This window comes from Mustela nigripes, chromosome 10 (genome assembly GCF_022355385.1).
Source record: "Mustela nigripes isolate SB6536 chromosome 10, MUSNIG.SB6536, whole genome shotgun sequence".
Classification (NCBI taxonomy): Eukaryota; Metazoa; Chordata; class Mammalia; order Carnivora; family Mustelidae; genus Mustela; species Mustela nigripes.
In genome coordinates this window covers 63,516,392-63,588,143 of record NC_081566.1, presented here as the reverse complement: position 1 = coordinate 63,588,143, position 71,752 = coordinate 63,516,392, and the positions used below count along the sequence as shown (strand labels likewise).

The 71,752-nt window shown below is 48.7% G+C and overlaps 1 protein-coding gene, 1 long non-coding RNA gene and 1 other non-coding gene across 4 annotated transcripts in view; 1 reads left to right on the top strand and 2 right to left on the bottom strand.

The window, feature by feature from the left end:
- LOC132025809 (gamma-interferon-inducible protein 16-like) overlaps positions 1–2,585 on the top strand; it is a 20,860-nt gene extending 18,275 nt beyond the window's left edge. For both annotated transcript variants that reach the window (XM_059413556.1, XM_059413557.1), the window contains 2 exons: positions 1,086–1,271; positions 2,261–2,585. In XM_059413556.1, the coding sequence (XP_059269539.1) occupies positions 1,086–1,271; positions 2,261–2,329 (255 nt within the window). In that variant the 3' untranslated portion in view covers positions 2,330–2,585. The remainder of the gene's footprint in view (positions 1–1,085; positions 1,272–2,260) is intronic.
- A 37,866-nt stretch (positions 2,586–40,451) lies between these two features.
- On the bottom strand, positions 40,452–68,917 carry LOC132025808 (uncharacterized). The gene is made up of 5 exons (XR_009406697.1): positions 68,828–68,917; positions 68,322–68,459; positions 41,752–41,929; positions 40,923–41,000; positions 40,452–40,691 (listed from the first exon to the last, which is right to left on the bottom strand). It is a non-coding gene; the product is annotated as an uncharacterized LOC132025808 (long non-coding RNA).
- TRNAR-UCU (transfer RNA arginine (anticodon UCU)) lies at positions 68,708–68,781 on the bottom strand. The gene has a single exon. It is a non-coding gene; the product is annotated as a tRNA-Arg (tRNA).
- Positions 68,918–71,752: the final 2,835 nt, after the last annotated feature.

Here is a 71,752-nt window from a genome sequence, read left to right as displayed (position 1 = left end):
TCCAATAGTTAGCTCAGATTCTGATCATCTGAATCTTAAAGTGCTCTTCTCTTCACAATCGCTCAGCAAAATTGTTGGGCAACTGATTCTGGCATTATCTAATAGGAATTATGGATATTGAAAACACTAGAGAAGTCATGTTGTTTAATACTCAATTTATGGGGTACCTGGGTAGTTAAGCATCTAACTTGATTTCAGCTCAGGTCATGATCTCAGGATTATGAGATTGGGCCCCACATTGGGCTCCATGCTGGGTGTGGAGTATGTTTAAGATTCTCTCTCCCTCTCTGATGGTCCCTCTCCCCCAAATTTTTTTAACTACTCAGTTTATTAATATGATCAATAAAATGCATAATTTGGGTTTATTCTTAGAATTAGTGAAGGTATTTCTGTCCCAACACATCATGGAAATACTAAGTGGGGCCAACCTTACTTTTTTTTTTTTTTTTTAAGATTTTATTTATTTATTTGACAGAAAGAGATCACAAGCAGGCAGAGAGGCAGGCAGAGAGAGGGGAGGAAGCAGGCTCCCCGCTGAGCAGAGAGCCCGATGCGGGCCTCGATCCCAGGACCCTGAGATCATGACCTGAACCGAAGGCAGCGGCTTAACCCACTGAGCCACCCAGGCGTCCCCAACCTTACTTTTCTATGGGAAGTTTTATTCCATATTCCATTAAAGGTGTCTTCTAGGGTGGCTCTTTCCTTCTACCCCTGTTCTTTCCTGTGCCTTCTGTGTAAGTGGCTGTGCACACAGGTGCATATGCAGAATTAGTGAGTAGTGAGTGAGAAGAAACCTAGAACAATGGGACTAGATGATCTAGATTCAAGATTCGGGCAGAATTGGAGGAGTGAATAAATAGAGAATGGAGAAGAATTACAGAAATGATATAATCTACTTAATGATGACTAGTGGAAATCCTCAGACTCATAAGGAGAATTCTCTGGACAAAATAATTTAAGCTATTTTTTACCCCTCCTTCTGGACCCCTGTCAGAGACAAAAGTGTACACCCACACCCTGAGTTTCTCATAGATGTGGAAATCTGATCCAGTTCTCAGGAGAAGGGCATTGCTTTTCTTTTGTAGAAAAACGTGTTGAGTGAGAACATCATTTTGTATGAAATACAAGATAATACGGGGAAGATAGAGGTCTTGGTGTATGGACGACTGACCAACGTCAACTGTGAGGAAGGCGATAAACTCAGACTCATCTGCTTTGAACTCAGCATGGATCCAAGACAGCTGAGATCTGTAATTCACAGTTTCATCAAGGTGGGAACTTCTGGAGAACATCATTTTTCCAATATAGAAGACTTTACGAAAACCAGATTGATGTCCTTTCCATCATTCTTTCTTTAAGAGAGAGAGAGAGAGAAAGAGAGAGAGAGAGATTTTTAATCACTTTGAAGAGAGAAGCCCCAGAGAGGCCTTCAAAGTATAGAAAATTAGCTAAGTATTATAGAGGTGGTTGAATGTATCAAAGCAGGGAGATTATTTAGTAAATTTGGGCTTCATTAAGGCAGATTTGTTTCAAATCCTGGCTCTGTGATTTCCTAACTGGCTAGTGAACTTAAATACCAGGAACCTTATGTTCATCATCTATGATATGGGGAGAATATCCTCTATCCCAGAGGATGTTAAACAGAGCTCATACCAGACCTAAATGATCAAGAGTGCCCCTGAATATCTCAAAACACAAAGTGACCAGCCTTTAGTGAGATATACAGACCGGTGTACACAGACAGAGGGCATTGGTACTACTAAGTCCACGCTCTTCATCACACACATGCATGAGGGATTGTGGGAAGATCACCAAAGGATAATACTGGAATGAAACAGGTCAATACAAAAGTTGATGCCCCCAGACACACAGCAGGTCCACACTCTTAGGTCTCTCCAGCTCTGAGGCCCTCAAACCCCCAGCCTTTCCCTCATAGCCTCACTTTCCTCCTACTCATTTTCCCAGTGAGAACCTTCCCCTCAGCTCTTGGCCTTGAGTACACCTGCTCCCTCCTCTCTTCGGCCCCGCCCACATGCACTCATGCTGCCTGTGAGTGACTACCTCATTTCATGGTCTCAACCAAGGTGGGTGGGGTGACTCAAAGGACAGAATTCACTGAAGGAGAGAAGTGAGAGCAAGAGCCTTACAGGAAAAGGAGAGAAGGAATGTAGCCAGTGGCTGGGAGAAAGAGTCAGTGCAGGGAGAAAGATAGAATCAGTTGCATCTCAACTGTTTTATCACCATCTCTTTCCTCTTTAAGGTCATCAAGCCCAGGAAAAACAAGAAACAACTACTCGGTCCTGATTCACATACGGAAATCTCACTGTAATATCCTTCTAAAAACCTGGATGCCATTAACAATGATGCTATGGAGGTAAAATCTAAGTATAGAAAAAAAAAAATACATACATATATCTGAGAGAAGTTCAAGATATACCAGCATTAATTCTGGGGAATAGAGTGGTAATGGGTACTTTTTATTTTATTTTTTTTACTTTTATACTTTCTGGTGTCTGTGACCATATTTTGCATGTATAATTTTTATAACTTGGAAAAAATAATAAACTTTTTTTATTGTAAAGGAATTCTATAACAGGAGTCTAACTCTTCGGTGTGTTGCTTCAAAGCAAATCATCTGTGGCTTGCAGATCAGGCTGAGCCCCCCAAATCCCAAGCAGTATTTGCATTTATACTCTGGGTGTGATCTTAACAAGTTGAGGCTGGGGTCAAGAATAGGCATGTTGGACGGGTTGTGCCCTGCTCAGAGAAGGCCAGCTGAGAGCCCACATCAGCCCAGAAACCCTCTGTGCTTTGTTTGCCAAGAGCTGTGTCTTAGGGAAGGATTGCTTTAGCTCAGAACATATTTCCTGGTTCTCATGCTCCTCAAAGGTGGACTCCATCAGGAAGTTGCCACAGGCAAAGATCTACATCAAGCAAGCACTGAAGAATCCTTAATTTACTATAGAGCCCAATGGCAGAACATAGGTATCCCCAAGCTGACATTTACAGTATATTTATTGATCCCATATTTACTACCTGATCTTTTGCAATTACCGTGTGTCAGTCTCCAGCCTTGCTGGAGATGGTTGATAGTTTTCTCCTCTTTACTCTCCTACTCTGAGAAAAGCAAGGAACAGAAGGTGAAATCACTTTCCTAATGATACTCAAATGGTCAATCCCAGTCCTCGGTTGAGAATCAGGCTGTGGTCCTGCTTTGGGGTAGGTGTGTGAGGGGGATGGAAGGTGGATGAGGAGGAAGCTGTGAAGGACAGAATGGGATGTCTCCCTCTGGGAAGGTCCAAGGCTGTTCATGTGCAACTAATCTAAGGAAAAGCAGCATTACAGATCTGCTTTCGTGGTTCAGGGCCAGGGTGCGTGGAAAAAGAATGAGTTGTTCTCACTTGTACTGCTTTCTTTCTGAGGTGTATCTTTTATTCCGGAGGCTTAGATGCCAAGAGTAAAATAGAGACTTATGTTTCTTCCTTGCCTGATACCATTCCAATAACATATATAAGTAATAATATGCATGAATATATTAATAATATATATTATTAGGATAGATCTATAATATATATTAAATATAGAATATACATAGTATTTAAGTACATATACATTCAAGGTAATTTTGGTCATTGTGGGAAACCGGACAGTGAGGGAACATACAAATACTGAGTCCAGTTTTTTCATCTGCAATGAAAAAAGGGAAGTTTAGAGAAATTGAGAAAAGTCGTCAAGATCATAACATCACTCAGCTAGTTAGGGAAGAGATTCCATGCTAAGAAGATGTCACTGACTGCTAAAACTTCCTCCAAATCAGACTTGATTTATGGACCCTCAGGATATACGTGGTGTCCCACAGAAATGATGTGTATTCTGAGCTATCTACTCATAGTCTTTATGTTCTTGCTCTTATTACTCGTATTCTTATTACTTTATACAAACTTTCTGTGATTGACTATTCTATGGTATGTAGACAATGGTGATTAAGAATGAGTTCTTCCAGGGACCTGCCCAGTCCATGACTTGACTTCCCTTACTGTAGTCTTGATTCCCTCAATGAGCTTGGTATTTCCAAGCATACTGTGTCTCCAAAGGAGGTCAACTTGAGGGACACAAAAGAATTTGGGTCTTTGATTTTGTATTGACATAAATAGCTTCATCCTCTAACACCATAGACCTTGTCTCTTTTTGCACTTTGTACCTTTTGGAGTTTCTCCTCTACCCCAGCATGAAGTAGGTGAGAAGCTAGAACTTCCCCTAGATCTGAAGTGTGGGATCCAAGAGAAATTCACAATTCAGAGACACATCTCTCATCACAAACCCCTCATTGCTATAGTTGTGCCAAGTGGTCTTAAGTGGTCTTAAGGTATGCAAGAGGCAGAGAAATATCTCCAGGGATCTCAAAGTGTCGCCGTATGGCTCTGATTAGAAGATATACATCCAAACTGAATGCCTCATTTTTTTCATTTATAAAAACAGAGCTAATGATGGTGGAAATATAACAGTTATATCTGTGGTGGCCATTAAACAAGGCATCTATATAAAGCACTTAATAATTAACTAGCCTATAATACTTAGTAAAGAAAGCTATTACACTGCTGTTTGTAACTTACATTTCTTATCTAATGGTATGTGTTATAAATTTTTATGTGTCAGAACATAGTCATAAATCTAATCATATTCAATAATAAATTTATCATGACTAATTTAATTCATTGTTTACTTCAATTATTTTGAATTTTTTTATTTAAAGCAATATTTATGTAATGCCATAAGTCAAGATTTTCTAGGTTAAATACCTATAAGTGGATCAAGGAATATGAATATATGTGTTAATAATATTGCCAAATTGATGTCCCAATTAAATACTTCTAAGAACACTATTCCTAGTAATTATATCATTATCACATTTATAAACTAAATATTATTAATCAAATGGATAAGAAACACTAATTGTTTTAAAATCCTTGATCCAGGGTAACCTAGCTACCTCAGTCATGTGACTTCTTGATCTTGGAGCTATGAGTTCAAACCCCACACTGGGCATAGAGATCATTTAAATAATAATAATGAAAGTCATAATAAAATCCTTGATCCAGTTTTTGTGAATCTTTTAAAAAATAGTTTTATCTGATTAATTACAGAAGCAATGGATCTACAGAGATCAAAAAGCACAATCAAGAGTATTAAAAACAGGGACACCTGCGTGGCTCAGTTGGCTAAGCAGCTGCCTTCAGCTCAGGTCATGATCCCAGGGTCCAGGGATCAAGTCCCGCATTAGGCTCCTTGCTCAGCAGGGAGTGTGCTTCTCTCTCTGCCTTTGACTGCCACTCTGCCTACTTGTGTTCTCCCTCTCTCTCTCTCTGATAAATAAATTAATTAAATTTAATTAAATTTTAAAAAGAGTATTAAAAACAACTACAATTTTTCTTCCTATATGGTATACATATTTTCCATTTTTTAAATTAAGGTTTAATACACATACAGTAGAATTTACTGTTATTACTGCAAAGTTCTTTGAGGCTTTTTTTTTTTTTTTAAGATTTAATTTATTTATAGAGTATGCATGAGCAGGGGAAGGGGTAAAGTGATGGGGGGAAGAGAAAGAATCTGAAGCAGACTCCATACTGACTGAGGAGCCTGACATGGGGTTCAGTCTCATGACCCTGACATCATGACCTGAGCCCAAATCAAGAGTCAGATGTTTTAACCAACTGAGCCACCAGACACCCAAAGTTCTTTGAGTTTTTACACATGCATGCCTCAGTCAAGATCTAGATCTAGATTTTGAACAGTTCTAGATCTTGAGCAAGATCTAGAACAGTTCCACTGTAGCCAAAATTTCCTTCATGCAGCCTTATTACTAACCCTTTCCCCATTCCAGGCTCCTGACAACCACTGATACAATTTCTGTTTTTTAAGTTAAATTTAAGTTTATTATTAAAGTCTTATCGATGTATGGTGTTATATTAGTTTTAGGCGTACAATACACTGACTCAGCGATTCTGTCCATCATTCAGTACCCACCAGAAGTGCAGCCCGCCTCTGTCACCATCCGTGGTTACAATATCATCAACCATGTTCCCTATACTGCACTTTCCATCTCCATGACTTATTAATTCATAATTTTGCCTGTTCCAGAATTTCACAAAGTGGAACTAAAAATGTATATGTGGGGCACCTGTGTGGCTCAGTTGGCTAAGCGGCCTATGCTTGACTTTGGCTCAGGACATGATCTCATTGTCATGAGCCCGAGTCCTGCGATGGGCTCCCCATGGGTCATGAAGCCTGCTTGAGATTCCCTTTCTCTCTCTCTCTGCCCCACCCCTGGCTTGTGAGCTCTCTCTCTCTCTCTCTCTCTCTCTCTCAAAAATAAGATAAAATAAAAATATGTGTAGAATTCTAAGCCTGCTTCTTTCACTTAGTCGGATGCATTTAGGATTAATCTGCTGTTGTGGGTATCTGTAGTTTTTTCTTGTCCTGTTGTATGGAATTCGATTGTGGGATCTGCCAAGCTTGTGTATCCATTCCCCAGGTAAGGAACACTGAGTTGTGTACATTTTGGCCTAATACACATCAAACATCTATAAATATTCACATTCAGATGCTTGTGTCGACACAGGTTAGCATGTCACATGGAAAAGCTTGGATCAAGACGCAGCTTTATACAAGCATATGCTTAAATTTACACGAAATCTCCACACCGTTTTCTAAGGTGACTGTGACATGGTCCATTCCCAGCAGCTGTGTTTGACCATCTCGCTGGCCCTGCACCTTCCCCGGGCCCCGCCTTGCACACATGTGTTAACTTCTTAACAAGCCTGCAGAACGATTTGCTAAGTGTTTGTGGCATTGGACGCTCCCACAGTTCCAGTTCTTTCCTGACCCCGTCAGTCCTTGGTGTGGCCAGTCTTTTTCAGTTTCAGCCCATTGAGTTGGTGCATACTGGCATCTCACCACACTTTAATGTGAATTTCCCTAAAGGCGAATTATTTTGAGCAGTTTGTTAGATGCTCATTTTCCACCTGTGTACCTTTTTTTTTTTTTTTTTCCTTTTTAAAAGTTCAGCTGTTTGTTCTTACTTACAGGGTTTTGAGAGTTCTTTATAAGTTCTGGGAACAGGGTCGTTAACAGCTGTGTGACTATTGAATACTAAGCCTCAAATTATGACATACTTTTCTATGCCTTAAAGGTATCTTTTCAAGACAATTTTTTTATGTTGATAAAGTTATCAACAAAGGTATCCTCTGTGCTTTTGGAGTTATATCTAAGAAATCTTTGCCTAAACTAACATTACTGATTTTCTCTTGTGTTTCATCTAGTTTTACAGTTTTAATTTCTGCATTTAAGTCTAGGATCCATTTGCATTAATTTTTATGCAGAGAGCAAGGTATGAATCAGGCTCATTTTTAAAAATATAAATATTTCATTCTGGTACTCTTTGTTCAAAAATGATCCTTTCTCCATTGAGTTGTGGTTGTACTTTTGTAGAAAATCAACAGATTGTGTATGTGTGGGTCTATTTCAGAACTGTCATTTCCATTGGGTCTGTGTGCCTATCCTTTCTCTGATATGACAAGCTGTCTTATTATTTATGTCTCTTAAAAATATTTCTTCATCCGGTGCCTTAGAGTTTACAAAACATGTCTTCAATCAGAATGTCTCTTCTAATATCATTTTGCTACTTGGCACGTTGTGTAAGGGTCTTCCAGTAGTATGCTCCTAATTCCTCCCTCTCCTATTTTGTGCTTTTAATGCCAAATACTTTACTTTTATTGATCCTATGAACATAATACTTTGCTAATATTTTTGCGTTAGACTAGGAATTGACAAAGGATGGCCCATAGGCTTCACCCCACCCATTGCCTGTTTTGTTGAGAATCCACCTGTTTTTGGTAGCCCTTAAGCAAAGGATGGTTTGTACATGTTTTTGGTGTTTGCGGGGAGATCAAAAGAAGATCGTATGACACATGAAGATTATTAAAAAATTCCAATTTCAGCATCCATAATACAGTTTTACTGGAACATAAGCTTGTTTGTTCATTAACAAATTGTCCAAGAATACTTTTGTGGCCAGTGCAGAGGTCAGCAGCTGTGACAGAGACTGTAGGGAATGTATAGTTTAAAATAAATGTTTGGCCCTTTACAGAAACATTTTGTGAACTCCGCATTTTGAATATCCATTATCTTTTAGAGTACTTAAAAATAAGAAGAGCAAATTTTATAATACCTTTAGGGTACTTTTCTTTGTATAGATTTAAATTCCCACAGAACTTCCACAAGTTCCTTTGCCTGGGACATCTGGGTGGCTCAGGTGGTTAGGGGTCTGCCTTCAGCTCAGATCCTGGGGTCTTGGGATTGGGTCCTGTGTTGGTCTCCCTGCTCAGTGGGCAGTCTGCTTCTCCCTCTGCCCCTCCCCCCGATTATGCTGTCTCTCATTCTCTCCCTTATGCTCGCTCTCTCTCTCATAAATCTTTTAAAAATAATAATAAGTAAATTCCTTTGCCTAACATTTCTTAAAGTTTCCTTTAATTCAGTCTCCCACTGCATAAATTACCTCAATGTCATGGGTCTGAAAATGTCTATTTCTCCTCCATGTTTGGATATTTTTGCTGGTTTAGAATTCTGATTTGAAAGCTGTCTTTATCTTTCAGAACCTTAAAGATGTCAGTACATGGGCTTCTGGCTTTGATAATTTCTGAAGAAAAATCTGCTGTCATTCTTCTGCCTGCGTCTATGTTTCTCTCCCTTGCCTGTGCTGCCTTGAGGATTTTTGCTTTGTCTTTTAACCGTTTGAATATAGTATACCTAAGTGTGCGTGGTTCGTTACTAGTATCTCACTATTATTGTTTATTCTGCCTGATGTTCTCTGAGATTCTTGGATCTCTGGTGATTTTTCTGTAATTAGTTTTAAAAAAATTCTTTGCCTTTATCTATTTTCATGTATTTCTTATGCCTCAATCTCTGTTCTCTTTATGGGATTCTAACTGTTGGTATTTTAAACGCTTGATATTGCCCCACATCTTTTAGATACTCTAATCTTTTCCTTTTTTTCTTCTTTTTTTCTTTTTGATGTTTCCATGTATTTTGTTAATCCATCTCTAAGATATTGATTCTTTCTTGTGCTGTGTCAAATTTACTGATAATTCTATTCTAGACTTTCATCACCTCTATAACTGTTTTTTTTTTCATTTCTAGTATTTCTAATTCATTCTTTTTCTTATTTTCCATTTTGTACTGAAATTGTCCATCTAATGATTCATGTTTTCCATCTATTTTAAATACCCGACCTGATTGTTTCAACATCTGAATCCTATCTGTCTTTGTTTGTTTTGGTTTATTTGTGTCTTTAAAAGAAAAAAAAAAGATATTATTTACTTATGTGGAAGGGGGAGAGAGAGAGAGAGAGAACAGGGGGAAGGGGAGAGGGAGAAGCAGACTCCCCACTGAGCATGGAGACTGACATGGGACCTAGTCCCAGGACCCTGAGAACATGACCTCAGCTAAAATCAGAGGCTTAACCAACTGAACCACCTAGGTGCCCCAAAACTGATTTGTCTCTTGACAGATCTTTTTTTCTTCTACTTCTTTATTTGTCTCACACATTTTATCAAAAGCTATCCATGATGGTAGAGACCAAGGTAGACAGTATTTCTACCTGGAAATGAGCACAGATTATCTTTTGCTATGACTTTTACCATAGTGGTTGAATTAATCTGGTCAGGAGTAGAGCTGGCTTTGAGATTTACTGGTGCTATTTGCTCTGAGGACACCACATGTTTAAATTTCCCCCAGTGCTACACCATTAGCTTTGGGTCTTCCCTCACACCTAAAACTAAGAAGATATACTTTTTACATGCTCTTGATCATCCCCTAACAATGGGCTTGTTATCTGGAGCTTATTTAGTCTTGGAGTCATTAGCAGGTTGTGGAGCAATGGGGGAGTTCCTCACTCAGCATTGGCCTTTGGCAGGTATTATATCCTTAGTCTTCTGGATGAGATTTTCACCCTGATCCTGTCCCTCCCTCAGATGTAAAAGAACCCACTATATTCTGTTCCCAGAACGAATTTCTACTCTTTCCACAGAAGTAGAACAACTTTTTCTTCCTTCTGTTTTAATAGGTTTTCATCTGTGTCCTAAAGATGGCAGACTTTTGCTTCAATTTTATTCATTCAATGGATATTTATTGAGCAACAATCTCCCTGAATGTCCATCTAGAGTTGAGTCCTACCCTTACCCCAAACTAAACCTGACACAGGGCTTCAGTGAATGGGAAATAAACTTTTATTGACAATATGTTGTGATTTTGTAGTTATTTATTCAGCAATGACCCCCTCCTGGCTAATCTGGAGATGTGGGGGAGTCTGTACACTTCTGTTCTCAGGCAGCTCAGTTTGGCTGAAGAGGGTAAATCAGAGATTCTTCAGTTAAATGCTGTTTAGACCAGTTGATCTGAATTGCTCCTTTCATTGCAGTTTTTGGGCTTAAAAACCTGCATTAAGAAAAAATACCTATATTCTAAGAAGAAGTTGATCCTTAAGCCCTCTGCTGCCTGTAGGACTCCATCCTGGTAAAGTGTGTCTTTCTTTTACTTCTTATAAAATTTTCTCCTTCCCTTCCTTCAAGTACGTTTTTTCACTCTTGAGTCTCTCTCCTTAAGGTATATCTGGACTGAGATGCACACTCTTGCTTAACAAGACCATGTCACTGTCTCCTGTCTGCACTCCCATTACAAAGACAGGAGCCAGTGGAAACACTGTTGGGGCATGGGGAAGAGCGCCAACTGGTGGCAGCAGCATGCACCAGTATGAAAAAGAGGCAAAGGACCGGAAGAGGGAAGGCCTTTATCCTGACTCAATTGCCCTAGAGTATGGTAAGTGCAGGGATGTCTGGCTTGACTCTGAAAAATGTCCTCAAGATGTCTTGGACTTTGCCTATTTTTATGTACATCACTCAGAATAATTTTTCTAAATTTGGGCAAGCTGTCTGCATTAGACTTCCAGTGTCATCAACAAACTTTGTGGGACTGTGTGGGCACCTTCATGTATGTCTCTGCCTTATGAAACCCATGTCCTCTTGACTGTGTGTGTAGGATGCGTGTTTCAGAAAAGGGAGTTTCCTAAGTTCTGTGAGATGCAGATGTACTAAATATCATGGAATTTCACAACATATCCTGTTCTAGAGCACCTGTCCCACTTTCTGAATATAAAGACAAAATATTATCTCCTCAGAGGAGAGACTTGTCTCCATGGAACACCCACCTCAATGAAACTGATCCCCAGATTTCAACTATAATTTTTCTCCAGTTTTTGACAGCCTGAAGAATGTAAGCCAAAGTATATCCCCTTCCTCACATTGACTTTGTTCTGTTTTCCAAACACCAATGCCTCCATGCTCCCTGTGTAGTCATTTAGGTCAAATAACATATGGTTTTTCTGTCTGCAGCAAAAATAAATCAACACCCAACCGCTGAGAGTCTAATTAAATTCATCAGTCAGATACCAAAAGTGCTAACAACAGTCTCCAGAAGGAAATCTAGATCTTCCTCTGCTTATCATGGGGGTTTACATCCTGATAAACCCAACATAAGTTGAAAACATCATAGGTTGAAAATGCATTTCATTTTCATGAATGCATCTCACTTACAGAATATCACAGCTTAGCCACACTTACCTTAATTGTGCTCAGAACGCTCAGAACCTACAGTTGGGTAAAATCATTAAACATAAAGCCTGCTTGATACTAAAGTGTTGCGTATCTCATGTAATTTATTGAATCCCATCCTGAAAGTGAAAAATGGGGTGGTTATATGGGCAGAAGTGTTATTTGTCAATCATTGACCCTGGTGATCACTGGGCTGCCCAAGGGGTCATGGCTGCTACCCAGCATCATGAGAGAGGACCATTCACACACCACTAGCCCAGGAAAAGATCCAAATTCAAAACTCAAAGTACAGTTTCTACTGAATGCATATGGTTTTTGCACCATCATAAAGTCTAAAAATGGTAAGTCAAACCATCATAGGTCTGTAGAAGGGAACAAATTCAGCTTTGAAAGAGTCAGGTACATACGTAACAGATGTCAGCAAATTCAGGTAGACAGAACTGTCTTACTTAGAAGACATTCCCTCCTGTGTCCATCTTTCCAGTCCAGAGATCCCTTCCTTTGGGAGGCCAAGATGGCCAGTGAGCCAGTAAAGAGCTATTACCCAAAACAGCTGTTTATATAAGACAGACTTGGTGGCATGGCAGGGGAAACATCTGTGTACCAAACATTGATCTTCTCATCTTCCTGTGAACCACCTTGCCCCTCTCCAGAGCCCTGGAGCCCTGTCCCTTTCTCCTTAGCTCCCGATGCTAAATAAGCCTCAACTGCCTGACTATCTCTGTGTTTTTTAAGAGGCCCCAGTTCATACAAAATTAAGTTTTTCTCCTATTTATCTGTCTTATGTCAACTTAATTATTAGATCAGCCAAAGAACCTAGAAGGGAAGAAGGGGAAAGTCTGCCACTCCTACAGAATCGCCGACAAGAGATAATCACAGTCAAGCACAAGTCAAAGCGGAGCCGCGTGTTGATCACTGACGCAGAAGATCCTAATATGTCGGTTTAATTTAATGTGCTAAATGAGTATGTTTGAGAGTGACTGACCAGATTGAAGGCTCAAAACTGGGATGGAGAATATGGCCTTCTTATCCAAGGTCCTTTTTGGCTTGGATTTTCCAGTAGGACAGATTCACCCTATCAGTTCCTCTACCAATAACCCTAGACAGCAGGGCTCATCTAAGGCTCCTGGAGGCAGGGTGAGTGGGGTCCCTCCCTGCGGTCCTTCAGGTCTGACCCCAGACCGGGAAGCAGTCACAGCCAGTCCCTCTGAGGCTCCAAGGCCAATAGGTGATGAGTCCTCACATCCAGGGCTCTCCTCGCCCTCGCTCTTCTGCTCTTCCTCCTCTCCTCTTCTTCCCCCTCCTCCCCCTCCTCCTACTCTTCCCACTCCTCCTCTTCTTCATTCTCCTTCCCTTCCCCTTCCCCTTCCCCTTCTCCCCCGCCCCCCACCTCTGTGGCCTGCTCTACTTGTTGGTCTTCCCAGTCAATTAATCTGGTTTATCACTCCACTACTGTGACTTTGTATTCACAAAAGTCACCTAAAATACAGATCGTATAGATAAGAGGCAGAAATCACCCAGAGGGCAAACACTGTTTGTGTAGGAAGTAATCCCTCTTTCAGAGGCTACAAGGATGAGAGGAAGTTGGAAGAGGATTGTGGCAGCCTCTTGAGAATAAAAACTCTTCTAATGTATTTTGGTTCTAGCGTATTCACGCTGCAGCTCTTGGTTCTGGAAGAGAGGTTATTACTTTTGGTTTTATTTTATATAAAGAGACTTGGAAATGAATGATTTCTAAATCCTCTGCAAGCTCCTAGTGGAGAATAAGCTAGTCTTAGTAAGCAGTATAAAATCATGCATAAAAACGTGCCTTCGGGACTGCAAACAGCCCCTTTACAGTTATTCCAAGGGGCTGGGTTGGAAGCTCATTGATCTTTGGGGCTTCACCAGCATCTCAGATAATGTGCTTTGGGACACAGATCTGCATCAGACACAAATGAGGCACCATTCTCTTCCAGGAAATGACAGCGTCAATAATATCTGGATATTATAATTATTTTGGGAGGGAATTTATTTTTAGCTCTTACGAAAACCGTCCACAAAAGAGATCTGACTGCCTTAGCCTCTTGCGGCACGTGTACATTTCACCCTGGGAAACGGAATTGTTTGCTTGAAAACCAAAGCAGCCTCTCTGAGAGTGTGGTCTGTTAGCCTCCCACTCCCAGTGTGTCAGGAACCCTAATCCTTCGTCCCAAATCTCCTTCAGTTCGGTGTGTTTTCCTCCGTTTCCATTTTATAACCTAATCAAAGCTACGACTTACTCTTCCTGACTTAACAATTACTCTTCCCACAGTCAAACTGGCCCATCACATTTTCCCCAACAGTCTCAGAAGCATGGCCTCAAAAAGCAAACCTGCTGTCATTCCCATGCCTAAATCCTTTTGATCAGGTCTGATTTCTCTTCAACCAAAGAGATTATGATACGCTCCACCCAGCCAGCCCGCGGGTGTCTCTCAAAGGGCATCTCCATCATCCTCATGATACTCTGTGCTCCAGCCATGCTGGTTTTCTCTCAAGTCCTTAAGTAAGTCAATGATGTCTACCACAGGGCTTTGCCACGCCGCGTTCCCTCTGACTGAAGGCACTGTCCACTCCTATTCATTTCTCAGAGTTGAGCTCAAGTTTCACCTGTCCCAAGAAGCCTCATCTGACTCCACTTCTCAGTCCTGGATTTTTTTATGTTCCCTTGACACTTGCTCGCAAAGGACTATCTTCTTCATGCAAGTCTGTATCTCAGCATATTAATTCATTAATCTCCATCAATCAGAAAAATATCTACATCCTTCATTAGAGTATAAGCTCTCCAAAACTTGGATTTCTTTTTGATTCCCTGTTGAATCACCAGAAGAGAGTTCCTGTTGTCTCTTAGGAGCTCAATGCGTATTTACTGAAAGGACGCATGGAGAGGTGGATGGGTGACGTGCTGACTTCTCACCAAGGCCACGATCATGCAGTTGTAAAATCCAGCTTGGGTGCCCCAGGCCAATGGCCAAGTTCTACTTCATCATGAAACACCAAAGTTCAGTCATGATTTTTAAAATACCAAGGTGGTCATCGTCAATTATTTGAGACACTCTCGCACAGAAGAAGGGGTGAAGAGTTATTCAGTGTTGTTTCTGTTAGAAATGCGTAGTCCTGGGCCCCTGGGTGACTCAGTTGGTTAAGCGACTGCCTTTGGCTCAGGTCATGACCCTGGAGTCCCAGGATCGAGTCCCACATCGGGCTTCCTGCTCAGCGGGGAGTCTGCTTGTCCCTCTGACCCTCTCCCCGTTCATGCTCTCTCTCGCTCTTTCTCTCTCAGTAAATAAATAAAATATTTTTTTTTAAATGAGTAGCTCTGAGCTAAAAATAACAATCTTTGAATTTAAACTTTGAATTTTCTAGAAAGAGGAATGATTTAGTTATTAGAGCTGTTCAGAGTAGAATGAGCTGTCTCAGGGGACAGTGTGCTCTCTGACACTCCCTCTCAGAGCAGAAAGTGGTCGGCGGCCTGTCAGGAGAATACAGAGAGATCTCTGCCCTCCGAAGAAGAGAAACTCGGCCTCCCCAGGAAAGTTAGGTCCATGAAACAGGGTTCTCAGGAGGTATGCAGGTCAAGTCTCCCTTCCGTGTTGAGAGCATGGGAGAGACACAGACTCCAGAGAGAGGAGGGCATCACCACCACGTGACCCCCAGCACGGCAGCCACTGTAGCTCCCACTCAGCGGTACCCAGGGAGCATTCGTGTACCCAGGATCTCGCTCTCCCGGACAATCAGTCAGGGGCACATTTCCCTGTGTGATCTCCTTATCATTCCAGCCTCTGGCTTTCCTCTTACAGAGCTCTCTCAGCCCTGATCACACCTCCTCTGAGCTCCACGCCCTCCTGTTTTTCAGCTCCCTCCCCGTAGCAGTCTGTCCCCTCTGTTGACTATGGACTCCGACTCCACTCACGGTTTGCCCAGGTCTCCTCCACCTTCCACGAGTTGAGGTCGTGGGCAGAACAGAGCGCAGCACTCTGAGTGTGGACAGGCAGTGGCTAGGCAGGGAGAACATTCCACAAAGGAAAAGTGAAACCCACAGGAAACAGAACAAAACCTGGTTTCCTAGCGGAATAGTTCAGGGCAGCTTGGATAAACGTTCCCATCCAAAGTTGGCCTAAGAATGACCTAGGAAGGAATGTTAGAGTTACAAAACAGGAACCTAGCTGAGTTCTTCTAGGGGCTACAGAGTTACCAGTCACCCCTGTTTCCCACCGGGTCCCAAACTGGATCACTTTTACTTACTTGGGGTAATAAAATCCTAGGGTCCTTATCACCACAGCAAAATTGAGAAAGGCTGCAGGAGGGGAAATTGGGTGCTATCCCAGACAGAGAGAAGAAGGAATTCTTGATTTGAGAGAAAAGGTGAAAGACAGTTCTAAATGTTGTCAACCGATGACCATCCAAACTTCTAGATTCCCAGCTCAGAATCAGAAAAACCTAGCACTCTCGCTTCTGGGAGCAATTACGTGTAGTTACTGCCCTCTTGGGGCCAACTGTAAGACCTACACCTTCTACCCTCAGGGCCAGGGAGAAGAACACGCAGGACACAGGGAGACTTCAGTTAAGTGTCCTGGTGTCGCAGCATTTACCTGGGTAGCCCGATGTGCTCACATCGTCATCTGAATTCGCCGTGCACCCACTGGAGAATCCTGCACACACACAAATATTATATAAAAGCTGTTGTGATTTTTGCTATGGACATTGTATGTAGAATCCTAGAATTGTTGCATTTGGAGACTCTCCTTGGGAGAGGTCTTTGTGTGAGATGCTCCTTTGCTGGCTCTCATCCTCATCCAGATATAAAGCCAGATGTATCCACTGTTCTTAGGGAACAAAATCAGGGATGTAAAGAACTATAGGTACTTGAGATGGAGACGTTCGTGATTCTCTGAACGATATAAAAAGTGTTGGGCACCTGGGGGGCTCAGCCGGCGAAGCATCTGCCTTCGGCTCAGGAGAGAATCCCAACCCCGGCTGGGCTCCCTGCTCAGCGGAGAGCCTGCTTCTGTCTCCCTCTGCCCCTCCCCTCCTTGTGCTTTCACTGTCTCTTGTGCTATCTCAAATAAATAAATAATTTTTTTTTAAAAGGTAGTCTCTTATGGGATATTGATATTGTCATCAGTGCCAAGAGATAGAAGAAGGAACCCCTGAGTCAGAAGGGAAAGGTCACACACAGGCTGGGGACCAGGAAGGGGGCAGGCAGGGCATGTGGAGGGGAAATGGGTTGACAACCCACGCTGTGGTATTTGGGGCTATCGTCTCATCGTGCTATTATGTCAGGCCTGTTGTAAAGGTTCAGAACACTATATATTTGTGTAAATGGTGCTTTAAGAACTTGTGGTGAAGGACACCTGGGTGACTCAGTGGGTTAAGCCTCTGCCTTCAGCTCAGGTCATGATCCTGGGGTCCTGGGATCGAGCCCTGCATCGGTCTTTCTGCTTGGCAGGGAGCCTGCTTTCCCCTCTCTCTCTGCCAGGCTCTCTGCCTACTTGTGATCTCTCTCTGTCAAATTAAAAAAAAAAAAAAAAAAAAAAAAAAAGAACTTGTGGTGATGTACGGACTCCACATCCAAGAAAGGAAGTCTTCGGAGATCACCCAACACCTCTGTGATTCCCAGAGAACAGCACACCTTCTACAGGTATTTTAAAAACAGATTTCACTCACTCATCTTTGCCCCTTTGCTGAAAATCAGTTGTCCATATGTAAGTGGGTCCATTTCTGGATTCTTTATTTTGTGCCATGCATTTTTCTGTCGTGTTGCCAATACCCCTTTATCATAATTTTACTATGTGGGATACCCAAAATACAAAATATTAAAAATAACAACTCAGCAATGCTTCTAGATATTAAGATGAACATATGAAAATTGTATTATTTCAAGAAGACTCCATAAAAAATAAAAAAATTTGAATAAAAAAGTACAATTTCCAGTAACAAATAAATTACGACATACCTAAGAGCACCTCACAAAAGATCTGTAAGTTCTTTAAAGAGTAAATTTTAAAACTTTATTGAAAGATTTATAAGAAGATGTAAGCAAACAAGGATATCTATGATTTTTTAATCAATAAAGATTCAATGCAATGAAAATGGCCACTTGTCAAATTAACCTATAAACTCCACACAGAGCCTCAAGGGGCTTTCTGGAGTGTTCTTCAGGCTGAGCCTAAAACCTCCACAAGAAAATAAGGACAAAAACACTCCAAGTTGAAGAGATGTGTTAGGAAGGACCATTCCTACTAGATATCAGCACTTTCGATGAATACATGACACTTAAAGTAATTTGATAGTGGCACAGAGAAAAATCAACCAATGAATAGAGAAGCTGAGTCTAGAATCACATGTTCAAGAATATGGTCTATAACGAGGTGGCGGTACCCATCGCAACGGAAAGAACAGGCAGGTTGGGACGAATGGCAATCCATACGGAGACAGATAATACCCCACATCATACAGAAATACATCTATCGACTACCTAAATAGGAAAGTGTGCTGCAGAGAAACTCACAGCGGAATCTCTCATTGGGGTGGGGAGGACTTCTCCAACAAGGTACAAGAGGACAGGCCAGAGAGAGATATTTGGTTACATGTGTGTGAATTCTGACGCTCTTTGTGGGAAGAACCGCACACACACGCTCAAAGTGAAAGTGCAAGGCTCAAGCGGAGAAAATGTGCACAATGTGTAGAACGAGTAGAAGTTTCGAATTCAGAACACATGCTGAACCGCCTATTAATAAGGAAAAAGATAATCAGTCTGTCTGAAAAGTGCACAAAAGATTTGGATAAGCAATTTATTCACGTCTGATAAACATTAAAAAGAGGATGTCTGTCCTCACGAGGCGATAGTGACTTTCAGAGCAAGTCTGTGGGGTGGAAGACATAAGCCAAAGAACAAGAGAGAATAGTCATGAGCTGAGAATCACCGAGGGCATGTGTGGGAGCCCGAGTGCCCCCGTCAGTGGGGTCAGAGCCGATGGGCCCCAGAGACCACTATCACCGTAGCCTCGGGATGTTTTTCCTGCAGACTGGTAACGATGGGAAAAACTACCTCCACGCGTCACGTTCGTGAGTAAAAACTCCAGATATTATCAGAACTATTTTCCAATTAACAAATCCATCTGAAATTCTAGGAGTAACAAAGTCACCCAAGTGCCCCCTGTCCTGTCTAGGGAAGGAGGAAGGGGAGCTGACATTGGCTGAGTATCTACAACATGTAAGCCGTCCGGTCAGCATGCTTCCCACCACTTTGTAAGAATTTCTTCTTGGATAAGCCACTTACATAATGGCAATGGCGTTTTGATACATTTTACCTACCGTAAAAGAAAATAAAGGCTTGGCTGCTTCTCTGAAGATCTGCTTTTATCTTGTAAATGTAAAATTTGCATTTTACTGCAGAAGATTTGTTGACCTAAAAAATGTTTTAAAGTATTTGTCGCATGGTAACACTTATGCCCTAAGAAAACGCATTCGGATCTCTTCTCTCTTAGAGCCCCGGGACTGCAGGGGGCACATGCTGGCACCGCGCCCCGCATGTGGCTGATCACACTGGCTCCCTTCCGTCCCCAGAGCCTTCACACGGCTTCTGGCAGGTGAGCAGGAGGACAACCTGCTGCTTCCCTCTGAGATGGGGATGTTAACTCCTACCTTTCAGGGGTGCTTGGAAAACAGGGGCTATAGATACTCAGCGTGGTGTGCCTGGTACCCAGTTTCATTGATTACACCAGTTACTACAGATTAAATTCGGTGTCTGAAGTGGAATGACGGACCCAAGGCCACACAGACAGTAAAGGGAAGTACAAGTTCACAACATCCCAGGTTTCTGAATCCAGGCGCTCTGCGCTTTCTATCAGCAGCTGCTTTTTTATTGGGCAAAACGTGTCCAGCTGAGTAAGGGACGGGCAGGGCTAGGTCGGGAGAGATAGGAGGGAGCTATGGGATCAGGTTCAGGGAAATCCCAAAAAAGGCAGAGGAGTAAAGAAACCAGAGAAAAGGGAACAAACCAGACCACCCTGCCCCAGGTGTCAGAGGTGGGGTCTTGTTCTAAGAGTCACTTGTGACCAACAAAGCATTACCAGGCCCTAAAAAGGAAGCAACCCATTAAAGGTGTTATCACTGGTCTTGACCCAACAGATGCTACTTATCAGTAGAGATGTTCCCTGCTTGTCTTCAATAATAGACCAACCCTAAAAGCCCTCAGGGGCAACCCTGTCGGGACCCCCCTCACTCCGGATTTTTTTCTGTATCCTTGCTTAATAAAACTACCGCTTTACTCACTCTCCTTCGTCCACAAGATTCACAGATTTGTTCTTCAACTCCATGAGACAAGAACCTCCCTCTCCTACTTCAAAATGATTCCTTGTGTAAAATACATACATACATTAAAAAGCTGGTGCTACTGGCTGTGATTTGGAAGGAACCTGTCATCTCCCCCCGACACACATACGCAACATCTAGCCCTCTTGAAATTCTGGCGTTTTTAAAAAAATGTGTACAAAGGTGATTATTCTCATTCAGAGAAATACAAAGTAAGACATTAGTGAGTTCATGCCTTGTCATCCTTTCATTCGTCAAAACTGTATATGAAGGTTTTATGATACGGAGTTTAGGTTAGGAGATGACAAAATGGGACTCATAAACAGCATGTAAATTATGGTCGTATGTTGGAGAATGACTTGGTAAGACTGTCACAATATACGACACTATGTTGGGTCATAAATAGATGACCCAATAAAATAATTTCTGATTGCATACATGTATTTACATGAACATGAACCTGTATTTAAGGAGACTTATGTTTGCAAATATGCAGTGTGTCTCTAGAAAACACCCCTGTGACTCAAAAGTAAATATATGAACACTTTTTGACAGTTTTTGATCCTCATAAACACATAACAAATATAAAGAAGAGTCAAAATACTCAGATAGAAGGTTTGACTTGTGAAGTTACTTCTTTGAAAAGAACAGCTACTCTTTTCACCTCATACTTCATAAAAGACGTTTCCTTGAGATCTCGCCATTTCCTGGGGTCCGGGAATCTAGTGAGACTGGGCTGACTGACTGCTTTGGAGTGGTCTTGCCAACAGAACACGGCTGTGCCCTCAGGGGCCCGAGGGATAGGTCCTACACTCTCCGGAATCATTACTGGCCATTCTTTTCTTTGCCTGAACCATCTACCTCTCCTCACCTGGAACATCTTCCCAGGCTGCCAACTCAGTCCATTTAGTGTTCAGGGCCCTTGTCTCACACGAAGCTCAATCTCCCCTCAGTGAAAAGGAGTTTGGCTCAGGATATATCAGTAACTGAGACCTTCCCATGTGGCAGGAAGGCATGGTGATTTAAACCAAGAGTTTTACACAGGATGGAGAACTCAGGGTCAGGTGGAAATCGGGGCCAGGCTTCAAGCCATCTGACCTTTCATGGAATGACCTTACTTAGCAGCAGGTGTATGTGAATCCAGGCTGTAGGCGAGGGGCTTGGAGTGTCAAACTGGCCAAGCAAGTTAAGCGTCAGAGAATCTCACTCTCAGGAGGATGAATTGTCCATCGGGAAACAGAGGCAGCAGTCTGTGCTACAAACCCAAGCAATTCGGTGACAGGAGGTCAAGGGAGCGAACAGAAAATGTCCAGTTACATGCGTCTTACTGGCTCTGTGGCAGCAAGACAAATGTTAGACTCCTCTGCAAGCGTGGTTCTTCATGTCATAGGCCAGGACGGGCTTAGAGATTCAGTGGGTTTTAGCATCTGGAGCAAATGACAATAGCAAAGGCTAGAATTTGCAAGTGAATGTCAGGCTTCCCTCAGTGATGGAGCTGAAAAATATTCTCTCCAACCATGATGTCCGACTGTTATTACTCACACATCACTCAAGACATTCAATCACTGCCTGTTTCTGCAAGCTTCTAAGAGAGGCTCCTTTCTCCATCTATGATATCGTTTGGGGCACCGTGAATAAGTGAATAAGCAAAGGCAGAAAAGAGAATCTCTGCTTACAGTCTCTTTGCTGGAAGAGGAACTGAAAATAAACACATGTCCAAGGATAAAAATACCTTGGATGGAAATGTGCAAGTTAAAACACTCCTCTTGGAGGAAGCAAAATGGAAGAGGAGTAGGACTCTGAAATAGCATCAGGTCCCAGGAGTTCAGCTGGTCATCAAACCATTCTGAACACCTACAGACTCAGCCGGAGATAGACAGGAAGAAGAGCAGCAATTCCAGGGACAGAAAATCAACCACTTTCTGGAAGGTAGGACATGAGAAGTGAATCTGAGTGACGGGAAGATAGACCATGGCGGGGGGAGGGGTGGCTCCTGGCAAGCGGTGGAGCAGTGGAGCAGAAGATCAGAACTTTTAGAAGTCTGCTCCACTGAGGGAGCTCAGCAGGGTGTGGAGCCCTCATGGGGATGGTGTGGGCTCAGGACAGTGTGGGCTCAGGACCAGCGTGGTCACAGAAAGATCAGGGATGTCTGAGTGTGGCAGAAATGCCAGGTATCAGAGCAGGGAAGCCAGTGGCAGAGATGGAGCCAAGGAGGGGCTGTCAGCTCAAGGTTACCTTAAACCATGATCCAAGGCACAGCCAGGCCACTTCTTCAAGCAGGGATTCCAGAAGTAGCAGTTGTGGGGAGACTCAACTTCCATGAGGATGAGCAGCACAGGAGTGCACTGCAGATATCTGCTGGGTTTGGAGACTCCAAATGGGGCTGTGCACTAGAGCTAGAACCACTAGCATCACACGCCGGGTGAGCTCAGAGTGCAGCCAGAGATCAGGGAGATAGGAGGGATTAACTGCTTTTCTCTGAGGGTGCACTGAGGAGTGCGGCCCTGAGTTCTCAGCTCTTATGAGCTGGAGACTGGGAGGCTGCAATCTTCATTTCTGTCCTCCAAAGCTGTATGGAAAGTGTTCAGGGAACAAAAGATACTGAGACCAAAACTGTGCAGATTACTTAGCCTGGCGCCTGGCAAGGGGGGTGCAATTTCTCTTTAGGCAAAGACATTTGAGAATCAGGACAACAGGGCCTGCCTCCAGAAGATCAGCAAGAGCATCCAGCCAAGACCAAGTTCACTAATAGGTGGGAACTGTGGAACTCCAGAGCTAGGGGAAAGCAACACATAGAACTCATGGCTTTTTTCCCCATGATCCTATAGTCTTGCAAAGTTAATGGTGTTTTTTTTTTAATTTTATTATTTTCTTATTCTATTTTTTAACTTTTCGTCTTTCCTCTTTTAATGTTATTTAACTATTTTATCTTATCAATACCATTTTAAAAAAAAATCTTTTAAAATTTTCATTGTTATAGTCACATTTTATCCCTTCATTGTATTTAACCATATTTTTTGTATACATATAGGGTTTTTTTCCTTAAAATTTTGAGGTATAATATCTTCTAATAGATCAAAATACACCCTAAATCTAGCTCCAGCCTGATCACATTCTCTCCTCTTTTTTTTTTCTTTTCCAACCAACTTATCATATCAATTCCTTTTTTAGAATTTTTAAAAATTTTCATCTTTACAGTCATATCATCCCTTTATCACTTTTACCTTTATTTTTGTGTATATATATAAGTTTTTCTTTCGTTATAATTTTTGTGAGGTAGTTCCTTCTAAGAGACCAGAATACACCCAAAATCAAGTGGGTGGCAATGTTCTATTCACCAGTCTAATATATGTGTGTGTGTATATACATATACATATATATATATATAATTTTTTATTTTTTCCCCCTTTCTTTTCCCCCCAGTTTTGGTTCTCTTCTGATTTGGTTAGCATATAGTTTCTGGGGTCTTTTCCAGTATTTTACTCTCTCATTCATATATTCTTATCTGGATAAAATGACAAGGTGGGAAAACTCACAAAAAAAAAAAAAAAAAAAAAGAACAAGAGGCAGTACTGACCGTTAGGACCTAATCAATACGGACATTGGTAACATGTCAGAACTAGAGTTCAGAATGATGGTTATCAAGGTGCTAGCTGGGCTTGAAAAAAGCATGGAAGATATTAGAGAATCCATCTCTGGGCATGGAAGATATTAGAGAATCCATCTCTGGAGAAATAAAATTCCTTTCTGGAGAAATAAAAGAACTAAAATCTAACCAAGTTGAAATTTTAAAAAGCTATTAATGAGGTACAATTAAAAATGGAGGCTCTTACTGCTGGGATAATGAGGCAGAAGAGAGAATTAGTGATATAGCAGACCAAATGATGGAGAGTGAAGAAGCTGAGCTAAGGGGAGACAAACCACCTCTGGACCACGAGGGGAGAATTCGAGAGATAAGTGACACCAGAAGACGAAACCATATTAGAATAATTGGGATCCCAGAAGAAGAAGAAAGAGAGAGGGGAGCAGAAGTTACATTGGAGCAAATTATAATAGAGAATTGTTGCCCTAATATGGCAAAGGGAACAAGCATCAAAATCCAGGAGGCACAGAGAACCCCCCTCAAAATCAATAAAAATAGGCCCACACCCCATCATCTAATGGTAAAACTTACAAGTTTTAATGACAAAGAGAAAATCCTGAAAACAACTTGGACGAAAGGTCTATAACATACAATGGTAGAAATATTACATCAATAGCAGACATAACTGCAGAGAAAGCTGGGGTGGCAATCCTTATATCAGACAAATTAGATTTTAAACCAAAGACTATTATAAGAGATGAAGAAGGACACTATATCATACTTAAGGGGTCTGTCCAACAAGAAGGTCTAACAATTTCAAGTATCTCTGTCCCTACCATGGGAGCAGCCAATTATATAAACCAACAAATAACAAAATCAAACAAATCCATTGACAATAATACAGTAATAGTAGGGGACTTTAACACCCCCCTCGCTGAAATGGAATAAATCATCCAAGCAAAAGAATAACAAGGGAACAAATGCTTTATAGCCTCCAGGAGCCTGGAGCTGAGATGAAGGGTGACACTGCAGGTAATGCCGTGGGTCCCATCAGAATACAGATGGTGTCCATGGCGTAGAGCAGGGGAGCGCGCCAGGACAGGGCTCGCCAGTAAGGAGGGGGCGGGCCTGGGAGCCACAGGCGCTGGGACAGTTTGCAGCTGGGCCGAGGGCGAGGAGTCGGCAAGGGGGACTTCCAGGGGAAGGCCAGAGCGGACAGGAAACGAGCAGGAGCCGGGGGAAGTCCCGGAAGGCCAGACAGACTTTCAAGAAGAATGAGGTTCAGACCTAGAAATCCTTCCAGGAAAGAGTCACTAGAGAGTTGTTCATTTTCTCCGAATGTCACCCTCCTGCCATGATTCCGGCTGGTTTGCTCTGCGGCCGCTGCCTCCCCACCTACTGACGCAGAGCCAGTGAAGGACGGAGTAGACCCTCGAGCCGATCCTCAAGCTTCCCAGCCCCGGGACCACATACATGTTTGCGTGAGCTCTCGGTGCCTCTTCCTGGCTAGTGCAGGGCCTGGCTGGGGGGTGTGGTCGCCACCTTCTCCGAGTGCCGTGGTCAGGCCTTTCCCCACCTCCCTCCGCCCCCAGGTGCTAAGCTCCAGGCCACTCCGCACCCCTGGCACTTCGCCCTCCTGCACTGCACAAATTTCCGCTCACTCTTCATAGTTCACTTTCTCCAAAAGTATTTTCAAGTCCTGCCAGCCTGAGTCCAGGTTCTGGGCTCCTACGGTTCATTCTCATCCCACCCAGGACTTCTTCAAGGCCGATCCTGTGCCAAGATGGGCACAGGCTCTGACACCTGCCGCAGGCGTGCGAAGCCCCACCCCACCCACCGTGTGACCTGGGGCCCATTTCTTAACCCGTCCAGGGCCGAGCGCCGACTCCACACGGTATTACGAGTCGATGCGCTTAAAGCACGAAGCGAAGGATCGGAGAAAGCCGGCACCCCACAGCCACCACGCACTCAGGGACACCTGCACCGTGACTGTCATGTACCCACTTACGAAGCCCCATGTCTTGTCCGCCGCATCCGCTGAAACGGAAACTCTGTAGGGGCAGAAGCTAAATCTATCGTGTTGAAAAACACGAGTAAAATCTCAGCACAGGGATCGGAATGCAGCAAGACTGCCACGGGTTAGGTACTCGATTCTCTCGTGCTGCGTGTAAAGAAGGATTTGCCCAAATGACCACGATTCCCCCCTCCCCAGCCGGCCTGAAACTCCGGGCGTGCGTGCCCACCTCACGCTGCCCATTTCCCTCCAGTGGAGGACCAAACCCAGCCTCGGTGCACCTGAAGCAGCATGGCTGAGCCTCTCCCGGGCTTCGCCTCCTGACCCTGCAGGTGGAGCCTCCCTTCCCGCAGGGAGCAAGTCTCCCACCCCCCAGCCTCGCCCCTCCTGGGCCCCCACCGCTGGCCAGTGTCGGTCCTCAGACAACTAGCCACTCGGCTGAGACGGCAGGAGGGCAGGAATGACAGCAGCCAGGCGACGCTGTGATGAAAACTCAGGGTGACCCCCATACCTGAAGCTAGGTTACCCTTCCAGCGCCCCCACCGGGAAGCCCCCTGGAGGAACCCACCCGCGCAGGGAGCGACGGGAGCAGCCCTGACTTAAGAAGGGGGGAGGGGGGACCGGGACGGCGATGTGGGCATTTAAATCTCAACATCTGTATCCATCGTGTGTTAATGGATCTTTAATGATGAGCGTCTGCCACACCATGTGTGCTATGAAAGACCACCCCAGGCGGCTCAGTGCTGAATTTCATCTTGACAAGTCACGCCGTCGGGGAGATGCCCGCAGAGCCAAAGGGCTCTGGGCTCCCTCAGGCTTTCTGGATCATCGGAAACTTACCTGTTTCTCATTTACCAGCGGGAAGGCAGCCTGTGACCAGCTGGGAGAGCCGGACATTGGGGACACCAGGTGGGCAACAGAGGGACAGAACAGCACAGGAGACTTTGACATTATCGTCCTCAGTCCACCGACTGTCGGGGGTGATGGAATTGGCTGCACGGCGTCACGGCCGTGTGGGGCAGACTCGGAAGCTGTGTCTGGGACGCCTGGATTGTCCCTCTCCTGACCACAGGGCCAGGACCTTGCTTCCTGGGTGGAGGCGAGGAGACTCCGGGAGCCCCGGGAGTCACGCAGGCCTGGGTCTGGGCACGACCTACAGCTTCGGGCTGGCTTTCCCAGGGACATCCCAAAGCACACGCCCCTGAGGAGGCAACTGCTGGTCATTGATGGAGCCCAGACGCCTGGACACTGTGGGCTCCACTCGTGTCCCAGTGCTGTTCCCTCCGTGTGCACGGCTCAGAGTACCTGTGCCTGAGCTATCTCCATTTATCAGCTGGATTTTCGTCATCATCCAACCCACTGAGTCTCGCTCCCCTCCTCTGTCTTTTAGTCAGAGAAAGCACAGTGGTCTTGCTAAGAAAGGACCGTCCCGCATGGGAGGTGGACAGGTTTGCACAGCAGCTCCCGGCCTGGGTGACCGGCCACCTGCCCAGGTGCTTCACATATGTTTCCGTTAAGGCTGCTAACCCGTGCCAAGGGAGCAGGAGCTCTACCCACTCCTGTAGATAAGGAAGCAGAGGTTAGGAACCCCGTCAGGCAGATTGGTGTTCTTGGAAGGACGCTGCAAGCAGTGTCCTCTCCAGCCTTCGAACCCCGGCCCCTGCAGGTGGCACAACACTGGCGCCCGGCAGCAGTGCACACAACTACACTCTAACCGGCAAGACGGCAGGAGGAGCAGGTGGGAGACCCAGAGGCGCCTCTAGGTTCCGGAGGCTTCTGTCTGGGGCTGTTCGTCCTGCCCAGCTGCAGCCGGCTTCCCTACTCAGTCTCTCTCTCTGGTTCTTCCTTCACAAAGACACCTCCCAGTTTCATTCCTTTGCTCTTGGGGCAGCTGGAATGCTGCACAAAGCGCAGGGCCACTCAGCTTGGTTCTTCGGGGTCTGGAGCAGCCCAAAGGCATTTCCCCGAGCCTCCAAATCCCAAATCCTGACTGCGCCTGTCTGGAAGCTGCAGAGTGCCCCACGCGTGCCGGAGGCCCCTTGGAGCAGTGGCTGCCCGGAGAGCCGAAGAGGGCTGCCGACTTGAGGGTGCACCCTCGCCAGGGGTCTAGCAGAGGCTCACAATCCCAGCCCGCTCACCTGGCTGGGACAACTGCAGGCCCCCCGACTCCAGAGACCCCGGGAGATGGGCTGAGGCCCGCCGCCCCTTATGTCCACTTCACCCTTTGCCCAGTCTGCCCCGCCTCCGGCTCCTTTCAGAGGCTCCCGAACGCACCCTCCCAGAGCCACCCCACAGGCCAATCTCGTCTGTTTCTTGGGGGGCCAACCTGAGACAACACTCAGCCCCCACAACGGGCGTGTGACAAACGCTGTCCCTTTATGTGGAGTCCAGGGGCCCCGGGGAAGGTCTTTACCAGAAGGGCACCTGCCTGAGGTAGAAAGAACTGGAAGTCAGGCAAGGAGCCCTGCCCCTGCCTCGCCCCACCAGAGGGGGCCTGGCCTCACGTTTCAGCACTTTGTGCCCCTTGAACTCCCTGACCTCCAGGTGTCTCATCTCTAGACTAGTTAGATATTCTCTACGCGCACTCTAGGCTGAGTCCAAAACTTCATCTTAAATCTTCCTAATGAAACCTCTGTCTTTCCTACAAGGTCGTATGAAGGTTACTTTTGTTTTGTTTTTGCCCTGAGCTGAGCATCTGATGCTCTCAGGTGTGACGCGAGTCTGGGGTCTTTCCGCCAGCGCCTGCATCAGATGTGGGTAAGGCGTGGAGCGGCTGGAGGAAACCTCTGAGCCAGCGAGTCTTGATCCCCTTCTGGGGTAAAGCTCTCTTTCCAGAGGATGCTGAAGATGTTCACTAGGAAACGCTCTGCTCAACCACGTGAGCCGGAAGGGTCTTGGCCACAAAGACTCAAGCTCTTCTGGGGTAACTTCCCACCAACCTTCCTTCCCTGAGCTGCTTCTTCAAATGGAAACACAGGCTGGAACGGTGGGAAAGACGAATCAGCTGAGTGAGAAATTTTAGTCCGAAGCCTTGCAGAACTCCGCTTGCGAGGTCCTCTTCTGCCCTAGGAGAGCAGGGAAAAAACAAAACAAAACAAAACAAAACAAAAAAACTCAGGAAAAGATAAAGCAATGTAAGTAACATAGTTGAAAAAATTTGTGAGATAAATTTTACTCACTAGCATGGAGGACAGGACTTCAATGGGATTATAACCATGCATGCTTGGAAGGCCCCTGAAAAGAGCAGGGCTGAGTCAGCACACAGTGACACACTTGTCACACGGGCCTGGGGGACCCTGTCTTTCCATTTTCATTTTATAGGTTGGGTTCCTTCCCGTGTGCCCTCTGGGGAAGGGGAGGAGGAACTCCCGTGATCCCTGACGACTCACAAGTCGCGAGACCACCCTGTATGTTTGGGGGCAAACAGCGTGTCGCCGAGGACAATGAACAGCACTGCACCCATGGAAGATACCGGCGTCCCGTGCGTCCTCATCATCTCTGTCGCGGGAGCAGCCTGGAGGATAACGTGAATCAAGGCAACCAGCTCAAGGTTTCCTCTCTGGTCCTTTTGCACTCGGGAGGGCTGCAATGCCAATGAAGTGTTACCACGTGCCGTGTGTGTGTGTGTGTGTGTGTGTGTGTGTTCATCAAAATGCCTGCAATTTCCAAACCAAACCACAAGAAGTGTCTTTGTCCCTCTCCATTGGAAAACCCATCATAAAGGGGTGGATATCTAAACCCATGTCATCTACAAAGACGTTCTGTCACGAAGGGGGTTTCAAGGGCACACGGGACACAGGGAACAGGAGGGAATGGTGTCCTTGGAGTTTCGCAAGGGAACGGGGGGCAGAGGAGGCAAAGAGGGTGTTTGTCCAAAGACACACACCCTCTCGAGAGAGCCTTGATTCTGCTCACAAACGAAGGAAGGACACGACCGACGTGACGTCCTTAGATTTGCCGGGACCTTACGGTGACTTAAAGGTGCTGGAAAAGAGAGAGCAAGCGCCATAACGCAGCGACGCCCTTGCCGGCACATCACCGAGGGAGCACGTGAGTGAACTCAGACCTAGCGTAAGTGACTACTCATCCTAAGCCAAGCTGAACAGTCAACACTGAAAACGCGACCTGCAGAACTGAGAGTCCAACCACCAAAGGTCACTGAAGAGGAATGTGACACAGGGACCCGTGTCCTGTGTGATCTGAAAACAGGAAGTCACTCGGTGCCGTACACGAGATGACCTACGTTCTGGGCATATATATGCCGCAAGCGCTGGACGGCACGTAGTAGTTTCCACCCTAACTGGGCAGAAATTAAACTCCACGAACATGCCCCACCATTACACAGATTAGCAACTCGCCTGCCCCACAGCATCAGACGGGACCAGGCCGAGGTTCTCTTCTGGCGGGAGGATCACATGGGGCCTGGGGACACAGACAGCCGATGTGGGGAAGCTGAGAGGGAGAAGGGGCATCCTCCTGACTTTTCGGGGATTCTCCAGGCCCAGCCACAGCCCTGCGGATGGGAACAATTCTGGTGTCTGTCGTTCCGGCAGAGAAACGAAGGGTGAGGAGGCTAGGTTACCTGCCCAAGGTCACAAGCACATAGTAGACAAGTCAGAATTTGATTCCAGGAAGTTTTTCTCCAGAGCCTAAAATCTTAACCAAATACCAATCTGTTTCTGCATAAATAAAAAAATATGACAGAGATGCTCACACAAACACACACACACACACACACACACACACACCCCTCCTTGACATTTACAAATAGAAAAAGTATTGGCGGCAGCAGCACACGTAATTCCCACGGCCTACGGCTCCTTCAGCTCTCCTCCCTGGCTCTGCGAATATTCAGAGACATCTGGAGTTCCTGCGGGCTGGAGGAGGTATGTAGCCAGGCACGTGTGATGCAGGGGGGAAACTGGATTTAATCTCTACAACAGATTACCTAGAAAAAATATATATATATTGATACTGATTAGTGCCTCTGCAGGTGCTTTGAAATGTGCACATCTAGAATTCTGATTTGTAGATAGAATTCAGCCTAGAGAAACACTATGTGTGTGCGGTGGGGGGTACCAGGATTCTGTCGTGATCTAGCTGTTGATCATTCCCTCAGAGCCACGGAGAACCCTGGGCAGGTATCTTGAAAACCCAGAGACGGAAGTGGACGCTTACTGATATTTTGGTCGGCACCACAGAGAACTCAGATAACCTAAAGGCACCAGAAAATTCATACACCAAAAATTGGCAGAATTAATTTTCATCAAGTGAAGTTATGGAACAGGAAAAAAAAATGTATCTGTGCATATTTGACCAGGAAGAACTGTGTTAATCGTACGTTGCATATTTTATTCCATATGAAATAAAAAGGAAATGATACCCATAAATCCATTTCAATTGATTGAAAACCGAGGTCAGAAAGACAAAATCATAACACTTTTAGGTGAAAACATAAAACAAGAGCTTCACGGCCGTTGAGGGGTACAGGATCCAGGATGGAAACCAGAGGAAAAGAGGTTGATAAATTATATTACATTACAATAGAGACCCTCCGTTAATTAAAATAAATCAGAGAAAGTGTATAGAACACGCCAGAAACAGGGAGAAGGTGCGTGCAGACCCATAACTGAATGACCATCCGTGTGCAGAACACACGGAGCGGTACGTCTGCGAGACGGACGAAAGCCCCGCAGCAGACAAACGAGCCACGGTCGGGGGTGGTCCTCGGCACAGACGAACTCGGCAGAGGCCGCTGACCCTCCTCCCAGGGCATCCAGGAGATGAGCGCATCAACCGCGGTGAGACTGAGCTTCACGACGCAGGGAAGCACGTGCAGGTCTGACCGATCCAAACCCGGGCGGGCGTGAGGCCAAACAGGAAATCCTACCCCTGCAGGCAGAAGCCTGGGGGGGGGGGGCACGGTGTTTGGAGCGGAATGTGGCATTACCTGTTAACAGCAGTTTTTGAGATACGATTGACCTACGAGTGTAACGTCCACGACGATGATTCAACATCTGTGTGCATCGTGAAAGGATCACCACAGTAAACCCAGTTAACACTCACCCACACCCAGTCCTTTCCCCAGTGATGAGAACGTTTCAGACCTACTCTCTTCGCTCTGACACGGTATTGTCACCTGCAGTCACTGTGCGGGACGCCACATCCTCAGAATGTTTCTATCTTACACGTTTGTACCTTCTGACCCCCTTGGCCCGAGTCCCCCAGCCCGACTCCCCGTCCAGCAACCATAAACCTGACCTCTGCTGGTATGAGTTTGGCTTTTCCTTCATTCCACCTGGAAGTGAGGGCACATAGTATTTGTCTTTCTTTGACTTGGCACAATGCTTTCCAGGTACATCTCGGAGAGAACGCCCTCTCGTGTGGCTGGATGACACCATTGCAGATACACTACGTCTCCGCTACCCATTCGTCTACCGATGGACACATCGTTTTCCTGTCTCAGCTACGGTGAGCAAAGCCGCAGTGAGCGCAGGGGTGTCCAGATCTGCACACAACAGTGATTTTGTTTCCTTCGGAGTTACACCCAGAAGCAGAATCGCTGGTTCGGGTGTGGTTCTGTTTTTAATTTTTTGAGGAACCTCCCTACTGTTTTCCACAGTGGCTGCGCCAGTCTGCATTCCCGCCAGCAGGGCATGAGGGTTCTCTTTCCTCCGTGTCCCTGCCAACACCTGTTATTTCTTGTCTTCTTGAGGATGGTCATTCTAACAGGTGTGAGGTGATATCTTACCATGGTTTTAATTTGCATTTTCCTAATAGTTAGTGATGTTGAGCATCTTTCCATGTACCTGTTGGCTACCTGAGTATCTTCTTAGGAAAAGTCTCAATTCAGATTCTTTGCCCATTTTGAAATTGGAGAATTTGTGGGGTTTTTTGCTATTGCGTTGTATATGAGCTTCTTATTTATTTTGGATATTAACCCTTATCAGATGTGCAGTTTACAAATACACACTGCTTACTAATTTTACAGATACACCTATCCTGGGATGCCTGGGTGGCTCAGTCGTTAAGCGTCTGCCTTCGGCTCAGGTCATGATCCCAGGGTCCCGCAATTGAGCCCCGAATTGGGCTCCCTGCTGGCTGGGAAGCCGGCTTCTCCCTCTCCCACTCCCAGACCTGCTGGTGTTCCCTCTCTCACTGTGTCTCTCTCTGCCAAATAAATAACTAAAATCTTAAAATATATATATATACACCTATCCTATGACACAGCACTCCAAGTCCTAGAGGAGTTTTAGAAGCAGTTTGTTAAAGTGAAAAAAAAATATTAACCAACTCCCAAATGAACAGATAAATTGTGGGATATTCATAGATTCGTGTACTGGGGTATCACACAACTAAACTGTGGCAACAGTCCTGATAATAACACAAATCCGTCTTACCGAGCTGCAGAAGAATTGCACAATATGATTCCATTTATTTGACACATAAAAGTGAACGTATCAAATAATAAACTGTTGATGCAAAACTTGAAAGAAAAGGAGAAAGATAAATACCCACAAAGTTCAGGTTTGTAGTTATTTCAGGGGAGCAAGAAGCGGCTGGGCCTGGAGAGCAGCGGGGAGTTCCAGAAATGACAGGAATACTGTATTTTATGTGTTGGGAGACTGGCGCAAAGGAATCCATTCTGCTGTGCCCTACTATTTGCATCTGAAACAGGGACTGTGTTTATCTACGCCGTATTTAATAATTTTGAAGAGTCAAATGTTCTCAATGCTTTTTTTAAGTCTTGGCAGCTAGGCACAGCACAAAACTCTTCTGCAACTGTTTATAAAGATTTTCATTTTTAAAATTATTTTTTCCAAAGTTCAGGATTTTGTTCCACCTTTCTGTTTCATATGTTCAACTTATTTTCAGCCAGTTGTTCCTGCTCTAGGCGTCGATGCGAAAAAAAAAAAGTAAAACACGGAATATGAAAATAATTATTTTACTTTTCCTTTCATTAAGCTCATGCTGTTTTCTTTTTGTTGTTGCTACAAAAGCAAATGAAATCATGACTGAAAACCAGAAAATGTAGCCAAACAAATGCAGAAAAAAGCCAACACTCATAATCCGCCGTCTAGAGAGACAGGATCCCTGACCCTTCTGGGATGAGCCTTTCAGATCATTTTCCTCACTGGCTACGAGTCAGTGTAGTTAAAGGAAGAGAAGTGTTTTGTCGTACATGTTTTATAATCTCACATAATACGATCTATCATAATATAACCTCACATAATCTAATTGGAAGTGTAGACACGTCTGGGTTGTCCACTCTCTTTCTCCTCTGCATCCGAAGGGACTCGATCTTTTCCCCAGGGCGGGACACGCCAGAGTCGGGATGGAGAGTAGTTTGCGCCATTAGTGTGGATGCCAGTCAGCCCACAGCGGTTGCCTGGGTTCTGTTTTGACTCACTAATAGGGATGCAGCTGAGCCTCGGGCTCTGGGCTCCGTCCGCGCCCAGGGCAGGAGAGGCAGAACAAGGGAGTCTGCAGCCCTCTGTTCACCCCAGCACTCCCTCTGCTGTCTCCCAAGCTCAGTGCTCTCGAAGACTCTCCAGTCTAAACAAGGGGAGGTGAGAAGACTTGCCTCCCCTTGTTTATTTCCTACGTCACAGCCTGTATTGAAAGGAGCCTAGGGCGCCTGGATGGCTCAGTGGGTTAAGCCTCTGCCTTCGGCTCAGGTCATGATCTCAGAGTCCTGGGATCGAGCCCCGCATTGGGCTCTCTTCTTGGTAGGGAGCCTGCTTCCTCCTCTCTCTCTGCCTGCCTCTCTGCCTGCTTGTGATCTCTGCCTGTCAAATAAATAAATAAAATTAAAAAAAAAAAAAAAGAAAGAAAGAAAGAAAGGAGCCTAGTTCATCTAATAGCCCAAGTGTCTATAACTTGAGCTTTCTAAGTACCACACTTGACTTGAGGTGGAAAGACCCACTCTTGAAGCATCATGGATGCCTGGAAATCCGCAGTGGTCAGAAACACTTAAAATTTTAATAGCCTACCTGGCAACACTGCACATTGTATACTAGCAAGAATTCCCCAAGGAGGAGGTAAGAACACTGAAAAGAAGACATCGCAGCCTGGATTTGTCCTTTATACTGATGAGTATAGAAGTTTCTGTTCAAGTCAAGGCCACCCCGGTGATGGGAGGAGCCAACCAGAGAAGGGACTGTGGACAGTATGGACTTGGACCAGGGTTTCACATATTAAATCTCAACGAAACTGGAGCCATCACATCACACCCATGCATTTTCATAAAATCTCCCCGGTATCCTAAACCAGACTGTAACTCATCTCGGTGGAATAGGTCTTGGCTCTAAGAAGGGTCTACCACCAAAAGAGAGGGTGCTGGTTCCTGGAACCCCTGTCTTTAGAACCCGGTGTGCCACCTCTGCTGTGCACCCACGGTGTCACTGCACGCTGGGGACACCCCCTTTAGCTCGTCACCCAAGACGTCTCACTTGGGACTCAAGACTGGCACACCAGTACAGGGATAGGAGCAGGGTCTGTACAGTGTCAACATACCTGCGCATCCTCCCGGCACCAGTGCTGGCCTTTGGGCGTATGGCTGAGCCTGAGTCTTATCAGAAAAGAAAGACATCGCGTCCACCTTGCAGGAATGTTGTGAAGAGGAGCAGCCCAACGTGCCACCATCACCCGGCCCCCAGGCTAGCTCAGTGGTTGCTGGCTGGGCCATGCATGGAAAGCCAGCGAAGAATCACCTAGGCTTTAACAAATCAATTTTGCCATTTATTTTCACTGGGAGTGCTTTATGGATCCCGATGCTGTTCATCCGTCACTTCCTTTTCCAGCTTTCAGAGACATCTTTAAGTTATTGCTTTGCTGGGCAGCCGTTCCACATTTTGTGTCATGCCCGTGGCCTCCCGGCTCTCCCGTGAGGGGTGAGCACAACCAGAACAGCAGGTGGTACTTTCAGGGAGACACACACAGGGCTCCTCGCTGAGGTCAGAGCCGGAGCCGGCCACCAGGAAGGCTGGGAGCCTTGGGATGGACGCAGCCATGAGCGCACTGGCCATATATGTGGACCGTGGGTGACTCATCTCCTGGAAGGGGCTGGCAAAGGTCTCATCCTTTAACCTATTTTGTGCTTATGATCTGGGTTACCTCCCAGACGTTTGGTTCCTCTGATATTAAGGCGACTCTAAGACACAGAAAATCTGAAATTGCAATAAAGACCTCAGGCCTCTCTTTCACGTTAGAGGAAAATGAATCCTTGAACTGTAGGGTATAGAAATGTCATAATTCCCTGCAAATCTTCGGTAACTCCCTAAGTCCTGTAACTGTGTAATCTCTGAGCTCTGGCACTGCTTAACAGCCGATGTGCCCGCATTTTAGGCTCTTCACTATGCATCCTACTTCGTGCTTTATAAAGTCCTTCTACCCACACGTTTTATGTAATTTTGAAAACCAAATGAAATAAGTAACATTTCCCAAAACTTCATCAGTAAGAAACCAAAGGCTCTAATTCCAAGGTGAATTCTTTGCCCTCCAGACTGTGCGCCACCCCATGCCTTAGTCATTCAGCCCCTGCCCTGCCAGGCTGGGCACGAAACCACTGAGTTTGGGAAGCTCACCCCACAGGCACGCACACGATGCCACAGCCCACGGCACACCCGCGGTCGGACGGATGAGCACGGTGAGGGCGAATACTGATTGTCAAGGCAACACAGCAAGAGCAGAGCCTCAGTGCGGGGGTTCAAACCCGTTCCTGCATTTCACTGACTCAGCACAGTGACCGCAAGCAAGGCACATGGCCCAGGTTTTAACTTCCTTATCTGTAAAGTGGAGAGAATGGTGGAACTCAGGGTCGTGTAAATTAAAGCGTATAAGTCACTTGGATGGACACTCGTCGTAGGGCTCAAACCTTGTTCGCTCACATCACTAAGAGGTAGTAAGTCCATGCCCGGGGGGAGAGCCTTCATTTTTCTTGTTTTGGAGACCTTCAGACAACTCATGAACATGCATTTTAAAGAATGCGCCATACAGTTCGGAGCAGAGGCAGAAGCAGCATTTCTGTCAGGAACTCCTCTACCTGGAGCCTCGCACGTCTGCACGCCTTCTGCACACACGATAGAAACTTCAATCTCTTGAGCTCCTCAGCACAGACCCCCAAAGCGCTGTGAAACAGAATTTCTTCACAGGTAGCCTCCATCTCAGCACTGTAGGGATCAGTCCGTAAGAGTCACACTGTCTACAGTTTTCCCGGGAACCTGTGCTGGGAACTGGGACAGAAGAGGGACCACGGTCCCTCGCCTCACAGAGCCGTGTGCCCTCCAACAGCCATGCCCCCACCACACGTGGCTCTTTAAATTTAAAACTGAGTAACACCAAATAAAAGCAAATATTCTCTCGGTTCCATTGGCCACACTGTGGGTGCTGGGCAGATCTCTCCTCTCATCTGCCCTGCTGGCTGCAGAGGTGACAAGAACTTCCTCCCCGAGTGCCAGGTCGGAAGCAGGGAAGGGAATTCTAGGAGGAGCGAGTTCCCTCTCTTTAGTTTCTTACCAATCCTCTTCCTCTCCCAAGTTCACCCACGCCAACTTAAGGGGGATGTGCAGGGCTTTCCGCGGAAATCAAAGGACTGATTCCAGAGCCTCATTAAGCAAAGGCTCTGGCCTGCAATCTAATCTGGCTATTCTCTCCACCCCAGATGGCTAAGAGAGAATCCAATCTCCCTGGAATTCTCTTGTATGTTAAGCAGAGCTAGTAAGGAAAGCCCACAAAATTTTTTATTAGTTTTATGACCGTGTTTACATTTCTCCAGGCATGATGTGGGATCTGTGTAATTCGGGACATTGGACGTTAATGCTAAAGATGAAGACGGGAATGATGGGCTGAATGTCTGAAGATCCAGAAAACTCAGGAGAAGAGGGTCATAAGAACACTCAGGAATGGGGCAAATGGGGCCAAGCCAAAATGGCAGGGGGCCGCTCCCAGAAACCAGAGCGGTCTGGGGTCATGGGCATGGACCTGGCCTTCAGAGCCCCCTGCACAGCAGCCACCAGCCGCAGTTGGTTTTAATTTAAAAACTCATACTCGGGGGTGCCTGGGCGGCTCAGTTGTTAAGCGTCTGCCTTCGGCTCAGATCATGATCCCAGGGTTCTGGGATCGAGTCCTGCATCGGGCTCCCTGCTGGGTGGGAAGCCTGCTTCTCCCTGTCCCACTCCCCTGCTGTGTTCCCCCCTCCCTGTCTCTCTCTGTCAAATAAATAAAATCTTTAAAAAAAAAAAAAAAAAGCTCATACAGTTCAGTTCAGTTACTGGAAAGCTTTAGATATGATTGAAATAATTTGAGTATGGAAATCTGCTTTTTCAACTATATGCATTTAATGAAATCTCAATATAGATTAAGTATTTCCGATTAAAATTTAGAATCCAAACTGAGATGTGCTCAAAGAATAAAATGCACACCGCACTTAGAAGACTTACTACCAAACTGTGAACTATTAAATTAATAATTTTTATAAGGTTGCATATTGAAGAATTCAAGTTTTGATATATTGGGTTACAACGGAACACATCTTAAAAGTTCACTTCATTTGTTTCTTTTTACATTTGTTTCTTATTGAACTATAGCTGATGCCCAACGTTACATTAGTCTCGGTTTACAACATAGTGATTGCACACCTCTGTACCTCTGTACCTTGTGCTCTTCTCACCACGAATGTAGCTGCCATCTGTCAGTACCATTGACTATGTTCTCTATGCTGTGCCTTTCATCCCTGGGAATTACTCATTCCATAACTAGAAGCCTGTACCTCCCGCTGCCCCACCCCTGGGGTAACCACCAGTTTGCCTTTGTATTGATGGGTTTGTTTCTGCCTTTGTTTTTGCTTTTTAGGTTCCACATATAAGTGAAATCCTATTTGTCTTTTGTATTTGTCATATCATATTTGTCTTTCTCCATCTGACTTACTTCACGTAGCATAATACCCTTAAGATTACATGGATGTTTCTTTTCACTTTTTTTTAAAGATTTAATTTATTTATTTGACACAGAGAGAGATCACAAGTAGATAGAGCAGCAGGCAGAGAGAGAGGGGGAAGCAGGCTCCCTGTTGAGCAGAGGGCCCAATTTGGGACTTGATCCCAAGACCCTGAGATCATGACCTGAGCAGAAGGCAGACGCTTAACCTGCTGAGCCACCCAGGCGCCCCATCTTTTCACTTTTTAATGTAACTACTGGAAGATTAAAAATCACATGGGTCTTATATTTCTATTGGACAGCACTTTTCTGGAGCACTTTTCTGGGCCACGTGGGTTCAAATTCCCTCTCTTCCAATCTCTAACTGTGAGATGGGCTCAAATGTGCTTTTAGGACCTTTGCGGACTTGGCAAGTAATAATGTCTGCTGTGGAGAGCTGATGTGAGATGTAGGTGAATTACCTGTGCACTTGGAATAGTTCACAACACGCAGTGTGCTTAGTACAAGGTAACGATTATCACTATTGTTGTGTGTACAGTTGTCTTGGTTGTAAGAGTCGAGGGACACGGGGAGGGGACTGTGAAATATCATAAGAAAGAGATTTTTTTCTGTTTCTTATGAAAGCCTTTCATGAAGTGTCCATTTGGATCTGGATGGAAAATGCCCCTGGCCTTGCTCCTTTAGTGTCCATTCAGCTGTGTCTTGGGACGGGGATGGCATCCTGTCATGTGCTGTGGGTCACGACATTCTGTCTCCTGCATGCTTTCCCCAAAGACCCCAGAAGGCACGACTAATGAAAGGGTGTCCTGATGTAATTAGAAAGGGACATCAGACATAGTGAGGCACTAAACCAGGCATGGGAAGTCACTTTGCCACTTAAACACTCTGCTTAAACATAACTAGCCATATATCTTGCAGGAAATCATTATTCTCTCTGGATTATGGTTCCTCATAAACGGAAGAGGGATAATACAGCGTGCTATTATAAGGATTAAATAAGACAGTGGGATTGGAGAGCTCCATAAACCACATAGCGTGATGCCAACGTTAATACTTTTTTACTTTTAGAACCATTTCTGCTGGTTTAGCCTATCTTTTAGATAAAATAGAGAGATGCTTCTGTGGGATTATTTCTAGGGATTCTAAACACTTGCCTCTTTTCCAGGTTTCCCTTAAACTGGTCTGTGACAAAATGGTCAAGTCCAATGCTGTAAAATGTCCCAGTACTCCTCTGGGAAATAAAAATAAAAAAAGATATGCAGTTGAGGGAAACACTAGGAAGTCATCACCAGCTAGTAACCCTTTGGATCTTTACAGCTAGACAGTCACCTGGCAAGTCTTTGGGGAAAACAGAACTTGACTTTTCATTCATTCTTTCAACAAGTGTGTACCGATGTTTACTGTGGGAGGCGTTCGGGGGCTTTTCTGATACACGAGGGAGCAGAAACAAGGCCTATGGTCAACCTATGTCTCACTGAGAAGGTAAAATTTAAGCAAAGACTTGAAGGAATTGATTATGCAGATAAGCCATGGAAGAGTGTTCCAGAAATAGAAACAGCTCGTGCGAAGGCTCTGGGGGCAGGAGCACAGCCATGGGCTCAAGGAACAGCGGGGGGGCTGGGGACGGCTGCGGCAAGCAAGAAGGGGAAATAATAGGACAGAGAAATACGTCGGAGGGGGTGGGGGCGGGGGATGGAGGGCCTTAGAGGACCAACAGATATACGCGTCGCCCAGACTGGACCCACTTCAGAGTAAACATGGGGCATTAATAATGACGTGGGGACAATAGCCACAAACCAGGCAAACCGGCACGATGGGCGGCGCTACGGAACAGACCTCTGGCTTTTACGTTAAAGCGAATGGGAAGTCACATGCAGAGCAACGTCTCCCTGTTCTCAGAAACCATTCCAGTGTCAGAAGGGTCCTTGGGAAGGGTACGTGCAGACCTGGCGCCAAGTTCCTGGAGGCGTGGGCGGGACAGATTCTGGCTCCGCAGAGCAGGTGCCCCCAGGACCACGAACGTCGCAGAAGAGAGCCCTCTTCTATCCTTCGGAAAAGGAGCAGGATGGGCTGGCCGTGGGCGGACACAGGGAGGCTCGGCCGATAGCTCGCTCAGTGAGCTCCACGCTGCTGCCCTTTGCTCCACTCACACAGCTTCCTTAATGCGACAAATATTGTTTTTTTCATTATTGATTTATTTTGCTGTGCACTCACCAATGGCAATACGGTTCAGAATATATTTTAGTGGGAGAAACAAAAAAAAAAAAAAAAAATGCGTCCGGTGGTAAGAAAATCAATGAAAAGAAATCAATGAAATAAAATGACTGAACTCATAAATTAAACTCAGGTCATCGGAGCCGCCGCTCCTCTCAGTGCTCCGTCCACTTACCTCAAAGAGACCTCTGGATACTCAGACAGCTGCCGGAGAGCCCCACGGCCAAGGAGGAAGGGGGGTCCATCACAGAAGCTGTGAAGAAGAGAGAATTTCCAGACCCCGCAGTGTGTGCCATCCTGGGTGGCCGTGACCTTGCTGAGTCACGGGACCCAGCTGGGCAGTGACCGGCCCACAGAACAGAGGCCTCGGCGGTGACAGGACAAGACAGCTTCAGTCTCTTCCTGATGTCTGAGCAGGTGGCTGAGACCAAGACCGGGGCCCTTCCTCCCCAGGAAGGAGGCCTTCTCCAATGAAGGCTTTGGGAACAAGAGTCTGAGCTGCCCAAAACATTCAGGCACAAACATTTATTCACAAAAATGTGAACATTTATTCAGAAAACGCCCCAACACTACAGTCTTCCGGACCCTTCCATTGTGCCCTCGGTACCAGGGTCTACGGGCCTCAAGTATCATTCAACAACAACAACAACAACAATGCAAAGCTCCTGACACAGCTGTCCCCCACTTTCCGGTGAAAGAGAAAGACACCAGCGCACAACCCTTACACCACCAGCAGCCCTTTGCCCGGGTGTGGGCGCCTCCCTGAAGCACTCGCTGACCGCAGTCTGAAGCCCCAGTGGACCCCACCCACCCCCCTCACCTACAAGCCAAACGTGTGGAAGACATTTTGTCCCTCCCCCAACTCCTGCCCCGTGAGGTTCCAGAAGTGGGGTCTGCACCACATGGAAGACTGAAGTCAGACCCTTCCCCGCACGTGGGTCGATGATTCAGTGGCCAAGATGTCACCCATTGTCCTCCTCCTTTGCCGGACGCTCAGGACTTACCGTGTCTGCAAGGCAAGGGGAGACCTCGGGGCAAGGGTGAGGGCACCGGGCCCTGGCAGCTCCCATTCCGTGTGTGGGGATCACACACTTTCTCCCCAATGCACGCAGGTGGGGGGAGCCCATCCGCCTCCAGCCACACCCCTCGCTGGGCGTCTTCCTGGGATCCAGCGTTCAGTGTCTGTAATAAACACACATCTGAAACCAGTGCAGTGTTCTACGTCCGTCACAGCTCAGTTTTAAAAATTACAGAATCAGGCAGGGGCGCCTGGGTGGCTCAGTGGGTTAAGCATCTACCTTTGTCTTGGGTCATGATCCCAGGGCCCTGGGACTGAGCCCCACATCAGGCTCTCTGCTCAGCAGAGAGTCTGCTTCTCCCTCTCTCTGTCTTTCTTTCTTTCTCTGCCCCTCTCATATAAATAAATAAAATCTTTAAAAAAAAAAATAAAGTCAGTAGGACAAGACTCAGAAGAAGGTATGCTTGCTGACACTAGCTCAGAACGTGTCATATTTTGGAACTCGACAGAGATGACAGCTGTACATTATGGATATACAACATGCTGTAGAATTACTCACTTTAAAATGGTTAATTTTAGAGTCTGTGAATTTCATCCCGATTTACAAACGAGAAAGAACTTGTTGCTAGATATTCAGATAAAAAGGCTGCCTCGGGAAACAACTTGCTTGGACTTTAAGAAAATGGCATGTGGCCACAGACACAGCAAACAGAGTTCAAGGGAAATGTGTGAATATCGGTCCTAGGAAAGGATTTTATTTTATTTTTTTTTTTTAAGATTTTATTTATTTATCAGAGAGAGAGAGGGGGAGAGAGCGAGCACAGGCAGACAGAGTGGCAGGCAGAGGCAGAGGGAGAAGCAGGCTCCCTGCCCAGCAAGGAGCCCGATGTGGGACTCGATCCCAGGACGCTGGGATCATGACCTGAGCCGAAGGCAGCTGCTTAACCAACTGAGCCACCCAGGCGTCCCCTAGGAAAGGATTTTAAAAAGGACGATGCGAACCTAGACTGGAAAGTATAATATGAAAACAGAGAGTAACAGCAAGTCCAGACGTGTCAGTCCCTCCCCTACACATAAACTGAACTCGCCGGCTGACGGAGGGTGTCAGAGTGGATTGCGACGTAACGCAGCTCTGGGGCTGTTTGCAAAAACACACACTCAATGCATGAAAGCACCAAACCATCGGGAGGCCAAGTTGGAGAGGAGATGATACATCAGCCCAATGTCAACCGGAGACAGCCAGTGTGGCCGCGTTAATGTCAGCCGCAGAAGACGCTAAGGCAAACCGCATCATTCAAGAGAGTTTCTGCGGCTGATGCAAGCTACCGAAGCCATGCAACCCTTCTCAACACGGACGCGCGTGACGAAGGAGACTCTGGGTCCACACGGCAAGTCATCGACTTGCAGGCATGATCTGATAAATCGCCGTGAACGTGGGAGCCACAGCACGCGGCTCGCCGTAAATCAGACCTCAAGCAGCCACCAACCTGCCGCCCAGAGAGAAGAGTCGAACGACACAATTAAAACTTCCAACCGACGGCACGTTTAGAAATATTTATTATATTTTCCGTGAGGCTTTAAAGATGTCTCAGCAAGTTTTAAAGGGAAGTAATCACAGGACATGAATTTGTTCCCCAAAGTCTGGGAATTCAGCTGTGACTGTGAAAAAGGGGGCCCGATCTCAAATGGACGGAAGTAAAATTTCCGCCATCAAACAGACTACAGAAAATGGAAATGGAAATGTGGAAGAGAAAGCATTTAAAAAGACATCGTTCTGGGGCTCCTGGCTCATCAGGGAGACTGCTTGTCCCGGGCCCTCCCCTCCTGTTGGCTCTCTCTCTCTCTCTCAAATAAATAAAACCTTCAAAACAATATAAAAAAACCAAAGGACATTCTTCTTGCCTATCTGAGTTTGTGGAGTGGGAGTTCATCTGCGAGGCACTTTTTTCCTAATTGCAGGAATACCGTAGAACGCAGTTTTGTGCTCGGATGTCAACCTGCTAATAATTTTGTCACGCCGTGGCTCTTGCCTTTTCCCTGGGAACTGCTCCCCGGCTCTTAAGCTTCCCCCTCCTTCGGCCAGAAATCAAAAGCCTCCGAACACAAACGCGTGTCGATAAGACACCCGCCGACCAGCACCCCCAGAGAAATCAGAATTCCTTTTAGACTCCATCTGGGTCAACCTCCTGCGCAACATATCCTAACTCCCACCTCAGCCAAATGCATTTCCGTTGTTAAGGTCTCCGTCGTGGTGAAATAAAAGGTGACATCTACCCCCTCCCCGTCCCCTGGAGGTTTAAATTCAGACAACCCACGGCCTTTCCTTTTCTGGAATAGAGTCAGTAGCTGCTCTTCCTCCCACGGCAGAAACCGGTAACTAATGTTCTGATCAGCAACTGGCTCCCCAGAGCTTCTTCCAGGAAACCCCACCCAGGCCTTACCTGGTGTGGCCCTGGCTCCTCAGCAGACTAGTTCTTGAGCCAAAGGCTTCAGGGGGGACTGTTTGTCCTGGTGGAAAGACATGCTCGGCTAAGCTCTGCGTTTATTAGCAATGGGACATGATAAAAAGAAGGTTTTGAAAGACAAGGACAAGGCGCTGCCTGCTTGCTTCTACTTGCCAACTGGACCGGCTCCTGTAGGGTCAGTGGGTGCTGAGCCCCAGAAGCAAGGGTCTGCTTACGACAGGGCTGTAGGGTCCCTCCCTTCAAGTTCTTACCCTTCTGTTCCCTTTTTCACTCAAGCCAGAACTGCTTTTCTCCTAATCACTTGAGACCTCAGCCAAAGACGTTTCAGGTGCAGAGAAGCAAAAGCAGAGAGCTCTTGCTTCGTCTCCTCTCCGTTTTCAAGGGAGTTCGTGCTTAGGGTTAGTGGTTTTCAAAGTGTGGTCCCTGGGCCAGCAAAGTCAGCATCACCTGGAAACGTAGTAGAAACGGATCACCCAGGTCTAACAAATCTAAAGCTCTTGGTCCCCAGCAAGCTGTCGCCATGGGTAAAGTTTGAAAACCACCGCTCAGAACATGCCTCTTTGGTTAGGTTTATTCCTAGGTGTCTTACGGTTTGGGTGCAACTGTAAATGGGATCGATGCCTTAGTTTCTCTTTCTTCTGTCTTGCTGTTGGTGTAGAGAGATGCAACTGCTTTCTGAGAATTGATTTTATGTCCTGACACTTCACTGAACTCCTGTATGAGTTCTAGCAGTTTTGGGGTGAAATCTTTTGGGTTTTCCACATAAAGTATCATATCTGCAAAGAGTGAGAGTTTGACTTCTTCTTTGTTGATTTAGATGCTTTTATCTTTTTTTTTTTTTTTTTTTTTTTTTGTTTTGTTGGTTTTATTTTTTTTTTTTTTTTTTTTTTTGTCTGATTGCTGAGGTGAGGACTTCTAGTACTGTGTAGAATAGCCGTGGTGATAGTGGACAGTTCTTGTGGCTCTTATATTTCTGCTGGACATCAGCCTGGTCAGCTACTGACTTGAATTTACTATTTCTAATATGGTCTGTCCGATCATCTTGTACCTTGTGTTTGAGCTGATACCATGCTGGACATTACCATATGCAGAACCCACCTCTGGTGTGGGGGTGCTTCCAAGAGAATCTAGACATGGCTTTACGTGCCCCTGCCTCGGGGCTGGGAGAGTATCTCGATTTCCTAGTGGATCTGCCCACGCCAGCTGGAAGACCTCGGCGTCGGACCAGCGTGGTAACTGGTGTTACCAGCCGCCTCACTGCCCCGTTTCTCTGGTGGGGTTTGCCAGCTCACTCGCTGCTCTGCCTGGCTACGAGGGTAACCATGACTGCAGCCTGGACCTCACTCGAAGCTCCAAGAATGTATCAGCACAGAGAGATCCAAACAGGATCGTCTGAGGCACACAAAGCCGTACTGAGATTGAAAATTCTTGTCTACACATCCCAGAACAGGGATAACCCCGTTCTTCTGGTTGCAAGACTGAAACCCCAAGTGTCGTGACAGGCGCAGTCTCATCCGAGAGCAGCTCGGCATCCTGTTCGGAGACCCTCCCCCGGCCTGACTGCACCCTTAGCTGTCACCGGGAATCAGGGAGGATGCGTGGGGAGGCTGCCCGTGGCGGCCGGCAGGGCCGTGAGAATGGTCATTTAGCAGACAGCACCTGGAGGTCAGCTGTGCTCATTGCTCCGGGACAGAACTGCTTCCTTTCACTGCACAAAGCAAACTCCGGCATCTTCTCTCCCCGCCCCTTCTCCCCGCCTCCCCTCTACATATGGATCTATAACATAGATTAACCCTTCACATGGATTAGGTCGTATACAATACATGCTACAGTTTATACGGATTATGTGCGATCACATGACACATGATTTTGAGCTTGTATTGATGTTAAACTTAAGCTTCTTTGCTTCTGTATTTTCTCTTTTCTCATATAATGAAAACCTTGAGCAATGCACCTGATGGTCCGCAGATCTGTCTCTTGCTTCAACAGTGTTTGGATGGAACAGACCCAAGGATGCCCCTTACCAGCCTCCGACCATCTCCGACCTTTCTGCCAGTCCTAACCTTCAGAGCCCTCTCCTTGGCCACCCTCTGTCTCCAGGGCCAGCCAACACCCTATTTTGAGCTGCGCTCCTTATTAATGATCAACCGTGAGCTCCCAGATTCGACAGAATTATTCCACAGACGTTGAAGCCTCTGTCCGCTCCTGATCACCCTCCATCTGTGGGCCTCCTACACCGGCCTCTCTCTGAGCTTCTGTTTCCACCAGGAGGGTGTGGATCTGGAGGGTGTCGGCCATTTCTGCAAGCCCACTGAGAAGTGTGAGGGTGCTGAGTGTCTCTCAAAGATGCAAACCCCTCGCCGCAGCCACACCCCCTTGGCACGCTTGCACACAAGCCACCCTAAGGGGAGTGGGGTGAAACCTCCCTGATCTAGAGGATGAGCCTGACCAGACCGGTGTGGATCTGTATGGCTCGGGTTCTGCCCACGCAGACCCCATCTCTGTGCCTTCTCTAGCCACTTCCTAGACGAGGAGTAAAATTCACCAACATGGTGCACGACTTCCTGACTGGCCTCTGCTGCCTGCCTGGCCCCTAGGCGGAGCTGGGCAAGCATCTCTGCAGAAGGCTCATCCTCAAGGGTGACTAGGAGCCTCTGGAGCCCAGCAGCCTCTGAGGGGCCCCCCGGCCTCCCTCTGGTGCCAAGGTTTGTGCCTGAGCTTCTCCCTACGGCCGTGAGGCAGCTTTTTAACTCCCCTGAGCCCTTTTCCAAACTGTGGGCCAAATGGAAATAAAGCTTTTTGCAGGAAAAAAAATGTGTGTATATATGAAATGAAAATATTGGATTCTAATATCACCAACAGCTTTTACTTATTTGGTTTATTCTACAACACACATACAATAATCTCAAAATTATAACATCTACAATGAAACAACTCATTTCCCTGAGTCCTTTTTATACTTAGAAAACATTGCTCCAAAAGATGTTCGGAGTCCTATGTGCAAAAGACACTTGAACTCACTCCTTTTCCGGGGCAGTCACATGTTACCTACCATACAGGCCACCCAGCCAGCTTGCCGCAGCCTCTAGGAGCCTGGCTCACAGGAGCTCACAGGAGCCTGGAGGACCAGGCACATAAGGTCTGTCTTGCACAAGGAGCCTTGGGCCGCTTGCTCAGGGGGCCAGTCCCCTTTCTAAAGGCCCGTGGTATTGTCACAGCTGTTGTTCTGTCATTTGCTCCTAGACTTAACTGTCGGCCGCCACAGAGCTGGGGAAACTCGAGGTAGTCCATACCCCTACACCAACTTCAAAATCTCCCCCACCGTTATAACTCTTTAATAACTGAATATTTGCATACATTGAGAATGATAACCACAAGAAATCTAGTTGACATCCATCACACAGTTACAAATATGTTTTCTCGTGATGAAAACTTTGTAGAGCTAATCTCTGAGCACTTTCCCTTATGCTGGAGTCCGTACGTGATGTGTCTTGTTAGAGTTCTTGAGCCAGACCTCCAGGCTTGGACGTGCGTGTGTGTAATGGCCAGCAGGGTGGGGCCAGGATTCCAGGGAAGACGGGGAGAATCCATGGGGAGAAGGGACAGAGCTGCCCGCGAGAGAAAAGCCTGACCGTGCTGCTGGAAGGGAAAGCCTAGTTACGCCTGGCATGACGCACAGACTGGTCGAGTCACCGTGTCGTATACCCAAAGCTGACGTAGCACACCGTGTCAGCTGTGTTCACATGGAGGCAAGAGTCCGAGGGCACGATCAGCTGTGTTCCCTTCCAACAAAAGCCCCAAAAGGAGGAAATGCATTTAACTCACAACAGAAAAACAATAGCGATGGCCGATTGTGATTGAGCCGTTACCGTTATAACGATTCACATCTATTAGCTCGTTTAATCCCTCTGGCAACTCTCTGTGGTAGGTCGTACGATTATTCCCATGACTGATGGGGAAACTGAGATAATTTGCCCCAAGTCCCAGAGACAGTAAGTGGCAGCATCAGGCTTCCAAGCAGAGTCCCGTCAGAATCCAGCTCATCACGCTCTGTCCCTGGGAACCACGTGTTTGGGGACAGAAAAGTTAAAGGCTGATTCAAGACAGATGGGATTGTCTAGTTCCTCTAGGAATGAGTGGTAGGAGCTGTGGAGGGAGCCCTCACACCCCGTTCCCTGTTCTGGTTAAGCCGCTGAATCACTCACGGGACTGGGGAGGGATTTCCTTGCTTAGAAACCATGCTTACCACTCGGCTGCTCAAGTGACAGACGCCCTGAGCACAAACTACTTGACACTGTGAGTACCCGTGAGCACATGCCCCTAAGTGGGAAAATTATGGGATCTCAGGGACTAGTCTGGTGTGCTTTTGTAAGAGCCTATTTTTGTTTGGTTTTCTTTCCTAGATTTTTATTAATTAGCCGAGTACGGGTGACTTCAGCCTTCGGCTTCTCTTCTTTCCAAGTATTTAAATCTGGGCTCTGGGCACCGAGCACGATCTTAGGTGGGAACAACGGTCTGGTCTTCCGGGGTCAACCTGATATACCAGGTAACGACCATAGGGTGATCCACCGACAGATCCTACATTTCAAGGGCACACTGCCAAATAGAACATAAGAAATGAAGAAGAAACAACCCCCCTAGGTGTAAAGTGGTGGCAAACACTTTTCCTCTCGGCTCGCAACATGGAGTCCCACCAAGGGAACTTATGGACTTTCCCGCCACCCCGCACAGGAGCTTAGACCAGGTGCCCACCAACATCCGTCCCTGGGCCCCATCCAACTCCTGGGCTGTGGCCATGCTGCCCAGTCACGTAGAGGGAAAGAAGTGAACGGGTGAAAAACAGAATTCATGAGTGAAGCAATCATTGTTCTGTTGCCTTTGCTCTTTGTCTCTGTCATTATTCATCCGAGGACACGACAGCGGGGAGGGTGGAAAGGATCCGGAGAGCGGAGGGAGAGGACGGGCTCAACAGGAAGGTCTAGTTGATCCCACATACAGAGAACAGAACAGTCTGGGAAGGTTTGAGAAGATCAGAGACCATATTAATCCACGTCCCAATAGCTGCTGCCTCAGAAAACCCCAAATCCCGCTGGAACACGGACTTGCTGCTCACATCCCAGTCCCCTGAAAGTGCTCTCAACCCGGCGGCTCTCCTTCAAGCAGGGACCCGGATGCCCCGTTTCCTTCCATCTGGGGCCCATTTCATCTTCAAGACTTGGTGTCATCAATGTCTAGTAAGCAGCAGACAAGAAAAAAGAAAGCAGACAAAAGGCTTTTGAAGCACGTCGGCTGTAAGAGACACACATCAATCCCCTCACGTGCCTTGGCATCCAGCCCCATCCAGACACAAGGCGGCCCTTGGAAGGGGAGCATGGAGTTTTGGTGGAAACGTATCCGTCCGCGTCATCCTAGCTTCAAGAGGCTTTGTCCGGACGCTGTTCTAAGAATATGTGTTTGGGGAAACACAGCCCCAGGAAGGAACTCAAAGGAAGAAAGGTCACCAGCTGTCATGTCTCAGACACCCTACTTCTGGGCAGAACAAACCCGCCTCCATCACAAGTGTGCAGCCCGTTGCCCAAGACCTTTGCTCTCTTCCTGAATGCCTTGTTCCCACCCAATGTTCTTCTGACAGGCATCTGCTGCTTTCGTGGTGACCCCAAGCTCTCCAGACCCCTTCAGGGCAACTCTGCTGCTTTCCCTGAAGACACGGCCAGGGGACCAGCTAATCAGGAGCGAGGATGCCCACAGGGATGCCCACGGGTGAATCGGGTCCCGTCCTTGATACATTTGGTTTTAATGTTTCTTATTTTCATAACCTGAGGACTCTAGAGACTTCAGATCCTTGGAAATGATTTAATCGCGTTGTCACAGTCCGATTCTGCAGAAATCTGACAGGCAGTTTGTCCCTGGGAAACCCGTCCATCCCAGGACACAGCCAGGGGTGTGCCAGGAAAGTCAGCCAGCTACTGCAACACTAATAAGTAAGAATAAAATACTGAAACGAATAATATCTCTGCCATAATCATAGTTCTTAATACTCTACAAAGTGCTTTTGTGCCCGTGTGCAAATCCAAACAGTGGAATGAAATAGAAACAAACAAACAAACAACAACAACCCTATTATCTCCATCTCCTCGATGAGGAAACAGACTCAGCTGAGCTCACCGGCCAGCGGCCTCGGCTGGGAAGGAGCCTGCTAAAGACCAAAGCCAAGATACTTCAGGTCTCGGTTCAGGGCTCTTCCGGAATTCTGGGGAAATGGGTCTTTCTTGGGATGGCCGCTGTTTCTAGGGTATTTAAAAATCTGTCTTTCAAATTATCTTCTGCCGAGGAGTAGCCGGTTCCCCTGTGTTCCCACGTGGCTTAGCACGGGACGGTCCTTCCTCCTTTTCTCCCGGACACCTGTTACCTCTCAGCTCCTGTTTGGATTTTCCCCTTCGCTGCCTTGAACAGTTTCTGATGATCTGGGCATGAAAACGGCTTGTGTTCTGATGAGAGTTACACCCCTGGTATTCCTGCATTTGCTTCGCGATCCACAGAGAACGTCCCGCAGCTCCTGCTGTCTCCTACGCAGCCACCGCTGCCTTCGGACGCCCCACGGCAATGGCTCCTTCCCCTCCCGCCGCCTCTCTCTCTCTCTTCGATCCTGAAACGGATGGAAAGAGCATAAACCAGCCGGAGAGCGGCAAGAAGGTGAGTGAAGGGCCGTGACGGGACATGGTTGAAAGAGGACAGCAGCGGCGGCCACAGAAGGGAACGAATCCCCACTCAAGTCCCCACTCAAGTCCCCACTCAAGTCGCCACACAGCAGGGCGCGTGTCTGCCGGCTTAGGAGAGAGAGACTCTGCCTCGCTCCCTGCGCCTCGCCGGAGCCTCACCTGTGCTCCGGACGCTCCGTGCTTCCTCTCCCTTCCCTCGTCCATTCTGTGCTCCAGAAACTGCTGCCCGAGTCGTCGCGCTGGATCCGCTCTCTCGGCTCACGGCTCCCCTCAGAACTGATGCATTCAGACGCCCGCGGCGCCTCCCCTCAAATCCCGGGGCTCTCGAGTGGAGGGTGTCCTCACAGGGCTGGGGTTGGCAAGCGACAGGCCCTGTCAGCCTGTGGTCCAGCTTTGTAGGGATCCCAAGCTACGAACGGTGTCTGTAGTTTCGACGGGATTGTAAATCCACACAAAGGTTTATGTTCCACAGGACAGAAAGGCCCACAAAGCCTGAAACATTTCCTACCTGACCCTTGGCCGAAAATGCTGGCCAGCCCCTGTTCTAGACCCAGCAAAGCCTCAGGAGTCTTGTCTGTTGCCATTCCCAGAAAGCTTGATTGTCTGAGATGCTCTCTCCAGTTTGAAAGCAGAGGATCCAGGTTCCAGCAACCAGCTGCCAGGGGAACTGAAGCCAAAGGCCCCGTATTTGCCTTCCCGGGCATGACCCTCACGAGAAGAGTTTAGGATTCGTTCCACTCCATCGTCCTGTCTTGGGGCTGGCCACAGAGAACAACGCCTCAGATCATGGCCTGGACATTCCCGACGCCCACAGGGTCCGCTGGAGAACCAGGTGAAGCGGCCCCAGCATGGAAAGCAGCAGGACGGTGTGCGGGGGGAAGGGCTGAGCCATTTCTCCTCCTGGTTCACCCCACGTGGTGGCGACTGGACGTCCCGAGCCTACAAGAAGGAGACAAATATTCCTCTTTTCCTACATTCGAGTGATATGGCCTCGCTCTGGCCCTGCCCCGTCAGCAGGCTGAGGTGTTCTCAGACAAGTGAAGGGCCTAGGAGGCCGTGACAGCCGCGTCCCCAGGGACCGGGACACTGGCACGCTGGGTGTGCTGTCAAGCCTGACTGCTTCTCGGAGACAATCGTCGTAGCCAGGGACGGGGGAGTTCGTGCGTTTGCACGTCCCAGGAAAGTCTCCACTAAGAGCCCCGAGCATTAGGAGGGGGGTATGATCTTGGCCAGCAAAACAGGGCGCGAGCAAAATAACACATGACCCCCAAGACACCGAAGCCAGCCTGAGAGCCAAGACCGGCCGGCCGGAGGCACACGCGAGCGGCAGGCTAACCCCACAGGCAGTGCGCGCCGACCTCGGAGACAGACACCAAGACCATGAGCATGACGAGGTCAGGGAGAAGGACCCTGCGGGGTCCGGAACGCCGCTCTTACTAGCACGGACGGGGCCTCGTGGTGATTTTCACTGTTACACAAGGGGTTACGGGAACAGCTACTTTTTCGTCTAACGCCCTTGTTGAGGCCACAGGGCGCCGAAGGACCGGACGACAGAAGAGCGGGGGCGGATTCCACCGGTGAAATCAGACAATGCGGATGCACTGCTTTGGACACCTCGAAACAGGTCCCCCCCCCCAACCCGAACCTCTGTTTTCTCATCCCCGAAGTTAGCACAGCCCCTACTCTTCACGGGTCTTGTGAAGATTAGACTCTTTCTCTAACGTGACTGGCTCAGGGCTGAGCCTGCAGGGAAAGGGAGGGTGCGCAGGGTGCGCAGGGGCCCGGCCCGGCGTTCCAGGAGACGCGGTGGCCCGAGCGTCAGGACGGCGCGACTTCCGTCAGTGATCCCACACTTCTGTGTCCGTTCGGGATCAGTGACTCTCGCGGCAGCCCCACAAGGACTATGGAGGTCCCAGCTGCAGAATCCCTCCACTCTGGTCCAGGAATTACGGCCAAGTGTGTGCCAGTCAGCCTCCCCCCATCCCAGGGCCCGACAGGCCTTCCAGACTCCCCAGCACCCTCTGCCCTTTCTGCCTCTGACCTCTCACACCTCCTGCTTGCAGACATCCTCAGCCTCTGGGATGCCCCCCAAACACCTCCACGTGGTCAGAGATCCTCCTGTCTGAGAACAGGAGTTAGTGAAGGAAGAAAGGAAGGAGGAAAATGTGCGGCCAGAGCGTCTCTGGCCTGCAGTGTCCCCCATTTCCTGCAGTGCAACCGTCTCCGGGAGCTGACCCGGCGGGCGCAATGCCTCCACATTGGCAAAGTCTCTGGGATTATCGGTAACGGAAGTGCAGTCCAAAATTGGGAGAATCGCTGTAGAAGTAATGACACATGTGCCGGTAACAGTATAGCCTAAGATTCAGCAATCTCCCGAGCGTATAATCTGCACAATCTAGCGCTGGAGATACAAGACTATCCCAGCAGCATTGCTTATAAACGAGAAAGCGTGGAAACAGACCACGTGTCCACCAAAGGCAAGGTATGTTAGTGAATTGGGGTGTCTTCGTGCCATGGAGCCGTGTGCATGGATGAAAGCAGGTTAACTGTTTTGCCTCTAAAAGCCAGGATAAATCTCAAAAAACATAATCACTAGCGAACAGAGAGAACATATCTCCATGTATAAGAAGTTTAAAAGTAAGCAGAACCAGGTACCAGCATTTCGGGATAGCTACGTTTGAGGTCTAACCACGCAGAAAGCTAAGGGGATGGGTGAGGGCTGTGCCCGGGGTTGAGAGCAAGCACCCGGGAGCTGTCCAGGGAACGGGCAGGGGTCTCATTCCCAGCCCACTCGTTGGGACCTGAGGATTTTATGATTGAAATGACATGTTTTCAACTGTGTCTGTATTGTATAGTCGTCATTGGGTAGGAATAATTTATTTCACAATAAAGAATTAATGGAGCCCAGATGAGCACGGGCCCCTTGGGCAGTCCCCAATCCTGGGTCCAGCAAGGGCACCGGAGCAGCCTCCAGAGTCGTGGCGACTGGACTAAGTCTGCGGAGGGTGGAAACGCACTTTCTGTGCGGCACATGGGCCTTTGCCTCACGCACCTCCATCCCGCTTCTTCTCTATGATGCTTGCAGGTGGTCCTTCTCCAACAGCCGTCTCCTCCGAACCTTCGAGAAGCCCCTCTGTCAGCCCTGGTGAGTTCTTCTCCCACTTCACAAGGCCCACCGCCCTGCCGGCTGTTGCCCGCAAAGTATGATATGCTGCCCCAGGCACCGACACAGAATTTTAAATCTCATCAAAAAAAAAAAAAAAAAACAAAATAAAGCAAAAACAAAAAAACCCAAAAAACACAACAACAACAACAACAAAAAACCCAAATAGAAACTGCCACAACCAACAACTTTCAGAAAACAAAAAGCACAGGTGAACAGGAATCCACTCATGGCCAAAAGCAGCAGAAATCCAAGACGGGCTGCCAGACGGGCGTTGATGATCTCTAACCAGCGAGTTAGTGTCAGCCCCACGGGGAGAACGGATGCTCCCTCGGGGAAGGGCGTCACCTCATTGCTTGGTGAGAAAGTAGAACCGCTGGGTGCACAGTCCCCCCTCCTACCTAAAACCCACCTCCGAAGCCTCTCTTCTTCCAGATCTCCCCCAGATCAGTGCACGGCCACCCATTACCTGCCCCCCTGTTTTGTCGTCGGCGCCCGCAGATCTGATCACACACATCAGCAAACCTAAATCAACGCTTATCTTTAGAACACCTCAGACCTACAACCTTGTGTCTTTCCTGCCATTACTCCCTGGACGGTACCGTCCCCTCCGCTGTGATGCTCCTGCTGTGCCTCCCCTCCCCGCAGTACACCCTGGACAGGACCAGCCCAGGTCCCTGCACAGCCCCGTGCGCATCCCGGGGAGGAAAGGCCAGCCCTTTCCTCTGTCCCAAGCCGCCTCTGGAGGATTCCCCAGTTCCCCCCCATGTCACCCACTGACCAAGACGTCGAGTTCCTCTTCACCAAAGTAAGGCCACCGTCCTCTCTTCTTATTCCCGTCACGACGAACTCACTACAAACGGCAACAACTCCGCCTCCTGCTTCCGGCGGCTTCCCCTTGCACCTGGTCAGTCTCTGCGACTGGCACCCCGGCCTCGCGAGGGTCGGGACCCTGTGGGTCGTGTTTCTCATCCCTCTCCCGGCTCCCAGCACCGTGACCTGCATCGAAGAGCTGCTCCATGTGGCCACAAGCCAGAGAAGGACAGACTCATCCTAAGCCCACAATAAAATGACATCAGTCTCGAAGAATTCACCCCATCTCCAGTGTTAGTCATTGCATGGGGAGACAGAAATAAAGGACAAGCAATCCCTCACGGAGAGTGCCATGGCAGGAGCACTGGCAATGTGACAGCAGCAGGGGCCCCGGTCCCCAGGGCACAGGTGGGGAGGGAAGTCACACGGGGGGTGGGAGGTTGGGGTACCAGGTGGTGGGTATTATAGAGGGCACGGATTGCATGGAGCACTGGGTGTGGTGAAAAAATAATGAATACTGTTTTTCTGAAAATAAATTAATTAAATTTAAAAAAAAAAGAAAGAAAGAAAAGAAAAAGAAAGGTCACACAGAGGAGCACATTCCCTGAGGGCAAGTCCGCTTCCTGAACCTGCAGGACGAGCTCACCCGAGAGGGCACGGCTCCAGCACCACAAACGCGCAGGGAAAGCAGAGCCTCTGCAACCAGAGCTGGGACCTGCCATCCAGGAACCTTCCGGAACTGTGTGTTAATGAGAGGCTCCTAGAGCAGCAGTGTTGAAGGTGCACTTTAAAAAAAAAAAAAAAAATTATTTGTCAGAGAGAAAGGGAGAGAGAGAAAGAGCACAAGCAGGGGGAGAGGCAGGCAGAGGGAGAAGCAGACTCCACATAGAGCAAGGAGCCCAGTGCGGGACTCGATCCCAGGACCCTGGGACCACGACCTTAGCCCAAGGCAGAAGCTTCACCAACTGAGCCACCCAGGCATTCCAGTTGAAAGTGTTCTATCAAAACCTTTATAACTGGGGGTCTGGGGGAGAGGCAGGTAAGGAGACAGTGACAGTCAGACCCTGAGTGTAATCGCCGGTTTCTAAGATCTGCGGATTCACAGGTGCCGTTTCTGAATTATACTCCATTAAGAAGATGTTTCCACACCAAGAACTTGGAATTTTGCTTTAAAACACAAAAGTTATAATTAGAAGGACCTTAGAAGGACCTTGAGAAATAATCTTGTTCACCCTTCATTTTATAATTGAGGAGAGTAAGACCAAAATATTGAGATGATACGTGCAATCAAGGCAGTTGTGATGGTTAATTTTATGGGTCAATTTGACTGAGTCACGGGGGCCCCGACAGTTAGTCTAACACTGTTCTGGTGTGTGAACAGGTGGGCTGAGTAAAGCAGACTGCCCTCCCCAGTGTGGCGGAGCCTCCGCCGGTCAGTCCAAGGTCTCAGTGGGATTAAAGGCAGAATAAGGCAGAACTATTCTCTGCCCGGCTGTCTTTGAGCCGAGACATCAGTGTCCTGCCTTTTGAACGAGTACTTGGACTGGAACTTACATCACGGACTCCCGATTCTCAGACCTTTGGACTCAGACTAGAATTATACAATCAGCTCTCCCTGGTCTGAATTCAGCCTCGGTCGTGTGGGAGCCAATTCCTTAAAATAAATCTCCTTCCTCCCCTCTCGGTCCCTCCCCTCTCCTCCTCCCCTCTTCTCTCTGTCTCTCTCTCTCTCTCTCACACACACACACACACACCCCGTTGGCTCCGTCTTTCTGGACAATCTACAGGGATGAAAGGCACCCCAGGACAATCACGGTGCCCAGCCTCAGCACCTCCTGCAGCCGCCCCGGTGCTGGAGCTGGCTCTCACTCCACACCCTCAGCAGCCTCCTCCACGCTGGCCTCGCCACCGGCCCGTGGGCTCTGTGTCCGCGCGGTGGCCTGTCCAGACTCCTGCCTTCTCCATGCTTGACTTTTCCATCTCTCAACCGTCTCTTTAATTCTGCTGCAACCGGTTTCTTTTCTTCCTGTGAAACACTACAGCCCAAACCCCATGCTCTGAGCATAACTTTGTATGAAGACAGCCGGTTCACGGACTCCTCCCAGGGTCCGGGCTGCAGGGACCGTCCATTCACCCCGTCTGACTTCACTTCCCCGCACATCTGGCTTTACGTCCACGGCTTCTCTAGAAAACCACGCTCGCCAACATCCTAAACCCCGTCGGTCTCTGCCTTCCTTGGCACTCACGGCCCGCCCCAGACTAACTCAGCCGTGTCAGTGGTCGGCCCAGGCGGCTCATTGCCACCAGAGGAGCTCGCAGGACTCTATGCACATGACAGCTGACTTGCTCTGCACAAACACTCAGCCGGCTCCAGACACCAACAACAATTGCAGCAGGGTCACTCTCCGCAGAAACTCGATCCTTCCCCGTCTGAGTTCGCGCTCAGAAAATGACTCCTGTTCCTCCCTCCCAGAAGATACGGCATCCCTTAGGAAGGGCTCCCTCAGTTTTCTAGTTGCAGCAGGACACACAGGCTGTGCCCAGATCTTCCAACCCATGGACGTGACCTTATTTGGAAAATGCATCTTTGCAGGTGAGATGAAGTTCAGGATCTCGAGATGAGACGGTCCTGCATTTAGGGTGCGTCTTCGATCCTGTGGCAGATGTCATCCCAGGAAAGGGGCAGAGAGGTTTGGGATGCAGAGAAGCCAGCCGCACGAAGACAGAGGCAGACAGTGGAGGTGTGCAGCCCCGCGTCAGAGAGCCCCTTTTCGAGATCTTGCTGGCCCGTTAACTGTAGACTTCCAGCCTCCCAAACTGCGGGTTTGGAAGCCACCCACTTTGGGGTAACCTGTGACGGCAACTCTAGGAGACTAGTAACACCCACCACCTTGACACCTGCACCCCCGCACACAGGGTCACAGGGTGGGGCTGGACATCTCCTACTTCAGCCTCCAGCTGGGCTGTGGATCCCGTGACAGGATCTCAGGGTTAGTGTCTCGAGTCTCAAGACAGATGCCTGGGGATGAGTCCCAGCTCTACCGCTTCCCTCGAGGCCTTGGCTCCTCCCAGTATCCAACCGTGCCTCAGTTTCCCCAACTCAAAAACTGGGGTCCTAACAGCAGCACCTCTGAGAGGGTCTGTATAAAAGGGACAATGCTCTCGGAACGGCTCCTGCATCCAGATGGGCACGACAGCGGTTTGATTAACACTGGCTGCCTCCTCAGGGACTGCACTCCCTATGGACGACCCCTGCTGGATCCCTTGGCCTTCCGTTCTGTATGTGATAACTTCCATAAGTAGTGACACACTCTCAGTTACCCCATTTCCAAAAACAGAACATCCCTCCCTCATCACCCCTGCCCCTTGCCTCCCATTCCAAAGGGGGAGATGAACTTAATCAACTCGCTGTCTCCACTTCCTCCCCTCCACGCACTGTGAACTCCCAGAAGCCCACCGTCACTCCACCAGGACCCCACCTGACAAGGCCACACTACTAAATCCCAGAGAAAACATCGGCCCCTCTCAGGAATGTGTACGCTCTGTCATCTGCACCCTTTCCAGAAGCTTCTCCCAATCAGCTCCACGCCTGCCCTCCTGGTTCTCTCCCCTTCTGACTGTCTGATTTGCTGGCTTCCTTCTCCTCTAACAATTCGTCAGACGGCGGGGCCTCGGGGCTCCTTCCTGGCTCACTCTGCCTTCTGGGAGCTGCTGACCACAGCCAAAACATCAATTCACTCCCTAGAGGATGGTGACTCCTAACTTGTATCTCTGGCCCAGATTTCTCTCCAGGGCACCGGGCTCCTTCCTCCAGACGCTCCCTGACATATCTGCCTCCACACGTTGATGTCTCAAACTCGGCACGTGCAAAGGGGAAACACTCACCCCCCGGCCATCTGGTGAGTCTACTTCTCATTCCGTACTCCCTGTCTTGGTAAATGAAACCTCCATTCTTCCCTCTGCTCAAGACAGAAAGCTAAGCTCTTCTCCTTCCCATACCTCGACAACCAATTTCCAACAAGTCGCACCTCTGCAACCTCTCTCCGATCCATTCACTAGTCTCCGGCTCCCCTGCCCTAGCAGAAGACGAGGCCCCATCACGCATACGTTTGTACCCACGTCCAGCCTGTTTCCCCCTCAGTCCTGCTCCAAACTTCAGCAAGAATAACCTTTCTAACATATAAGAACCTTCCCAACATAGAGATCTGAGTGTGAGCAGCACCTCCCTTACACATACACACTGAGAATCTACCTGGTATTTGCTCCTAAAATAAAGTCTTGGAATAAAGTCCAGGGGTACTGGCCAGGGTGGGCGACATGGGTAAAGGTGGTCAAAAGGTGACAAATTTTCAGTTATAAAATAAATAAGTCCTGGGGGTGTAATACACAGTGTGTTGAGTATAGTCAATAATATTGCACCGTATATTTAGAAGTTGCTAAAAGAGTGGCAGTTTCAAAAAAGAAGTTTTTAAAAACTTCTTAAAAATTCTCATCACAAGAAAAAAAAAAAAAAAAAACTGGGGCACCTGGGTGGTTCAGGGGTTAAAGCCTCTTCCTTCAACTCAGGTTATGATCCCAGGGTCCGGGGATCGAGCCCCACATCCCGCTCTCTGCTCAGCAAGGAGCCTGCTTCCCTCTCTCTCTCTCTGCCTGCCTCTCTGCCTGCTTGTGATCTCTGTGTGTCAAATAAGTAAATAAATAATCATTTAAAAAATAAAAAAATATAACTGGGGATGGATACTGACTAGACTTATTGTTAAAAAAAAAAAAAAAAGTCCAAACACCTTGAAAAAGCTTCTCAGCTTGTCCATGATCTGGCTCTCACCATTAGGCTTCTGCCCCACAGCCCTCCTGTTATCATTCTGTTCTCCCCTTCCGTCATGGTCAACACCCCTTCTTCCAGGAAGCCCTCCATAACTCTAGCTCCCAGGCACTGCGCCACGTTCTCCAGACTTGCCCCGCCAGGGACCTCACCGGGAGTCCTCTGGGATGAGCTCATCAGTGTCGCCCACACTGTATAGAAAGTCCCGCCAAGACGAGTGGAGCCGGTCCCGCTCGCTGAGCCCCCACGGGCTTCCCACCCTGACACGGAGTCGCCCCGCAGGAGGCCGCCGGGGCAGCAAACGGAGACTTGCTCCTCGGGGACGTCTCCGTCCCGCCGTCGGGCGCTGGTCCGAACCCCCGTGAATCACGGCTGAGTCTGTAATTAAGAGTCAGTGACCGGACTGAAGGAGAGGACGCCCTCGGGGTGACTGGCCGCGCCCTCCCGCAGCGCGAGGGAATCGGGGGACGGGGACGGGGTTCCTGGACGCAAACCTGGACCCCGAGGGCAGTGTCGTGTGACCTGGACATCTCGCAGAGAAAACTCTTTGACGGACACGCTGCTCTGGGCCCGTCGGACTATGAAAAGGTCACTCGTGGCAGAGCACAGGGTCCTAAAGGGTCGCCCTGGAAACCCGGAGGGACCCCGTGATGGAGCTGGGCGGAGCCGGGGACCGCGTCGGGACTGACCGCTGCTGAGACCCGCCTGCCCGGCCGGGACCAGCCGGTTTCCATAGCAACCGCGCCTCCCCGCGGTCCCGACGGCCGCGCCCGCTCCTGCGGCTGCGGGTGAGTCGGACGCGACCTGCTCCTCCCGGCGGGCGCCGCGGGGCGGGCGGATGCGCGGACGGGGCGACGCGGGCTCTGGCCGACACCAGTCAGGACCGAGTCAGGGAAGAGCGCGCGGCCGTGTCCCCGCCCGACGCGCAGCCGAGCAAGGGGGCCTCACGGCGCGGGCGAGCGGGGGAAGCCGCCGGCCAGAGGGGCCTTTGCCCGGAGGAAGCGTCGTCGGGTCGCGCGGCCGGCGCCGTGACACGGGCGGTCCGGCAGGTGGCGCCGCGCAACCATCAGTGGAGACCCGGGTCGCGCCGCCCCAGTCCCACTGCGCGCGCAGAACCGGGATCGCCTCCGCCGTGGGATCTGCGCCGCGGCCCGCACTCTCGGGGCTGCGGGAGCCGTGTCCTCCGCGACACACGCGCGCGCGCACGGACAGACACGCGCGCACACACGCGCGCATGCACATGCACACACGCGCGCACACGCACAGACACACGCGCGCACAGACACACGCACGCACACACGCGCGCATGCACACGCACAGACACGCGCGCACACACAGACACGCACGCACAGACACGCGCGCACAGACACGCGCGCACACACGCAGACGCTCCTCTGCCAGGGAGCAGAGCAGCCGCGCCCCGCCCGGAGAGCAAACACTGGGCGGGCCGCGGCGCACGCACGCCCGATGGGTGCCACCGGAGCCTGTTCCTCTGGGCCAGTCCAGCTCCCGCAAACGGGCCTTGAGACCGTCCGGAAAGGGGTCCCCGGGTCTCCGCACCGACTAAGCCCGCGTCCCGCGCTCCCTTCGAACGCCCCGCGCCTCCTGCTTCCACCTGCTCGGAGCCTAACTGAAAGGGAGGCGGCGGCGGCCTCGGAGGACGGAGGAGCCGCCGTCTCTCCTCTCCCGACGTCCGGCGTGCAAGCCGCCCCGCGCACACCTGCACTGCACGCTGTCAGCACCGCAGCGAGAAAGGAGTGTCCGCCGGCTTCCCCCAAAGCCTCGGCAGGCCGGGTCTCCTCCCCTCCACCTTCTCACACCCTCCCAGACCCTGGCTATCCCCCGGCCTCGCTTCTCTCTCTCTCCATCTCTCCGGAATGTTCTGACTCCCCTTCGCGATGACCTCCTTCCCGGGGACACAAACTCAGTGGGGTGGCCACGAGCCGATCACCATCCAGACGGAGCCAGGGCTCTGGGAGGGTTCCCCACACCATCCCACCTGGTGTATTTATGTGTGAAAGTGTCCATAATTGGACGTTTAACGGTAAGAAAACAAGAAAGGCCTTTCTTCTTGTTTGGTGCCCCCCGCCTTTGCCTTCGGGCTCACCAGCTTCTCAGCCAAACTTCTGAGAGTTGCTTCGACCTGCCTCCCTCCCGGCTGCCTTCTGCTCCCCCTCCAGTTCCTTGCTCTGACGCTCCGCAGATGCCCAGACGGCGCCCACCACCAACCTCCATGCCACTTAACCTAACGGTGGCTCGGGCTATGACCATTCTGGACATGCCAGGAACATGTGGCACCCACCACGGTCCGCTGTGGACACTCCCTGGGCTTTGGGAGTGGGGCGGTTCTGGTCCCCAACCTACCCCTCTTGCGTGACTTCTCTCTCTCTCCTCCGTGTTGGATTTGTCTGACCTCCCTGATCCCTCTCACTCCGCACTTTCTGCCAGGTAACCTCACGCAAACATCTGTCCCCACACGCAGAGGACTCCCCAGATCAGATCACCACCCCAGGCCCAGCTCCCAACCTCACACACACCCTACATCTCTTGGAAATCTCCAAAGCACCTGAAAATGGGAAGCCCAAAGCTAGGCTCACCGTTTTCTGCCCTGTCCCTGCTCTTCTCACAGTGGTCCTTATCTTGGTCAGTGGGACACGAGCCAGAAATCGTGGAGCCGTCTTGGGCAAGTCCTTCCTCTTTCTACCATTTCCATTCTGTCACCAAGTCCTGCATATTTCAGCTCCCACACTTCCCTCGAACCTGCTTCTCCACTTTATCCCCACCGCCACCCCCACAGCCGCCACCGCCACCTTTCCCGAGCCATGCCACGCCCCACTCGTGGCCACTCCGCTCCAGCATCTACCCGGGCACCTTCTACCCTTCTACGCTGTTCTCTGAGCTGCAGAGGGATCATCTTCCTAAAATGCAAATCTAACCACGCAGTCTTTGGCTTAAACTCTCCAGTGACTTCCTTTCGTTTCTCAGAAAAGGACAAAACGCGCTACAGTTCCTACGCAGCCCTGTGGGGTCAGCCCCCCGAGTCCCTCTCTGACTCCGCTCCCTGCCACCTTCTGCCTCCCTCTCCCCGGTGCGACCACCCTTGCCTCCCATCCTCTGCCCTCTCTGCCACCGGGACACCTTGAGTTCCCTGTTCCTCGGTCTAGGAAGATCCTTTCTTCGCTCCCGGCCTTGCCATTTCCCAGTGATTGTTCAGACTCAGCTCCAGAGCCGCTGCCTGGAAGAAGCTCCCGGCCTCCCTGAAGAGCTCAGCGCGCCGGCCTCGGGCCTGCCTGCCCCATGGATGGCCCCTTCACTCACAGCCCCAATTTTATTGTGATCATCTGTGTCATCTGCTTATCAGTGTGTCCCAGGACCTAGTTCAATGCTTGGCACGTAGTAGGCACTAAATAAATGTTTGCTGAATGAGTAATGAATTCATGTGCATTCCCGGCCAGGTTTCCAGCCCCTTACCCTGTCTCCAGAGTATCTACCCCTTCAGCTCTGAGTGGATGCTCAGGGGTCGCAGGCTTATTTTTCATAGGAATGTATTTCTTTTCTTTGTCACTCGGCTAAGCCAGGCAGCCGTATGTGCAGCACACCACGTACCAGGCTTATCATCAGATTTAAGGCCAGCTAATTATTTCTGTACTTAAAAAAGTGCAGCTATAAGGAAATAGAACCCCAAATTTGTACTAGAATGTAGCATAAAGGAATGTAAGCCTTCAAGAAAATGCTGTGCTTGGCAAAAGTCACTTTGCCTTTGCTCCTGACATCTGGAGGTCAGCAATCCTCTCCTCTGCTGTCAGGAGCAGGCTTGCGTATACAGATTTTAACAAACATTGTTAGAAGTTTGTGCATCATTAAAAAAGAAAAAAAAGTTTGGGATTCCTTCAAAATAAATAGAATCGGTACAGAATTGTCTGCTATTCTGAATGCTGCCATTTCTCCCCCCCAAAGTGGTCTGTAGATGTAGCAGAAGCAAGAAGAGACTATGAGGGGCTGTTAGTGATTCCCGGGGGACGCTCGTCCCAGACTTGGGATGGAGGAGGGTCTGTGGCAGGAAACGCTCCCAGGAAGGGCCCTGGGCAGGAGCCAGGAGCCAGGAGCCACTCTCTGGGCTCCTCTCCACACACCATGGGGATGGACTGGCCTTAGCCCCGGCTTTAAAGCCCTATGCTCCTCACCAAAGAGGCTTCCCAGGGGCCTCTCCACAGGCCTGCCGAGGCTTGTTCCCCATCCCTGCACAGTCTCCAGGGTCAGCCCCGGAGAGAAAGGTGGGATCCCCACAGCAACCGCAGGGAGAGGACGTGCCCTGGAAAGGTAACTCCGTGCCTGTCTACTCCCCCCGCACTGCATGACAACCAGGCATTTCCAAGGGACAATGACATGTGGCCCATGGCCAAGTCCCCCACATCCTTACCACGGTCTCCAGGAAACCAGCCTGATGGCTGGAACACTGTCCACAAACAAAGGAAGCTGGTTTGTGTTCTTTCCCCTACTGGGTATCTTACAATCCAGACAGTTTGACATTTTACCTTATTTAATTCTGGGAATGATTTGGCTCATCTCTAGTTGAGGAAACCAGGCTCAAGTGGCCTCGTGAACCTCTGGGTCATACAGCCAGCAAACAGCAAGACCTCAGACTGAGTCCCGGGTCCTCTGTCCCCCAACCGCCACTTCCTCCCCAAGCACCTGCTCTCAGGGTCATCTATCATATGCACGTCCCATGTCCCACCACTGCTCTATCAAGGACCCCTCCTCGGGGTGCTCGGGAAACAGCGTCCCCATCCCAGAAGCAGACAGATCCAGCTCCCAGGGAGGACACGGCGAAGTTTACAGACATCTGGTTCCATTATAATTTATAGAAATTACTGAGGACGTAGACACTGAAATCCTGTCTGGGGGAGTCAGTTCCATTTGCTATGGCTTTTAAACACAGACAAAACGCACATTTTTGCTCGTAGGTGACAACCATTGTAATGGCAATAAATAAAAGTAATTAGTTCGCAGACAAAACGTAAGTGATCCATGCCAGCTCCGCTCTGCCGAGATGATAAATCACTTTTCTGGGCGGATATTGTTACAAAGCCTCCGCGGCCGGTGCTACCATCACACCACTTGGGGAACGCCGTGCCGCATCTCTCTGCTTCCACCTGTGACATGCCCCGTCCCCGGCCATGCTCTTCTTCACCCACAGCCCAAATCAGCCTCAGACCATGTGAATGAGAAGCCATCGCTCCTCTGCTCAGACCTGCCGACGGTTTCCATGAGCATAAAGGAACGCCCGACCCACAAGCCTTAAGTTAGAGCTCACTGGTGGGTCTCAAATTGCCCCGGGGAAAGCGTTTTGAAAATCTGGTGTAATTTCTGATTTGGTGAAGACTGGGCACCGCGACTCACTGTAGAGAAGAAGGGTCCCTGGGCCTGGCGCGTCTCCCGCAAGGGGCAGGTGCATCTCACATGATTCAGGCTTGCCTCCTGCGTGTACTTCCTTTGAATGACCTATTGAAAAGCGAGCTGTTGGTATCTGGGCCTCGAATCTCACTTGTTTTTACATATAAATACAGAGAGCTTTCTGCATGGTTGAAAATGTCCTAAAATATCCATGAATGCAAAACGCTGCAATCTTTGCCAGAAGATTGAATTTTGTTTGGATCACGAATTTATTGACAGCGATCTCCAGTCTGGAAAGGGACAACAGCATCCCGTGGGGTCTTTAAGTCAGGCGGGAGGCACGCCTGCTCTGTCCTGCCCTCACACAGCCCCAGCCCGGCACTGAAGGAGACTCTTCAGGTCCACGACTGCAGGTATGCATACAGGTCAATTATTACAAACTTATTTCCTTTTACTTTTGTCTTATATTACAATGAGGATATTATGTTGATTTAATTTTGTGCACAGGAAGCTTACATGACCTAGGAATGTCACTGCTGGAAAGGAAAGAAGAAGCAAGCAAATCTGGCCTGACTTTACAAGGCCAAGTTGGGTGTGACAGGCCAACAGTATCACCTGTGTGACACGCCCCAGATTAATGTCTGACCTGGTCTCCCCATGCCTTCCTCTGCCCTGACCATGCGGACCTTGGTGCTATCCTCCAAAGCCATCTAGCTGGTGCCCCCCTTCCGGGTCTAATTGCTCCCTCTGGTTTCACTCATTCTTCACCCAAATATCTCCTCCTGAGACAGTCCTCCGTGATTGCCAGGCCTATCGGTCTACCTCTTCTCTTCAGTTAAGTTCCTCCCACAGGTACCTCTACCTAGGATGCTACCATGATGGTATCTGCCCATCTGTCCTTCATTTCAGCCACAGGAACACGCACCCACTGCAGGAAGTGGGCGATGGTGTTGTGGACCCCGGGACGGACATGGCAGGTGGCAGGAAGCAGGAGCCCGAGGAATATTTGTAAAGTGAATGAATTCCTGCATGAAGATACTGCCTGCGTTCCTGGTTCCTAGAAGCTACATTTCTTTCTCTCCCTTCTACATAATTTATAGCCAATCTAAGTCAGCATTAATTCTCTAAATATATCCATCAAATGCCTACCATATTTCAGACGCCGAGAAAACAATAATAAATAAGGCACATCTTGCCCGTATACCTGGGAATTAATGACCAGCTCTAGCACGCTGAAGCATTTGACTCCTCCACTGAAGTGACTTTATAGAAAAAAACCACCGACTTCTATTCTGCATTCTGAGTAACATGACAATACAGAAATTATGATCTTCATAAATCAGAAGTTACCGCTCATGTATTAAGAAGGAAGCTATTATCTCATATAAAGAAATTTTTACCAGTGTGAGAAATCTTGCCCCCAGGGCTTATGATATCCTTCTTCAAGTCCCCACGACACCATTCTCAGAAACTGGCTGGTGTGTGAGTACGTGGGAACTTCTAGTTCCCCTTGAGTGACAGAACTAGCGGGGACCTCAACCTGCCTGGCTGAGACCCAGCTCCCAGCTAAGACACAGAGGGAGCGTCTCCTCTCTGAAGGACTCCACCAGCTGGAAAGATCAGTCCACCCTCTCTCCTGGGCAGCCCAGGGCTCAAGTTCAGAGAGGTTTTCTTAACCCAAGGTCTTCGAATTCCAAGGTCCCCAGTGGAAATGACTGGCTGAAAGCAGGTTTGGGGTGGTCTGTGGGCTTCAGTCCTCGCTGGCGGAGAGCCACTCCTAGGAGCTGGCCATATTGTACCCTCATCAGACTTGTCGACAAATCGGAGTGCAGTGCCCACAGGGACACACAGCCCCTCCCTGCTTCCCCAACCTCCCACCCCCACAATGTCATGTGGAGCCTTTATTCCTCGAAAGCTTCTAGAATTGAGCAAACCTTGGAACAGGCCACAGTGAAATCGTACCCTTGTCCTGACCTTGAACGACCTCTACCTCTCACTGCGAGCAGCCCTGTTCCAACAGAATGACAAATAGGAACCAGAAGGAGGTAGTACGCTGGCCATGGCTGAAGAAGGTGACCGGCTGCTTTGCCAAACGCCCTCACCCCACCCCAGCCCACCCCACAAACACCGATTTTCCCTCTCAGGCCAGAGCTTAGAGCAAAAAAACACCTAGCATAGGCAGAGCTAACAATAAAAGAAAGACTATGGAAGGGTCTGCCTGGAAATTTCTGGTCCACACGCGTATCCTCCAAAGGGCACATCCACGAGGCTGGTGGGAGAGAGTTGATATCTGAATTGATATTCTGCCCAAAGAGCTCAGAAAGGGAAATTTTTATGGGCTCTTAACGGCAAGAATTTTAGGTCCCTTTAAAGCACCGGAGTACTTCGAGAGAAGCTCAGGTGTTTCAGTTTGGTACAAAGGTCAGGTGTCCTAAAGGCAGGAACATCCCTCTCCCACCCAAGTGCTCTCCCCTGTCAGTTCCCGCCTCTTGGCAGGGTTTGGTGGAACCCTGTGTGGATTGGCCCCCGATCCCCACGCCAGCTTCCTAGAGCCTGAGGGCAAGCCTGTGTCCGCTGGATGCCCGTGCACAGCCGCACATGGGAGAGATACTGACTCCCCAGCAAAGGGAGGAGAGGTGTGTGTCTCAGGTTTCCTGGGTTCACCTGGGGTGGAGGCCACTTCCTGGCATGGGCAGCTCCCTCTAGCTAATAGGCTGGAGGCCACGATATGCAAGGGAGAGTGAGAGCCAGCCCAGCCCAGAATAGAAACCCAAGCTCCCGATCTTGCTGAATGTGGCCATTAGACAGGGCAAGGAGGGAGAGCAGAAGTGAATGCCGAGCGAGAGAGGGGTGAGATGTCGTGATGGAAACAGAATTATGGAAAGAACCCGACCACCGCCACCGTCCAAGCTTGTAAACAGGCAAAGCTACCAACTTTTTGCAGGAGCATGAGACCTTTGAGTTTCCTGGGACAAGTTTGTCAGCACTGATCATTCCTGTGCTGCTGGGCAGCTTATCCCACCGAGACAAAGAGCAATGAGTACCTCTCACCTTGTCGATGAAAAACTGAGTGATGAGCATTCGCACAAAAAGCCCCAGGAGTGACAAAGATGGTGAATAAATTGTCCTCTGCATGACCCCATCCATCTCCTGACCGACCCCGGTCAAGGCGGCCCTTACCTTAGAGGACAGCTAGACATTTCCTCATAGGCATGTGGGTCCATCTGCCTTTTTGTGTTCTCAGAGGAGAAGGAGGGAACCACCGTGGTCCCAGAACCCATGGTCTGGCACCTCGGTCCCTGTGTGCCGGTGATCCTCCTAAGAAGCACAGGAATCAAAGGCTGTGTCAGTCCGGCTGCCGACATCTGAGCCTTCGCTAGACAATGAAAACCCATAAGAGGAACAGAGAAAGAATGAAGGGGGAGGGAAGGGAAAAGGAGGGGAGGTCCAGGATTTCTGGGGAAAGGGGTTTCCTTTCTCTTCCCCAGAACCTCCGGGGACAGATAAATACAGTTATCAACCTGGCATGACAACACACAAAATAAAAGAGGCACCTGCCAGGTGACCATCTCTGCCGGGACTCGAACCCGGAACCTCTGGATTAGAAGTCCAGCGCGCTCGTCCATTGCGCCACAGAGACCTCACCACACACACAGCATCAGCACCAGAACTGAAAAAGCACATACCTTCTGCATCACCAGCCATCTCGGCATCCTGCTCCGCGCGGTGGGGGGGCAGGGACAGCTGGAAAATCTGGAGTGGAGATCCACCCGCCGGCTCCGTCAGAGCTTTTCTCAACACTGTGGGTTCTGGGTCCTCGGGGATCGGAGGAATGGGGCGGTAGTCATTTTCAGTCCCAGGAGCTCTGATGGGGTAGGATGGAGCTGGAGCCTTTGCTCCTTCCTCTCCATCCCTGAGGGAGGATGCAGGAAAGTCTCTCTATTCTCATGCTAATCAAGCAGAGCCGACCCAGCTCAGGGAGCAAGCGGAGCTGCTCTACCTCCGCACCCCTCTCCCTCATTGTGGTTTCATCCCAATCCCGCTACACTCAGATAGGGGCCGGGCAAAGCTGGGGGATTCAGGAAAGCCCTCCTTCCCGGAGACAAAGGAGCTGCTCCCGTAAAGAAGCCATGTGAACGGCGGTGGCGGCGCAGCCCGGCAGGGAAGCTGGGCTCCCGGAGGCAGGTCCAGCTCTCCGCTGTAAGAGCTGCATCTGTCAAGCCCAGGAAGAGAGACCCAGAGTCCGATGTGATGTGCCTTCAGCATCTTCACTGGGATGATGGATGGGGAGGAGACAGGAGAGTGGTGAGTGTTTGTGGTGTGTGAGTGTGTGAGTGTGAGTGTGTGTGTGTGTGTGTGTGTATGTGAGAGAGAGAGAGAGAGAGAGAGAGAACACAGGGAGGAGGGAAGACCGGCGCTCCCTAATGAAATGCAGGTGGTCCACACACAGCCCTCCCGGAACACCTACCTGCTCCCTTCCCCCGCCGTCCCTAGCTCCAAGGCTGCCATCCTTTCTCCCCAGGACTGCCTAATCTAAAGAGCAGGCTCTCTCAGCTGCTGGGTTTCACAGAGGCATCCCAGGAGAATCAAATGGGCCAGCCCTCCGCAACCATATATAAAGACCTCCACACCCAGCCCAGGTCCAAGAAGACAGCTCCTCTTTTTAAAAGCCTCCTTGAGAAGATGCAATCCCTAATCCCTGCTGGTTGCGGTTTTCACCGTCATGCTTCTCAGGAATGTCTAATCCTAGTCCTGCCTGCCCCACCTTCAGCCCTCTCTCTCCTGTTTGATTGCCAGATGCACCAGGGGACAACTGCCCTTTATGCTCCCAATGACAATGCATTGATTTAAAGACAGATTCAGTGTTCCTCAGCTCACTCCCACTCACAAGGTTACAATAAAAGCGGAGAACTGACTCGGGCTCCCCGCACTCCCCTCTCAGTAAGAGCTTCCTTGGCCCACCACCCGGGACACCGCCAGCTGACCCCAATCTCAACTCAAGACCCAACCTTCTAACCTGTGAGACTGGCTGATGGCCACGGGAAGAAGAACATAGCAACACAACGTGGTTAGACTGGAAGGTCTTGACGGGCCCTTAGAACTCTGAGACTCACGCTTCCCTGCCCATTCTGAATGAGATCTGGGCAAGAACAAGACCAAGATGCTTCAGTCAGGTCAGGGGGTCAAGGAGATGACCAACGCCCAAGGGAAAGCAGCCACCCCAACCAAGCATGTCTTCCCCCTGAGACCCAGGGCCAGGAGCTCAGAATAGGGAAACTGATGTTGTATCTATACTAAACATAGAGCAAAAGAGCCCAGAACAGGACATTCTAAATCCATGTACCCCAGACCACTCCAAGAGCCTGAAGCACGGAGACTTACACCGACCAGATATTGCATTACTTGGGGGCAACTAGGAACAAGATGTCAGTCGAGAGACGAGTCAGGAGGTCCAAGTGCCTATAAAGCCCACATACCAGCCAAGAGCCACATGGCTGCCAAACAGGTTCTCAGGACATGTCCCACCAGGCTCAGTCAAAGTGCTCTTAGATGTAGACACACCCCCTGCTCTTCATAAAGATGTTGTCCTCCATGCAAGACATCCATCTGTCCTGAGCCTTGCCCAAAACTCCGTTGCGTCTGAGGAGCTCACGTGTCCTCCACACCCTGAATGAAGAGACCAGGTCCCCAGCGGGTTCCAAGAGCCTCACTCACGGCTTGCCATGCTCCACCTTGGCGCTGGAAAGGGAAAATAAGGACACGGTCCCAACCTCCAGGACACTGTGAGCAGATCCCCATGTAGGGACTACACTGAAGGGCGTATGGGAGAGAAGAAAACCAATCTTACTGCCCACCAAATAAGGCGTCAAGTTTCCAAGTGTCCACAAAGACCCCAACTCTCAAAGCAGAAAGATCCAGCTGAAATAGCCAGCTGTAACCCACTGGCCTCGAACCCTGTGAAAATTACCTTCTCAGCCCACCACTTCCCCATTACAAAGTAGGGCCAATACTGGACACTATGGACACAGATGAGCCAAGCCTTCTCGGTGCAGGAGTCATCCTCTTCCTGCCCCACGAGTTACAAGTGTTGGCTCTGCTGCCTAAGTAACCTTCCTTTCTCTTTCTCTTTCTCTCACCCCCACAGCAATCTCCCCATTCTGGCACAAAACCCCTTTCAGGACCCCTTAGACTCATCATCTATATCAACAAAAATCCTCCAGACTCCCCGAGGGCAGAGAGGTCTTCACTTCATCATCCACGAATCAGCGACAGCTTCTTGATAAGTGTGAATAATGCCTCTAAACTTGGTTTTTAATTTAAAAATAAGGAGGGAAATAATCAAAGAAAGTGGCAGCTTTAACGAGGCAGGATGGAGGGTAAGCCCTTCCAAATGACTGAAGACAACACATCTTTTTCTTCTTTGAAACTAGGTGTGCCATTTGGGCTTATGCAAACCGAGCCGATTCCCCTTCCAAAAATTTTTCATGCTGATTTAATTCTCTGAAGATCTGTGACTCAAGCATGACTCATGCTCTTGCTGAATACCACTCTTTGACCCCACAGACAAACTGGTGATGCTCATACATTATTTCATTCATAAAGTGTTGCTG